At 37.1% G+C, this 72,089-nt stretch overlaps 3 protein-coding genes and 3 long non-coding RNA genes across 44 annotated transcripts; 3 read left to right on the plus strand and 3 right to left on the minus strand.

Annotated features, from left to right (window-relative positions):
• The first annotated feature begins 10,279 nt into the window (after window positions 1–10,279).
• LOC110891240 lies at window positions 10,280–20,799 on the plus strand. Of its 36 annotated transcripts, none has more exons than XR_002565178.2 (18): window positions 10,280–10,420; window positions 11,045–11,106; window positions 11,231–11,335; window positions 12,032–12,395; window positions 12,476–12,521; window positions 12,639–12,694; window positions 12,800–12,897; window positions 13,516–13,692; window positions 14,098–14,301; window positions 14,374–16,255; window positions 16,375–16,460; window positions 17,373–18,210; window positions 18,299–18,598; window positions 18,732–19,215; window positions 19,306–19,428; window positions 19,585–19,794; window positions 20,228–20,358; window positions 20,539–20,790. It is a non-coding gene; the product is annotated as an uncharacterized LOC110891240 (long non-coding RNA). The 36 variants fall into 36 exon arrangements; XR_002565177.2 differs by having other exon boundaries at window positions 10,287–10,520; window positions 11,186–11,335; XR_002565180.2 differs by having other exon boundaries at window positions 10,287–10,520.
• Window positions 20,800–24,987: 4,188 nt separating this feature from the next.
• Window positions 24,988–26,028, minus strand: LOC110888889 (protein ALP1-like). The gene has a single exon (XM_022136387.2). The coding sequence runs from the start codon at window positions 26,011–26,013 to the stop codon at window positions 24,988–24,990; it is 1,026 nt and encodes a 341-aa protein (XP_021992079.1). The 5' UTR covers window positions 26,014–26,028.
• Window positions 26,029–26,034: 6 nt separating this feature from the next.
• LOC110888890 (glutathione S-transferase T3-like) lies at window positions 26,035–28,648 on the minus strand. Of its 3 annotated transcripts, none has more exons than XM_035980323.1 (3): window positions 28,502–28,648; window positions 26,988–27,554; window positions 26,035–26,901 (listed from the first exon to the last, which is right to left on the minus strand). In XM_035980323.1, the coding sequence occupies exons 2-3, from the start codon at window positions 27,535–27,537 to the stop codon at window positions 26,168–26,170; spliced, it is 1,284 nt and encodes a 427-aa protein (XP_035836216.1). In that variant the 5' UTR covers window positions 27,538–27,554; window positions 28,502–28,648; the 3' UTR covers window positions 26,035–26,167. The 3 variants fall into 3 exon arrangements, with proteins under 3 accessions (XP_035836216.1, XP_035836217.1, XP_021992080.1); XM_035980324.1 differs by having other exon boundaries at window positions 26,988–27,548; window positions 28,502–28,602; XM_022136388.2 differs by having other exon boundaries at window positions 26,988–28,610.
• A 4,261-nt stretch (window positions 28,649–32,909) lies between these two features.
• Window positions 32,910–34,291, plus strand: LOC110887402. 2 transcript variants are annotated; one of them, XR_002563282.2, is made up of 3 exons: window positions 32,910–33,041; window positions 33,551–33,607; window positions 34,054–34,291. It is a non-coding gene; the product is annotated as an uncharacterized LOC110887402 (long non-coding RNA). The 2 variants fall into 2 exon arrangements; XR_002563281.2 differs by having other exon boundaries at window positions 33,554–33,607.
• A 1,011-nt stretch (window positions 34,292–35,302) lies between these two features.
• LOC110887403 lies at window positions 35,303–42,689 on the minus strand. The gene is made up of 3 exons (XR_002563283.2): window positions 42,621–42,689; window positions 35,996–36,061; window positions 35,303–35,418 (listed from the first exon to the last, which is right to left on the minus strand). It is a non-coding gene; the product is annotated as an uncharacterized LOC110887403 (long non-coding RNA).
• A 12,534-nt stretch (window positions 42,690–55,223) lies between these two features.
• LOC110891243 (benzyl alcohol O-benzoyltransferase) lies at window positions 55,224–57,489 on the plus strand. Its single transcript, XM_022138933.2, has 2 exons — window positions 55,224–55,688; window positions 56,388–57,489. Exons 1-2 carry the CDS (start codon window positions 55,239–55,241, stop codon window positions 57,300–57,302), a joined length of 1,365 nt encoding a protein of 454 aa, XP_021994625.1. The 5' UTR covers window positions 55,224–55,238; the 3' UTR covers window positions 57,303–57,489.
• Window positions 57,490–72,089: the final 14,600 nt, after the last annotated feature.

Raw genomic sequence — 72,089 nt, forward strand, 5'->3', positions numbered from 1 at the left:
ATTGAGAAAGCACAGATGAATTAAAAAAGAAAGAGAAGAATTATTAAAACAAAAATAAATGATAAAGGAAATATGGTTTTAGAAAAGGAAAAAAATGAAAATATGTTAAAAGTTAAAAGTAAATCTAATACTAATAAAAAAGTATAGATAATGCCACATGATATTCTTATACAAAGACAAGAGCGTGCTTAATGTCATATGGCATTCTCTTCTTCAATTATCCATTATTATTATTATTATTATTATTATTATTATTATTATTATTAATTAATTAATTAATAAATACAAAGCAATAAAAAATTCCTTAACAACTTAATACTAATAAATATTTTATTGTTTACTTGGGTATTGAGTATTTACTTTTGACTTATCTAAAATGTATAGTTAGTTATTAGTAACAATTCTACTTATAATAAACAATTTCAAATAATGTCAATTTGACAACACCTTCTTATTCTTTAAAAGGACTTTTTTACTATATGTTTAAAACATCTATTAAATAAATTATTATTTTATATTATAATAATAAAAAAGGTAAAGAATAAGTTAATCTGATATTTGAAAACCGGTTTACTTCCATGCCTTGAATTTGAAAATTGGTTTACTTCCATGCTTTGAAAACACTTTTAATGTTATTAGACCCCGTGTAATAAACGGGTTTAAGGATAGAATATCTTGATAATAATTTTGATGCAAGTCTATACTCACCGGATGTCCTAAATGAAGTTATTTTTTAGGTTTGCCAAACCATTGATAATTAACAAATGTTAGTGTTCCAGTGGCATTATCAAGAAATATTGATTGAAAGAATGATTTATTGAGGTTATTGAGGCACTCATATTACTCATATTATTCGGAAGTAATACTAACACTTGAACGTTTATCCCTAGATTTCGTTTAATACTGACAGATAGAAGGATTCCGTTTATATTGAAAAGAGGCAGTTTCGTCTCGCCCTATGTTTTGCCATGACGATAAATAAAAGTATAGGACAATTTCTATGTAAAGTTGGTTTGTTTGTATAAGAATTGGTTTTAACACATGACCAGCTGTTGCGTCATCTTTGGTAAAAAAACTCCCTTATGTAAATTTATCAAGAAATATAAATTACAAAATTTACAAATTTATATCATTAAACCCGTGTAATACACGGGTCTCATAATTTAGTATAATAATAAAAAGGAAAACTGAAAATATGTTAAAAGTTAAAAGTAATTATTAAAAATAACATATTAATATAATAAAATATTAAAAAGCTACATATTATCCAACAACTTGAGTTTTAATAAAGGCTCCAAATTACCTTTTTCCAAAGGGCATCTTTGTCGACTTTGAATAGACACTACCACTTTGCAAGTATCACCATCTTTGTATTCCCAAGCGACCCAATACCCACTCCACTATATTCCTTCAGAGCTATAACATGATTTCATGCAACCCAATAAATCTTCTAGAGTAATATGACCACCATAAGATAAATTATTTGCCTTCCAATATTTGACAAGTACTTTTTAAAAGTGTCCACCACCAGCTTCCAATGCTTAATCAGGTTCATATTTGCCCCTACTAGCAAGCCTAAGTATTTGAATGGAAAAGTCCCCACTCTACAATGAAGGATGCTTGCAACCGATTTGAGTATGGATGTATATTGAGTATGGATGTATCACTACCAGTTCCTCATAGGGTTTGAAGCATTAAATGTGACACCAATAGGAAGCGTATTGGGCAATACGGTTCCTATTGGTACACTATTCTCTGACGCGCACGCATTTCGAAACTGTAAAGTGACCCAATAGGAAACGTATTGCCCAATACGATCCCCATGAGTATAGGAAGCGTATGGGGCAATATGGTTCCCCTAGAGCCAATGTATAGGAAGCATATGGGGCAATATGGTTCCCCTGGTCCCATAATCTATAATCTGAATCCTTTTTATAAAAATGTGTCAAAAAAAAAACGTTTATACATTATTGTAATACCCAAAACATATTTATGATAACCATAATAATTTTCTCATTATATAGACATATTTTAAAAATTTAAGAAATTAATAGAAGTTGGTTTGAATAATTTTATTTGGTCATATACGTTTCATGTATTCATCATTTATTCATATCAATTTCTAATGTATTAGTTTCCTTTATATGACTGACTATGTATGGCAAATTGGCAACAAATATTTTATATAGTTACTAAAGCAAAGATGTAGTAACCAAGATGAGCAAATACGACTTCTAACACTGCATGGTCAGGAGATAACATCCCACGGTCGCCAAATGGATCAGATGCATGATAACATAAGGTGGCTGATGAGTGGCATGGGTGAAATGTATAAGTACATGGGTATATCGGTTCCACCCCGTCCACCACCATGAGTTTATCTGGACTAGGGCCCATTCTTTACGCAGTAGCCCGACCCGTCCATGCCATCCTTTACCCAGCCCCTCCCGTCCATGCAGGTATATTATCTTATTTTTATTTCATTTTTCTACGAGCAATTTAATATTATGTAATGGGTATTTTGTTTAAATTCTTATAGCTTTACGACCCGTCCTATACTCAGCCCGACCTTTCCTTGCCACATCTTCCTCGGTCCGGCCAGACCATGCTGCTCTTTCCTCTGTCCGACCTTTCCATGCAGGTATGTTATTTTGTTTTATTTCATTTTCTACGAACAATTTTAATGTTATGTAATGAGTATTTTGTTTGAATTTTTTATAGGCTCCAGGCACGTCCTATACACGACACAACCCGTCACCCACTAGGCGTGCCCTAACTTTACAGAGGAGGAGCTCGCTGAGTCTGACGAGGATTGATGATGATAGTGGTTTTTATTATCATATTATGTAGTACTGTACGAACAATTGAATTTAATTTTAAGTATTTGTAATATTTGTTTAATTTGGATATGTTTAATTTGTTTGGATTGCTTAATTTCACTACGTCTTTTATAAAATTTATAACAAAAAAACTAACATCATTTTATAACAAAAAAACAACTTAATTAATGTTTAAAAAAATAAAGTTCAAAAAGATACTAATAACAATATGTTGTTCTTGCATAACAAATTATTTTAATGTTATGTAATAAGTATTTTGTTTGAATTTTTTATAGGCTCCAGGCACGTCCTATACACGACACACCCGTCACCCACTAGGCGTGTCCCGAACTTTACAGAGGAGGAGCTCGTTGAGTCTGACGAGGATTGATGATGATAGTGGTTTTTATTATCATATTATGTAGTACTGTACGAACAAGTGAATTTAATTTTAAGTATTTGTAATATTTGTTTAATTTGGATATGTTTAATTTGTTTGGATTGCTTAATTTCACTACGTCTTTTATAAAATTTATAACAAAAAAAACTGACATAATTTTATAACAAAAAAACAACTTAATTAATATTTAAAAAAATAAAGTTAAAAAAGATACTAATAACAATATGTTGTTCTTGCAAAAAAAATTCCTCCAGGGAACGTATGGCCCTATATGATTCCTCTTGTCTTTTGAAAAAAAAAATCATTAAGGGAGCGTATGGCCCTATACACTTCCTTTTAGTTGATCATCTTTTGAAAAGTTTGGTACACATATAGGAAGTGTATTGCTTAATACATTTGGACCCAGAGGAACCGTATTGCCCTATACGCTTCCTCTGGTCCCCTAATTATTAGCTGACCATCTTCTGAAAAAGTTTGTACTTCAATACACATATAGGAAGTGTATTGCTCAATACGCTTGGACCCAGAAGAACCGTATTGCCCTATACACTTCCTATAGGGTTTAAGGGATGTGTAAATAACCAAAGGGGATGTGTGAATAACCAAGGCCTTGCTTTAACTCATGTGATAGAGAGAGAAGAGAGAGAAGGATGGGTGTTTAGAGAGAGAGAGAGAGAGAGAGAGAGAGAGAGTGTGTGTGAAGAGTTTATATATTATATAAATTTTTTATTTTTATATAATGATTATTTTGCCCTTGAGGAAAAGGACAAAACATTATGATTTAATTTGAGGAATTTGAGCTGATTTCACTTTTGGACCAAAATGACAACAAAACTGAAACCAAAAGTACCCAGATGCAAAAGGTTTGAGATTTGGACTAAAATAGCAAAACTGCCCAAACTTCAGAGACCAAAATGGCAGTTTACTCTTCCAAAATAAATGTAACACCCGTGACAAAAAAAATAAAAGAAATCCTAAACCCTATCAAATCCGAAACACTTGGGACTTGGGAGGGGTATTCACATATGTGACCTTATAATATGGGATTGAAAAAACATATATTCAGCTAGAAATTTAATATGTGAGACGAACTATTAAGTAGAGTTTTTAAGTAGGGCTGTGATCGAACCGAACGAACATGAACAAGGCCATGTTCGTGTTCGTGTTCGTTCGTTAAGGAAATTAACTTGTTCGCGAACTGTTCATGAACGCATACCGAACATAAATTTGTGTTCATGTTCGTTCGTTAAGAAAATTCACTTGTTTGCGAACAATTCGTGAACACCGGTCTCGAACACAAACGAATAAAAACGAATTTATACGAACATTTAACTTGAAAATAAAAACATTCTTAACCTTAAATATTGGACATAAGTACTTAAGTACAACCATCAAATGATAAATCAAAACACATGAAGTCTATTACAGCCACCAGACGATGAATCAAGTTTAATAACTTAGACATTATTATCCAGAATTAATTAGATATAATTATTCAAAGTTTAACTAATTTAGACATAACTATCCTAAAAAGATGTCTTGAATGTCTAAATTTTAGCTAACTTAGAAAAAAAAGGTTTCAAGTTTTTAATATTTTTAGATAAAAGGTTTATAATTTGTTATTTTTTTACGATAATCAAACAAGCACGAATGGACGTACATAAAAAACGTAACCGAACATTCACGAACGCAGTCGAATGAACGAGACCTTTGTTCGTGTTCGTTTACTAAGCTAACCGAGCAAAATTTTTTGGTCGTGTTCATTCGTTAAGCTAATCGAACAAACATAAACGAACTCTCTGCCAAACGGTTCACGAACTGTTCGCTGAACGTTCGGTTCGTTTATTTTTAAGTCAATTTATTAATTTTTATTAGAGTTTATGTCTCTAATAAATTCTCTAATTAAGTGAGACTATTCTGCACCCCATGTCTCCTATATTAAAAGTAGGCTATGTGCCTAACTTGATGAGACTAGAAAAATATAAGAGAAGGGATGTAAGAAAAATACATGAATACATGGAGAGTTATTGGAAAAGAATAAATACTTGAAGACCTTGTGTTGGGAAATTAGAGAGATAAGTTTTCTCTATTCGAGTTCATCATCTTCGTATCATTATTTTTCCACAAGTTCTTACACTATAATTTTATCTGGTGTAACCTCGGGTGCGTGGTCATTTCCGGCAGTACAGATTGCTTCGTCTGTTGTACCCTGTGAAACAGACGCGTCGTCTTTAGTAGAGGCATGAAATATGTTAAGGGAAGCGTGTTAAACACGTGCCTCAACCACAACATCAACACTTGTTTGTTCTATTTGTAGGAAATTATTGTAAAAAAAGACGTGGTACAAGACCTTGTTGAAGCCTACACAACGGAATGTACAAAAAAACGCGATTCAGGAGTTCGTTGAAGATTAGACAACGGACCATATAAGAAGACATTGTTAAAGCTCTTGTTAAAGACTATAGTTTGAATCAATTTAATTACATATGTTGTATTATAAGTTATTTTTTATAGGATTTTTACACGGTACGGTTACTACAATCTTCCAAATATGTAATGAAAGTATCTTTACTATTTTTATCTTTATTTATATAATTTATTATTCCATATATAACTTTGCAAGTTTTTTGTGCATCATTGTACCTTGTGCTTTGTGAGTTTTTCAAAAAAAAAAAAACTTAATTTTTTACTTATAACCCAAAGGTTTTTACCTTTTTCAATTTTAACCCTATATAGTTTGTTTTTTAACTTTAACCCAAAACTTTTCATTATTTGCAATTTAGCTTCGCAACTTTTGTCACTTATGCTTTTCGTTTTTCGCAAATTTTCGTTTTACGTATAGTTCTAAATTTTTCGAGTTAATACGACGCAACGTGCATGTGTGGTTCAACATTTTTGCCTCTATTTTTCCATGTTTGACAGGTTCGTCGTAACACGCATATCCTAGGTCGAGTCAGTGTTGGTGGTCGATGACGGTTGTGTGACATGAGTACTATTTGACATCATTTTACGCCTCGACGCAACGCGGGGTGTGCTTTGGGGGTTTTCAAAGAAAAAATGGATATGCATATGGTTGTCGTAACGTTGGCTTTGGGGGTTTTCCAAAAAATTGTTTTTTTTTTTTACTTTTCACCCAAAAGTATTTCATAAATTACTTTTAACCCAAATCTATTTGTTTTTTTTTACTTTTAACCCAAAACTTTTTATATTTTGCAATCGATCCTCATAACTTTTTTACTTTCAACTTTGGTCCGTTATAGTTTTCATCTTTCGCAAAATTTTCGCTTTATGCTTCGTTCTAAATTTTGTGACTTAACACATTGCAGCGTGCGTCTTTTGTTTAACATTCTTACGTTTTGTTCTAAATTTTGCGAGTTAACACGACGCAACGTACGTGTGTGGGCGAACGTTTTTACATCGTCTATTTTTTCCCCGTTTGATAAGTTTAACATAATATGCGGGTTCTAGATCCACTTAGTTATAACTAAAAATCCCCGCCGCATTGCGGCGGGTCGTAATCCTAGTTACTATAAATAAGCAACAAACATATGCAATACAACTTGTAAGTTCTGCTTTGGGGTTTTTTCAAAAAAAAAAAAAATTGATTTTTTACTTTTAATCCAAAGGTTTTTACCTTTTACAATTTTTTGAAGGGTGATATAAAGTTGGTCTTCATCTTCAGGCATCATATTCATAGTTAGCGCAACCCTACATAATTTATTTTTTAACTTTAACCCAAAACTTTTCATTATTTACAATTTAACTTCACAACTTTTGTCACATCTATTTTTTATCTTTCGCAAATTTTCGTTTTAAGTATAGTTCTAAATTTTTCGAGTTAATACGACGCAACGTACGACTGTGGTTCAACTTTTTTATGTTTTGTTTCAAATTTTGCAAGTTAACACGGCGCAACGTGCATGTGTGGTTCAACGTTTTTACCTCTATTTTTTCATGTTTGACAGGTTCGTTGCAACACGCAGATTCCTAGGTAGACTCAGTGTTGGTGGTCGATGATGGTTGTGTGGCATTAGTATTATTTGACACCGTTTTACGCCCCGCCGCAACGCGGGGTGTGCTTTGGGTGGTTTTCAAAGAAAAAATGGTTATGCATATGGTTGTTGTAACCTTGGCTTTGGGGGTTTTCCAAAAAAAATTGTTTTTTTTACATTTCACCCAAAACTATTTTATAAATTACTTTTAACCCAAAACTATTTGTTTTTTTACTTTTACCCCAAAACTTTTTATCTTTTGCAATCTATCCTCACAACTTTTTTTACTTTCAACTTTGTTCATTTATAGTTTTCATTTTCCGCAAATTTTTCGCTTTATGTTTGGTTCTAAATTTTGTGACTTAACATATCGCAACGTGCGTCTTTGGTTTAATGTTTTTACGTTTCGTTCTAAATTTTGCGAGTTAAGACGATGCAACGTGCGTGTGTGGGTGAACGTTTTTACATCGTCTATTTTTTTCCCGTTTGACAGGTCTAACATAACGTACAGATTGTAGATCGACTTAGTTATAACTAAAGAATCCACGCCGCATTACGGCGGGTTACAATCCTAATTTTTATTTATTTGTGACCTATGTACTACATATTCCATGGGTATAGAATCAAATTATATCCAACCTAATTACCGAATCATATACACAAATAAAATGAATATGTAATGAAAGTATGTTTACTGTTTTTATATTTATTTATATAATTTTTATTAATTGGGACCTATCTCCAACATATTCCATGAGTATAGAATCAAATTATATCCAACCTAATTACCGAATCATATACACAAATAAAATAAATCAATATGGCAAATAAAATAAATCAAAGTGGTAAGTGAGAATGGAAAAATGTCAAAGTGCTAAACAAAGCAAATCAAAGTGAGTGTCAAATCCTAGATGGGTGGACCGGTACCAGCTCCCGACTTTAGTTGTTCCCATTTGTTTTTTTAATCATATAAAGTTCCTACTTATTTTTCAAAAAAAATATATATATATAAAGTTCCTACTTATGTTGAATTTGATACCTATACTGAAATTATGACTCTTTTCCTTCAAATCCACCTTCAAAATAAACAAGTTGTCCAAATGAAACCATAAACGAAATTTATTTACACAACTGAAGTCACAGAACCTTTGATTAGAATTTTCATTGGGAAGTTTCCAAAATAATCAAATTTAACAAGAATCGAATATATAATTTAGTTAATAAATATCCAAACACAAATTTACACCTGTGAAATAAAAAAACCTGATCTACCACTAATTGTATCAACCAAACTAAATGTTCATTCCCAAATAAATGTAAACCTAAAACCAATATAAACACAATAAAAATTAAAGAGCATATGTAGGGATGACAAAAATTCTTAACCGGTGAAATGCTTGCAACCCTAAATATCTGAGACAGGTATTTGAGTATGTTTTTTTTTTTTTTTTTAAAACAAAAATCTTGAAAATTTTACATTATATTATATTTCATTCATATAAAAACTTTAAGGACAATTACACCAAAATAGCCGGTAAGCGGGCAACAAGCTGTGCCGCTACCCCTTTTTGAAGAGCGAAACCTAACCTAATAAAAACGAAACCCCGATCTCTAGGAGACGAAATGTTGCTGTGAACAACCCGTTGGACCCGTTCAAGAAATCTGATGGCTTCTGGGGCTAGCGAGCCAAAGGTATCAAAGGCAAAAGGGATAAAGGAATGTTGATTATCCTCGCAGGCTTTTGCATGTTTGTCCATTTTCTTCGCTGCCGCCTTTGCAATTGCCTGACCAGGGACAAAACCTGTATCCCGTAAGCCTACAAGGGGGGAAACCCCGGTAAGATCGACACATGCGTGTTTACCTGCATCCCACCCGAAAACTAAAACGTCCGCGGGGCGCAATGTGGATCTTCCTTCCCTCGGGTCTGTCAAAAAGTTTACGGGGGCTTCTTTCTTCACCGAGATCCCCGCCCGTTTGAGGATGTCCCCCAAGACATCCCGCACTATACTTAAAACCTGGCAGTTCTTTACAGTGCAGAGCATGCTCCCCAAATTGGTCTAAGCAAGCTTTCCGGCAAATCGGGCATTGCTCATCATCAAGGAACATAGGAATCATGAGCCGATATTTTAAGATAGCACGCTATTCAACGGCTGACATCTTTTGGCCTAAGCCCTCGATGGGGATGACCGATAGAAAATCTTGGGCGTGGGGTCCCTGCAAACATTCTAGGACGACGTTCTGACGAGGGGTCGTACAGAAATCTGATTCAATATTCTGAGCGATACGACAAAACACAGCACTCGCCAAAGTCTTCTGGGTCTTCGGCGGGGCGGTGTCCCTGTTAGCGAAACCGCCAATATCCAAATCCGGGAGTATGTGACCCGTATGAAATTGAAAAAACATATAGTCCACAAGTATAGAATCAAATGATATCCAGTCTATGACCTAAATCAAATGCCCAAATAAGATAAATCAAAGTGGTAGGCGAGAAGCTTTCAAGTAAAAATATCAAAATAGATTAAAGTAATATGTGAACAACTAGATAAACAATATCTACGTTCAAGTATACTTATATTAATAACTAGGTGTAGTCCTGTGTATTATACATATTGAATAATAGAAGTGTATGTTTACAAAGCACAATAAGAAAAATAGATATACTTAATAATCATTAGTGAAACCATAGGAGGATCAAGAGGGTCCTTTGACCCTCCGATAGTCATTTGATCAAACTTCCTTTGGTACTGTAGAACTCCATCACTTATTTTTAGTTCAAGAGTAGTTGTGATGAAAGAGAAGAATGAATAAACGTATAAGTTTTCAAATAAGAAAATTTAACAGTTGATCGCGTATCATAGTTTAAATATCTATTACTTATCTATTATATATAATAAACAAGAAGATTTGGGCTGATGTGGCATTAGATTAGAGCCTCTAGGATTGGGTTTTGGCGGGAAACTCAATAGGCAGCCAAAAAAAACACGCGGATCTTTCTTTTTTCTAACCCGACCCATTAATTTCGGGTCATATATAATAACCTATTTCATCAAAGCTTTTCTTATTCTATCATACGAAACCCTAGCCTCCCCAAAGCTTCTATCATACGCTTTCCTGAACGCTTCTTCTTCTTCTACCTGCATCTCATTCTCTCTGAGTCACTTGTGCTTGAAGCTTAACAAAGGATTCCAAAATCAAGCTTATTCACGAAGGTTTTAATTTTTTGATCGTTCGTTTTTCTGTGAAACCCTAACGGTGTTGGTATTAAGATTTTAATCAAAACCAACTGTTTGATCCGTCTTGTGGTTCAACGTATGTTTATCTTTGTGCTTTTTGTGTTTATTTTGCTTATTTTTTATTCTAATTGCTTCTAAACTACCCCCGATTTCTTCAAGCTTTTGTTAATTGACTCATACAAGAGTCCCTGCATATTTTCAATTTCTATGATCCTTGATCAAAAGATGATTGCTAGACCAACAAAGATTATATGGATCAATTTGTTTTAGGGCTGTTAAAACTCGCTCTTACGATCTGTTAGGGTTTCAATTCATTTGTTGTTTTAAATGCACAATAAATTGAAAATATGATTAGAACGATTAGAGTTCTTGATATATATTATTGCACACTTACACATTTATTGTTGATTGAAGAAAATTGTGAAGTTGGAAATTAATCGATAAGGGTTTTATCTTTGAATAAAATTGTTTTTTTTTCTAGAACGTTTTTTTTTTGACAAATTAGATGTCTTTTATTGATCATAATCAATTCATGGGAGATGCGAATGACTACACAATTTTATGGTCGTGAAGGCTGGGCAACATTTTTCTTTATTGCAGGTATGTTTGTGTCCGGTGAGAAGCTCACGTCTAGCGATTAGCAGCGGGTTATGCTAAAACGGGTTGGTTTGACCCAAAACATTTTTTATCTCATTATGTTTGATGGTTGTTGAGTGGGTTGGTTTGTTGTGATGTGTTTAGGATGAATAGAGGAAGTTAAATTGGGCATGGATGTTGTATCTGCAGAGATACTGGAGGGATGCACTAGATGCGAAAAAGGAGGCTTTGATTCGGTTTCTTCAGAATGGGTCGTTGGGGATTGTTGGAGGTGATGGGGTGATGAATGATGAGGTATTGTTTTTTGTTGTTGCTTTTTTTATTTTGTTCTTATAGTATTTAATCATAAATTATAAGAGCACGAATGTATTATGCTGAACTTGATTGCTCATGGTGGATTATTTATGATACATATATTTTACAGTCTCGAAAGGCAAATGTCTTAGCGTAGTTTTATCTGTATATATATATATTTGCAGGAAGCGATTGCACTTCCTCTTGATCTTTTAGCTTTACTGAATTTTATCGTTGTATTGTCTTTTGCAGGTCAATTCACACTAATTTGCTAACATATAAAATGTAGCGTTTTGTTAATCCTACTGAATATCTCAATTATTTATTTTTTACTTTAGAACTTTTATGAAGTTGTGGTCCGTCTATCACCATAATGCTTTCCTTTTGTAGTTGCAACGTACAGATGTTTTAATACTAAAAAACACCATGTGTAGTTGCAACACACTTAAAGTACACAGGTTTTTATAGTTAGATTTTCAAGTCCGGAAATCGATCACTCTTTGTGTACTCGAGTCGTTATTCTCTTTTTGTTCTTATGAATCAAAATATGGTTTTATTGACAAAATTGATTGTGATACATCGGGGTTATTCTTAGGAGGTGGTGGAGTGAACCTTAGTGCTGGTTAGTAAGTAAACTACAAGAAAACTTAACCATATTAACTACTTCTAAGATTGGATATAATCCTGTGTGTGCAGGTGCAACAATATTTGACGGGGAATACTCAAAATAGGTTTATAATCTTCAATAGGAGAAGGCACTTATTGTCAGGGTTTCATGGAAGGCCGCAGGTCATTAATAGGTAACTTGCATATCATTGATGGAAGCAAGGTCAGCCATTGACTTGGGTAGATTTATATGTGTGTTTGTTATATGTATATATGTATGTGTGTTTAAACTGTAATATATACGATATGATTTATTACTTTTGAGGTTGAAATAATTTGTATAGTGAAAAGATGTAAGTAAAGGTGAGTTCTTGAAGCGAAGCCGCATGACGCGTTGGTATTTTTTTCAAGGAAATGCAATCTGGTAGATTCTGAATCGGATTTTAGAGACAAGGTAAAGTTTCATTTTATTTTATTTTTTAAATTAGTGTGTTTGGCTTAATATATAAGCGGCAATTTTCTGATTTTAAACAGAAATATGATCGCTACCAGGCATACTTAACCGAGTCTAACATTGCAAGTAAGTCTTCCTTCTTAATATGATTTTGGTTTAACATTCTTGAAGTATATTAGTTTATTAATTCTTTATTTCTACTGTTAATTTTGTGTTATATGGTTCACCTCATACTACCACCAGGTCATGAATAGGTTACTTGCATATCATTGATGGAAGCAAGGTCAGCCATTGACTCGGTACATTTATATGTGCGTTTGTTATATGTATATATGTATGTGTGTGTAAACTATAATATACATGATATGATTTATTTATTTTTGATGTTGAAATAATTTGTATAGTGAAAAGATGTAGAAAAAGGTGAGTTCTTGAAGCGAAGCCGCTTGACGCGTTGGTATTTTTTTTCAAGGAAATGCAATCTGTTCTTGAGCTCTTGAAGGTAAGTTCTTCAAGTCAAATTGTTTGACTAAAACGTACACAAGAACACCTAAAACATGAGTGATTTGGGGGCCAAATTGTAAGCAAGTAATCTGAAATTTTAGAGGCAAACAAACAGAACCTAAATGACTGTGAGAAGTGATTGACAAAAAAGGAAACAAACTAAATAACAATATTACTGTTTTTCTTTACCATTTTCAAAATCTTAATCAAATATTAAAATTTTGCATAGCAGTTACCTATCATGCCTCTTTGAAGTTGTAGATTGCTTCATGTTCATTGATTTGGGCCTGCTCATATTGTTGAAAAAGTCATATGGGTCGTCCGTAATAGGGGTGTTCTTAAACCGTCGAAACCCACCAACCCGTCTAAACGCAAGAACATTGGCTGGTTCAAAATACTTTAAAAAGAAATGTATTTCTTTATGCTTATAAATATAGGGGTTGGTTCCGGTATAAATATAAAGAAGTTGCAGTGTAATTTATAAATATTTTTTAAATTAGATATGAGGTAATTTGATTTTTAAATCCGGTTCAATGGTCTCAGTGATCTAGTGATCTGACCAATGAACGAGAAGTGATCTGACCTGAGTTTGACTATGATCGATCGTTAATTGCAGTGATCCATGAACCAAATGGACCAACACCGTATTCACAATTTGATCATTCTTCTATCGCGATAACTGTAAAGAAATTCTTCAATTTAGAATCCGATTTCTTGACCAAGCGCGATGAGTGGGCTGGCACCTTTGAGAGTTACTTCAACCTTCGTAGTACTCCACGTGAGGATTGTCCAGGTAACCGCGTCAACATTATCTTTAGATCATAAATTTTGTAGTTAATTGCTTTTTATTGCACTCCGGATGTTAAATGGGTCATGTTTACGAAACCAGCCTAAATAAATGATTGGAATCCGAAAATCATGCCGGACACATATAACATGAGTTTATGCGGGTTGGCATGAACACGAACCATTTAACGTGAAATTTTATTATATTTTTTACATATTAATACTAAAAGATTACTGACTTAGATTTTAGAACCAAGAATACACATTTATATAAAAAATATATATATTTAAGATCCAGCTGAGGGTTCAAAAGACATTGAATATATATCCTTAATCTGGTTGAAATTGTGACCTCTATCAAAATGGAATAATTATTAAGAACACATAGGAACTCATGTTACTATTTTGCAAGGTTGAGGATCCAGCTGAAGTTGAGGTGGTATAGACACATGTTAGTGGCAATTTAGTAGCTAAGGAGGCGAAGCCAGCTCTGCATGCTACCCATGCTATCCATGACAAAGAAGTTAAAGGACAAAAGTCCAACTTTTCTTGAATAAGTCAACCTGGAAGTTACTACCTGCACAAGAGAAATTCATAGTCAAATCAGTGCTATAAGGTAATTAGACAGGTTAATTCATAGTCAAACCAGTGCTAATCTAATAATTTTATTTATTTTTTATGTTCACAGAATAGATGCAATTATCAACATGATGTCTCCTTCACACATTATATCCTTTTATGAGGTTCTACAGTTCTTTCGTTTTTAGTTATTTATTTTCTTGGCCTATGTGACCTGTACTGGTCGCTTTCTTCCCCTTAAGGCCGTTTATGGTGGAGTTTGGCCTAACATTTTAAAGTCGGACATGTTTGGGTGCAACAACACGGTCAACGTCTAGAAATTAATCAAAGGTATAGTTGGTGATGGCAGCTCTATTTGGTTCTGGGTTGATGCTTGGGTGGCGGATGTAACTCTTCAGTCTCTCTACTCGGCCTTATTTCAGCTTGAAACTAATAAACACTTGAAACTAATAAACACTGTACGGTCAAAGATCACATCCCCACCACGTCGGAGACTACGGGGTTGACGTGGGTCTAGTCTTATGAAATGGATTCTGCTGATGAGCTGAATGAGCTTTGGGATTGTTGCAACCGGTTGTTTGGGATCAACATCCCTGGTGGGGTTGACAAATGGAATTGGTTGGGGGAATCATATGGGGAATTCTCAGTTAGAATCTTAAAATGTCTTCTTCAAAGCGAGGTTGTGGTTTCAACTAATGATCACTTTGAATAGGTCAAGTGGTTGCCCAAAAAAGTCAATATCTTTACCATATTCACCCCTTTTCTCAAGCCTTCGCGACTTGCAAAATGATTCATTTGGTTATTATCCTTGCTTGCTGGGTAATTTGGAAGAAAAGAAACGAAGTGATCTCTAATTGCCTGACTGACCCGGTGAAAATGTTGAAAGATGTCAAAGCTTTGGGGTTCTTATGGGTGTATAACGGAGCTAACCTTCTATCCTTTGATTGAAACAGTTGGTACAACTTTTTAGTTTATGTAACCTCTGTATATTCTCATGTTGTATAGCCTTTGGCTTGCTTTTTTTTAATAAATTTGGCTGATAAAAAAATATTTTGAAGACATTTAGTGCAGGATCAAAATCATGTGATAGCTTCAAAGAGGATTCATAGACAATTTACTTTGCTTTTATTTTATGTTTTAAAGAAACTTATAAAAAAATTGCTTCTTGCAAACCTTTGGCTTTTATTTTTTCTTATATTCGTTTCGGTAAATGGACTTTTTATGATGTATTCTCACAATTTTTGGTAAGCGAAGTTTGAACGGGAGAGAATAACTCTTTTGTATAGATAATTGGTTAGATGGCGGAGCAACTTTATAACTTTAATTATACACATTAATATGTCGTACATTTTTTTGTATCATTTTAAGTATGTATTAATCATAAATAATAAGTATATTAGTAACTTTCTCCAACCCGGGAAGCAATCCCGGGTAATAACCTAGTATTAAAACAAAACAATTTTGGCCACTTGGCATTTGCTTAAACTACTAATAGCCACGTGTCTTTCTATCAATCCACGCTTATTGTGTTTAGGCGCTAAAACCAAAAGCCTCTAAATCCTAATTTCAATTTCAACTCTTTGCCTTCAATCAATTCAATTTTCCAAAAATAGGAGACGTTACGCATTCTCTCTGTCCCTAAAGCTTCTTCCATCGTTATTTGATCAGATACCCTAATTATTTGATCAGAGTACCCTAATTCTTCTCTATTCCTTATTGATCTCAAAATTCAAAACCTGTTCTCTCTACATTTTCTCTCGTCGTTCTGTACTTTTCATCATCAGATCTGTGTTCTGAAATTTTAACATGCATTCTATTATCAACATAATATCTCTACCTTTTCCACTTCAAAACCCTAAACTCAAAGGCATGAACTATCCAGGTATTTTTCGGCATATTTCATGATGTAATATGAGATTCCTCTACGTATCCTTTGTTCGTCTTCAAACCCTAGAACGTGTCTTTTGTGATCTGTGATCCAAAGTAACAAGGTATGGTTTTTCGATCTCTAAACCCATAAAGTAAGCTTTCTTTGAAGATTCGTATTTCATATATGCATAATCTTGATTTAATCACCACTAATCTCTCTGTTGTTCATTCGACTACACAGGCACGTTGTTTTCTTCAAACCCTAAAATCGATGTTATATGTTTAAGCTCGAAGATCTGCCATCTATTTTTCAATCATTTCTAAAAGGTACGTGTCTATCCATCCACTGTTCTTCATAGCCTTTTGTTCAATCATTAAATATTCACTTATATAATTTGTTTCTTCGTTTTAGGGATTTCCTCTGTTTCCTTTGTGATATGTAACAAGGTTTCACTATTTTACTTGAGAAATATGTTCATGATGTTGGTAGATGAATCATTAGATTTCTTTTTTTCAACATTTGTGGAGTAGGATCTTGCACGATTTGAATAAACACATGTCTTACACGAATAATTATAATCCGTTAAAACATGTTTAATTAATGGTGTGTTTATAGGTATGGATATTACAATCTTAGGAAATTAAAAGGTGTTACAGATCTAAGCAAAAGAGCAAAGATCCCTTGGAAGGATTTTCTATCAATTTTGGATGCATTCGCACATGTTTTACAAAATAAATTAGGGGAAAACCTACATATTTAGTTCAAGGAACTTTGTATACAGATGTATTACATCTTGCCCTCCACCTGTAAGTGGATAATGGCTACATCTGTCTTGGTTTCTTGATTGCCATGGTATCAATAATTATAAAAATTAGAGTTTTGTGGTTTACGAATAGGAAGTGAAATAATTAACTTAGGTAGCGTTCGTTTCATGGAATGGAATGGAATGGAATTAGGAAGTTTTGCAAGTATAATTGTATTTAAAAAGGAAATAATACATAAGAGATGATACTTGAGGTTTGGATCATGATTTTGAAGCCGTAAATTATGGTTATATTTCTGTTGAAAGATTAATCTTATAGGAAAACACACATGATTTCTTACTAACTGGTAAATTTTAAAAATTGTATTAACAAATTACTAGAGTTTGAGTTAAGGCATATAGATGCATTCGGTTCTACGGCTTATGAGAATCAGGAAAATACTGTTTTCTAATAATTTCTTTCTCTAATTTACAGGGGATGACGACTATCCTACAGGTGGATCACTATGCTCAAAAGATTCGCCCCGTTTTCTTTCCATTTACTGTTCTCCTTGCAAACGTCAAAGAAGCAGTGATTCATGATTTCTATATCTTGAAGAAGAAAAGAGTCCATCTATTGAAGTCCTTCCCGATGAGATTCTTTATGAAATCTTTAGGAAATCTATTTTTCAATCATTTCTAACAGTGAGCTTGCAAACCTGCGGGTCTGATCCAAACTGAGCTGAACCCATTTAAATTAAACTAACAAATGGGCTTTTTTGTTGCAAATGATGTCAAAGAGTTGGTGGTTATGGGAACAATGGTCATCTCGCACGATGTATGCAATGAATGAGATAGTGAGATAGTAGTAAATGAGTATCTTGGGCATGCTTTGAAAACAATAAGTCGTACATCTATGTTATATGTAGTAGTGGTAAGATTGGGTGTTGGATTACGGGTCAAACAGGATGGACTATGGTTGGGTTGAACCACACATTCTTTAGATGCCTCTTTTTCCTACTTTTTATCGTTTCATCATTTTATCGTTTCAGCATTTACAGAATTTGTAACATGTTTAACTATGAATACAATTGTAATACTTGCTAACATGTTTGTGATTATTCATTTGTCCTTTTTTCAAGTTTCAACATAATTGATAGTTCCGAGGACTTGAAACACATTAAAAAGATAGCTGAGAGAGAAGATACATTTGACTTGCTGTCTAGATCACTAGCACCTTCAATCTATGGGCATTCGTGGATTAAGAAAGCGGTTATTTTACTTATGCTTGGTGGAACATATGTTAATTAAAAAAACGGTCTCCACTTAAGAGGGTATGGTGCCTTTTTTGTTTTCAATTTACTTATTCATTTGTATATTATGCAAATAGTTAACTTCCGAGAACTGTTGATGTCATCGCAGAAGATGATCTGGTTGACTCATGCAAACCTGGAGACCGTGTCGCAATTGTTGGAGTTTACAAAGCTATTCCTGGGAAAAGTCAAGGCAGTGTCAATGGAGTATTCGGGTTAACTTAAATACCTACAGTTAATATTTTCTTTCACTTATACCATGGCAATCTGGGTATTTTAACGAAATATATGATGATATGCAGGACTGTGCTTATAGACCTACAGTTTATATTTTCTTTCACTTATACCACAAATTTAACCTTTGACGTCAAATCCAGTTGAGCAGAACGGCGTTGTTCGGACCGGAAAGGTATTTAGCTATAACGCTATCTGTTTGATTTTAATAAGAAAATCTGTTTGATTTTAGTTATAACGCTATCATCGGTCATCACGACAAAAAAAATCACTTAGTAAAGTGAAAACCAAACTTGATGCTTTAACAGGAAAGGTACTTAGCTTCTATTGATTCAACAATGTAGAGTAACTGGTGCTTACAGATACAATTATTTCATGTCGCTGGCAATAAGCATCTGGGGATAAAGCAAGACTTTCTTTCTGTCCAAAGTCAACTGGTGGCACGGGAGTCAAAGCAAGAGTTTCTTTCTGTCCAAAGTCAATTGTCTCTATAGGGGTATCATCAGCAAAGTGTAAGTATTGTTGCATAGAAGTTTCATCAAAGTTTGTTGGGTCAGGCAATGCAGCAGCAAATGAGGTTCGTGTATCCAGTGGGAAAATAGCTTTGTTTCGGTTATAGCAAAGACAACCCGAATCTGTAGAATGAACAGACGGAGCGTACAACAATTGCGTTCTTAAGGGTAGATGATGAATATATGAAAGTGTTAGAAAATTGTGTGAGGCAAATTCTTATGAGTTCAGGTTCTACAGCGTTCACAAAAATTGTTAACAAGTGGAACACCGCTCTAATAGGTGCCAACTTTGTACCTTTTTTTTTTGATAAATTTCAATTATCTTCTCTTTGTAAGCAAGGAATATAACTATAAGTTTGTTGCTCTGCAGGCCTAATGACGTATTTTCGTGAAGCAATTGTGCACACGCAAGAGCTTTAGTTATGTTGGTCAAATGTGAAAACAAAATCCAAACCCGTATCAAAATTGGGTTGAATTCAAAAATGCCTAGCAGGTATGTTATCAATGAGTCACATATTGAATTCAGTTACTATGAGGTATTACGATCTTTTTAAACTAAACATATCAGTCCGTATGCATTTTGAACTAAATGCACTGTTAGGTTTAGGTCTGTTGTAATGATTGTAATGTTTTTTTTTTTTTTTTGAAGTCAATCAGTTGACTTTATTATTTAAGAGTAATCTTGGATTAATGCTTGAGATGATTAGTCTTCAGACGATTCATTGATCTTCATAGAGATTCTCGAAGCATATGTTCGATTTGGATGATTAGGCATAAGCTAATTGAGTATGATGTGTTGCTGTTGGATAAGTTTATAGATATTCTTCAAGATTTACATGGTGAAGATCTTAAGGAAATGGTATGGTTTTATGTAATCTTATGTTTTACTTTTTTGTTTGATATTTTTTTTTTTTTTTGTAAGTTATGGAGTTGAGCATCAGGTGTTCGACAAAATGCCTGAAAGAAAGATGTTTACTTTTTTTTTTCTTAGTTTATTAACATTAGTGTAGATCATCAGCTGGACTAAAGATCCAATCACATATTGTTGTAGTTCATATCCCCTTTTCGCCAAATAGGATATAATGGTGTTTCGGCGGCGTTTGGAACGAACATAAGGTTTTTAGAGGTTTTTTGGATGCAAGTCAAATGGGTTAGTTTTTATAGTATGTTATGATAGATGTCAAGTAAATGATCTGTTGCTGTAACAAGGAAAAAAGGAAATTTATTTTGCATATCCTTTTTATTAAGTTTTTATAGTATGTTTTGATAGATGTTTGGATTTACAATTGTAGACGGACGCCACTACATCAAAGTACTCTGAAGCGAGGTACGGTTAAATTGTTAAGGAAGTGTCATCATACAGGAAGCCTTAAGGTGATTTGTTTGTATACCGTTACTGTCTAAGGATCAAAAACAAGTAGAGGTAACAATTTATTACACTCTTGTACCATTAACTATAATTTCCCTTTGTCAATAAGTAATTTATTTAATGTATTACTTTTGTATTTATATTATTTATACACTTTTTGATAATGTAGATTAAATTTTCCGACCCGCGAAGTTCGCGGGTGATAACCTATATCCTTATATATGCACCTTGCAGGATTTAAATCATCTCCACGTTTAGATAGAAGATTCGTACTTTACCACCACACCAAGGGACAAGGTAGTTGGTAGCTTACGGGTGCTGTATCTTTTTGTTGGACAATCACCCAACAGAAGCAGGTAGATTTCGTAGGGAATCCAAACCGAGGTCCTAAACAATGCCTTTGTCTCATTGTAGTTTACTAATTTATTATTACTTCAACGGTTATTTAATTCAAACGATTACTTCAATAAATTAAACTTATTCATTTGTGTTTTAGTCCACCCGCGAACCTCGCGGGTTCTTAAGCTAGTATAAAATATTTATACTCATACTTAGGTATACATTTTATCATTCTCTATTTGTTTCAAACAGGTAATGATGTGTATCATAATACTTAAAAAATTCATATATTCTGCAATTTTTTTGGTAAGTTAAATAAAAGGTATCCTTTTTAAATAAAAGGTATCGTTATCTTTATAAATATAATTAAAAAAACTATTATCAATATTTTTTTTTTTTGGTATGGCTTAAATTCAGAAATATCTTTATTGTTGTAAATTATATATTAAAAATATATCTGAAGTAATAATTAAAAAAACTATGATCAAAATCTTTTTTTTTTTGTATGGCTTAAATTCAAAAATATCATTATTATTATAAATTATAGATTAAAAACATATCTGAAGTAAGGATATATTTTATGGGAATGTTTATCAGATTTAATCTAAGCAAAAATATTTTAAAAATATAAAAAATAATATTTGATTAAAAACATTTTTTTAGGATTGGTATGGTGTTAATACGCGGTATTTTTTTGTAAATCGTTTATTATAAGTTTATTATAAGTATAAGATAAGAGTGATTAGCTAAGATAAGAGTGATTAGCTAACAACTATCTACTGTAATTGTTTTTAAATCGTTTATTATAAGTATAAGATAAGATAAGAGTGATTAGCTAACAACTATCTACTGTAATTGTAAAACTACCCAAACTTGCAATACGTAATTGATTAGGCCATTACTCATTTCTTATTGTCATTTTGTCTTTTAATCAACTAAAATGAAGATAACGCATATTATTTATCTTTTTTTTAATAGCAACAATGAAATTGATTCATTAAAACAGTTAGCCCTAGCAAAATTACAGAACACAAAAATTTTAGCAATAGTTTATTACAACAGAGTAACACTATGGAACCCTTGGAATTTTGAATTTGTATAATAAGTTTAGCTAATTTTACACATTTAGTGTTTGCTAATTTGATTTGGTTTCAGCCAAGACTTCGCGTACTTTAATTATTTGCATTTGTTTTGTAATCATGTGAAGTTTCTACTTCCTGCTTTTTATATATCTAAAAAATAAAAATAAAGAAGTCCTCTAAACATCATTATAAAACTATAAACGAAATTTAATTATGTAACTAAAGTTATGGAACCTTTTTTTAGAATTTTCATTGTGAATAATGCTAGGTTTTGAGTATTCAAAATGGTCTAATTTAACTAGAACCGAAAAATGAAAAATATAATGAGTAAACTTCCGTTTTGCTCTCTGTGGTTTGGTCATTGTAATGCTTTTGCCCCAAACTCTTTAAAAATAGTCATTTTCCTCCAATAGTTTGCTATGGTTTTTCCATTTTGCTCCCCGCCTCTAACTTCATCCAAATTGTCTGTTTTTCCATTTTGCTCCCCACATGAACCAAAATGGAAAAACCATAGCAAACTATTGGAGGAAAATGACTATTTTTAGGGTTATTGGATTTTAATAATATTAAGTTTCACCTGTTGGCTGATAATAATCTCAACTTTAAAAATTCTCTCCAATAATCCCAACTTGTAAAAGTTTGGCCACCATTGATTCTTTTCAAACATATAAGAATTTGGTCTTCTCAATAGATTCCATTACATCTACTGACTCCTTAATTGATTTAAGTGCACCTGTCTTAGAAAATGATCAATGGCGGCCAAACTTTTACAAGTTGAGATTATTGGAGGGAATTTTTAAAGTTGGGATTATTATCGGGCAACAGGTGAAACTTAGGATTATTAAAATCCAATAACCCCTATTTTTAAAGGTTTGAGACAAAACCGTTAAACTGACCAAACCACAGGGAACAAAACGGAAGTTTACTCAAATATAATCAAGTTAATAGATATCCAAGCACAAATTACTGACACCCACGAAATAAAAACCTAATCCACAATTGATTGTATCAATCAAGCTAAGTGTTCGTTCCAAATTAAACGTAAACTTAAAGTTAATATAAAGACAATAAAGATTAAAGAGCATGCATAGGCATGACAAAAAAATCTTTAGCATGATGGAATGCTCGATATTTCGAAACATCTGAGACAGATATTCGAGTATGTGACCTTGTATGCATGGGCGCAGCATAGTGGGGGCGGGAGGAGGCGGCCGACCCTCCGAACTTTTAGCTCAGTAGTGGAGAGTAGTGGAGAGTATGTAGTTTTCGTATAGAAATTTTTGGGTATATACGTTTTCGAACCCCCGGTTTTATAGAAAGTTTTAGGTATATACGTTTTCGACCTTCGGTCGGAAATTTCAAGCTTCGTCATTGTTTGTATGGGATTGAAAAACCTATTCCACGAATATAGAATTAAATGATATCTAGCCCGATTACCTACCCAAACCATATAACCAAATAAAATAAATCAAAGTGGTAAATAAAACAAATGAAAGTGGTAGTTGAGAAGCTTTCAAACAGCGATGGATATGACACGCTTTTAAAGATTATGTCAACGAAACCTCCATATGTAAAGACCGAAATGAAAGGGAAATTGTCAAAAGACAACTGGATAAACAATATTTACGTTCAAGTATGCTTAGGCTATAGGGTGTGGTCATGACCCTCATGACCACCATGACCCTCCATGTCAGCGCCATGTCATCGCTCTCTAATCCACCATCCAAAATCACTATCCTAAGGGTATGGTCATGACCCAAACCACCATTCACCCTGAAATATATTTTATTTCTTTTAAATAAACAACAAATAAATTTAGTTATAAACTACCCGCAGGTTTAAATAAAAAATTTCCATAATCTTCTTTGTCATCATGATTTTATCATGTGCATGCAGTTTCAACATTTAAAATTTATGTGATAATGACTTGATCAGTTCAATTCAAGTGATAAAAATTATATACCAAAACAAAACCGAATGAGAAGGATACCCCTATACATGCCTTGTCAAAGTGAAATTATGTAATACACAAGTAACTAGCATCCATTATATCTTTTGCAATTACAAAGCACACTCTACAAGCATTTTAAGATTTTGCATAGAAGGAACTATTACTTTGGTAGTTTGGTCTGTTATGCATAGAAACAGATTCTTAGTGTTTTCAAATAATCTATATAACTTCCAAACCTTCCGTTAGGTTTGTATATTTCCAGTCTTTTGTTGTATTCATTCACTAGGTTCTTGGCTTCACAACTATACAGGCTACATTGGTTTAATCGGATCAATATATATAGGACAAGATTGGTCAGATCAAGAAGCATATGCACAAACGGTCCAATTAAGCACCCATGAACCGCTTCTACTTGGTCGGTTGGTTTTGGCAGTTTACAGTTGAACCAGGCATGGTTTTAAAAAACTGTTGAGGTGAAACGCCCAAAAAACGATTCTGGGGCGCCTCAGAGTGCGTCTCAGGGAGTAAAGAAAAGCTAAAAAGCTATAAGCTAAAAAGAAGGGGCAAAATCGAAAAGAAGGGGCATAATCACTTTTGGAGTAAAATAAGTAATACCAAACACCCTCAACAGAGTAAAGAAAAGCTAAAAAGCTAGGCCAAACACCCCCTAAGTTACAAAGAAATCATAACTGCAGTGTGGATTTGTATGCATTATATGAACCTCCCTATATATATATGTATGTATCTATATATGTAGATATAAAGGGCGGTTAAAAAGAAGGGGCAAAATCGAAAATCATAGGCGACAGAGGGGGATCAACCACCCTTCACAAACATTCCTTCCCTCTGTTGCCTCATTTCTTTGTTGTCTGAGTTTTTGTGTTTGCCCCAAACCATAGACCCAACAAGATGATCGCTTTTTATTTCCCCTTGTGCCCTTCCGGTTGTCAATACTTTTCAGGATACCTACCTCTTTCGGTGCAAACGAGCCTGGCTGAATCCGAGCTTGACCAGAGCTTGAACTTCATTAACTTATATGAGTTTGACTCGGTTTGAACTTTGTTTTCAAAGTTCGAGCTTAGCTCGTTGATAGCTTCTCAAGCTCGGGCTCGGACTCTTTTACTAAACAAACTTACTTTTAGGTCCAGGCTTGGCTTGTAAACAATTTAAATAAGCTCGGCTAGGTTCGTTTTACCAGACAACTAGAAATAAAGGGTAAATGTTATTAAATATTGATAAAAACTGATATTACACTAACGCTCGATAAAACTCGACGAGCCTGACGATCTTCACCTGATAGGCTCGAGCTAACTACTCGTTGTTGTTAACCCGACCAAATTGCCAAACATGTTCAATCAAATCCGAACGAAGATGGTTATGCGTAGTCTCGTTGTATAACGCCCACATGTTAGATTCTTGTTGCCCTTCATCAACTGGTACAACATTCTCATGAATGTCGTTAGGATCATATTCACATATGGCGTTACCTTCGTCTTCGATAATCATGTTATGCAGCAAGATACAAGCATACATACAATATCTCAATGTTTTGAGTTCAAGTGCTCGTGCTGGGTTTGCAACTATGTGCCATTTTTGTTGTAGAACCCCAAATAGACGCTCAACATCTTTCCTAGCAGATTCTTGACATTTTGCAAACTTCTTTCTTTTTTCATCTTCTGGATACGGTATAGTTTTAACAATCGCTGTGTATGTTGGGTATATTCCATCAGCTAGATAATACCCGTGCTTGTATTCTACTCCTGAAACCGAAAACCTAGAATCAGGCCCCGTACCATTAATGATATCATTGAAAACATCTGACTGACCAAGAACGTTAATGTCGTTATTCGAACCAGGAACACCAAAGAAAGCATGCCAAACCCAAAGATCATTTGATGCCACGGCTTCTAGAATTATTGTGGGATGACCATGATCACCACGAGTAAATTGACCTCGCCATGCATTAGGGCAATTACGCCAAGGCCAATGCATACAATCTATGCTACCAAGCATTCCAGGAAAACCATGTTTACTTTCGTGTGCCTGGTACAACTTTATGATATCATTCTTTGTTGGCCTTCGTAAGTACTTCGTGCTGTATAGCTTGACCACCCCTTTGCAAAAATGATACAAACTCTCTCGTGAAGTTCTATCAGACATCTTCAGATATTCATCCCACATGTCGCTACTTGTACCGTAAGCCAATTGGCGAATTGCCGACGTACACTTTTGTAAAGTGGTAAACCCCCTTTTACCTGTAGCATCCCATCTTAGTGTGAAAAATGGGTCATAATTAGCCAAATCGTTGGCTATACGTAAGAAAAGACGACGACTCATTCGGAAACGACTAGAAAATATAAAAAATAAAAGTAATATAATCCATAAAATATAAAACTGAATCAATTTCGTTACAACTAGAAAATATAAAAAATGTTTGCGACGTAAATTAAAGACGAAAACTAGAAAATATAAAAAATGATAACGACATAATTTAAAGACTCCATTTTTTAGCAATTTTCGCCTTCATTTTTTGCAACACTTCTTTATCTTTTTCCGGGAGCGAGTCGATGTTTGTTGCCATTAGCTTAAAGTCTTCACGATCGGCCGCTTCTTGCATTTCTTTTTCTTTCAACTTAAGTCTCGCCGCTTGTATTTCGTTAAATTCGGTGAACTTGCTCATCAACTTATCCACCTTCGTTTCACCCGGAGTTTCATTTTTTGTCGACATCTCTTTATTTTTGGCCGCTGCTTCCTTTTTTGCTTTGTCTCTGCCATTTGGGCGCTTCAATTCCGGAATCTCCATCACTTCATCGTCAAACTCGGGTTCGTCATTAATATTAATATGGTAACGCACATCCGAATCACCGGCACTATGCTCTATCGACTCGAATGTCTTACACCTCTTTGCTCTTGCCACCTCGTTAGGAACCGGCGCCCACTTGGGACAATTTTTAAAGATTTCCCAAGCCCCTACATATGTGAACGCACTACCTTCTTTCGTATGGTATTTTGACATAGCTATGGCAAAAACCGTTTCATCACTCGCCCCACTTGGCCGATTCGAATGAGCGTTGTTGTAATAACCACAAAACGCCGATATCTTCTTATTCATCTCTCGATACTTTGAGCTCATTGAGTTCACTTCTCGGTACGGTTCTTTTTGCATCAAAGCATGAAATTTGTTGCAAACCTCCTTCCAAAAACTGCCAGACTTTTGATTATTACCTATAAAAAAATATCAAGGTGTAAATAAATGTTGTTTTATATTGAATAAAATATTATTTTAGTATAAATAAAAAAGTATAACATACCTACGATCGGACACGTAGACGTATTGGTCCACGCCCTTGCCAACGCCAACTCTTCGATCGATGTCCAAGTTTGACCTCTTCCGGTGGTTAAATTTTCTTGTTCCGGCCTCGTTGAACGCTTTTTTGTAGATGTTTTCTTAGAACTTTGAGGTTGGGTTTCGGGTACAACGGCAATGTCATCCAAATCGTCTAACGAAGGGGTATCGGGTGTCGGTTGCGATTGGACTTTCGTATGAATAGGCCGACTTTGGCTTTGTTGGAGCGTTTTTAGTTGTTGCTGATATTGTTGTTGAAATTGGATTTGTTGAAGTTGAAATAAACTAGTAGGTTGCGGGGTTTGAGGAAGTTGCGTGAACGCGTTAGGATTCGGGGTTTGAGAGAGTTGCGTGAACGTGTTAGGAGTCGGGGTTTGAGGGAGTTGGTTGAACGCATTAGGAACTTGATTGTAGCTTGTAAAAGAAAATTGTGGAGTCGCCCACATCGGATCAATGGGTGGCGTCCACGGGGTTTGTGGCGGGTTGTTTGTGTTGTTCGGGTTGCTTGGATCCATGGTAGTATTAACTATAGCTTAATGACACACATAAATAGAATTGCATAAATCATAAACAAACGAACCTCAATCAATATGATCAAAGTCTAATATAATTAAATAAATTCAAATATAACCTTTTAAATTAATGGGCAACTAGCAGACTATATTATTAAAATAACAATTCTAATCCATTTGGACCTGTATAAAACTTTACCCATATGACCAGTTAGTCAACCGACCCACTTTACCTATGTATAATCAACTAATTCATTGCCATTAATCAACTCATATCAATGTGTTTAAAAGTTAAAGCAATTTTGCAACAATTAACTATACTCGTATGCGGCAATCAGCCGGAGACAATACAAGTTACCATTAATTTACATTAGTTTAAGCAATTTTGCAAATAGTCACTTTGTATGCACAGTAAACAAACAAGCATAGTAAAAAAGCATGTAATTTGCAGTGATTAAAATAAAAAGATTGCACTTCATATATCATTTTCTAGAAGCTGGTTCAGAAGCATGATGTCCATTTCATTACCTGACCGTCATATCCAACATGATGAGAAAAGGTTTCTATTCACACCTAGCTTAAATAAATTTGTGAAAACAGAAACATATCACTTACTCTCTAACTGAAATAATGCGTTTGAGCCAATTAACCAAATAACATTAGGTTTTAACTCCAAAATTCCAGTGCTAGAACTTATCTAGTGATCTGCAACTACATATAACCTAATTCAAGCTGCTGGTACAGATTAACATGTAACGTCCTCGTGTTCATATCATTCGAGTCAAATCGTGACAGAAAACGAACGAATAAACCCTAACTGGTTGAGATTATATGTGTGTATGAACATTCTATAGATCATATTAACCGATCTATCATACAATTCAACTAGAAAACAATCAATCCAAACAAAAAACAATTACATCAAGAAGAACTATAATTGTAATACATATCATAAGAAAACAAGTACCTGTTATCGTTCTTCTTGATGTGATTTGCGACCGTGAACTTGATTATCACAGAGGAAAAGAATCTGTTGCCGTTCTTTTTTGATGGTGGGGTTAGGGTTTGCGTGAATAATGGAAAAAAAAGGGGTCGTGGTTGCCGTGGTTTAATCCACGCGAACCACCGTGATTTAATTAAGGGGGTGGTATAGGGCATGAATAATGGGCCTATGTGGCAAATCATGACCCAATCATGACCCCCACACCCTGTAGCCTTATATTAATCATTGATTAGCTGACAACTATTGACTTTTATTGTAAAACTTCCTCGGCAACTTGCAGTACGTGGGATCGAATACGTAACTGACGAGGCCATTTGTTTTGTTTTGTTTTTGTTAACGATGAATTTCGTTTTATGCTGTCATTTGTGGGACTTGAACCTAAGATCTTCGTCCCCTAAACCCACATGTTTAAAGATTCGTCTTTGTCAATAGACCACCACCCATTGATTTTGTAATCAACAAAAGTTCCTACTTCTTGCTTTTTTATACCTATTTTAAAATTTATGTAGTTTTTTTTTTTATTATTGAAATCCAATTACAAATTAAGAAAGTTGTTCAAACATCGCTATATATAACTATAAAGAAAATTTATCTACACGGTATGTTTGGCATGAAGCTTTTAGAAGCTTCTAGCTTTAAGCTTTTAAGAAAAATTTTTCACTCAACAAAAAGTCTTGTTTGTTTGAAGGAGCTTGAAGCTTTTAGGTTAGGAGCTTGAAACTTTTGGTTGAACGCTCCTACTAGTAGCGTTTAAAAGGAGCTACAAGCTTTTAGAGAAAAAATGACTATTTTAACCTCTAAAAGTAATGAAAATTTTAATGCACAAACATTTTAAATTTTTAGTTATGTCCATTTTAGTCATTTTATACATTTTATTAAAAGTTCCAGCTACTCTGTCAAACACCAAATATATCTAAACAGCTACAGCTACTAGCTACCAGCTACAGCCAGTGGCAAGCTTGAAAAAAAAGTTCGGGGGGTCGGAAGGTAACGGACCTAAAAAAAAATTCTATCGCGTAGTTTCAAGGTGTATGCTCGGGTCGGACGTCGGTGATTCGATTCGGGTCGGGTCAAACATTAATATCAAATAAAAAACGTTCTCAAACATTAAAACGTAAACATTGTTTAACAAACAAACGAACAAAGACATTAAAACATTAAAAAGGAGAGAGGAAGGTGGGTACCCGGTTCATTATTCGCTTCATTAACCGGTTCGCTTGTTGAAACTTTTTGATGTTTAATCTCATTGTTTCCATCAACAATTCCCTCTACTTGTTCTTCATTCTTTCTTTTGAAAAAAGAAGTTATCATTTTATTTCTTCCCCATAGCATAATCTAATGACAAAACAAGTTAACAAATCACCCTAAATTTCAAACTTTAATTTCTATCTAAATCAAATCACAATAAGATTAAACAAATAAAATTAGACATAGTTACAGAAAGATTCAACAAGTTTAGGGCAAAAATCCGGACCAATTTCACTCCTAATTTCAACCTACATCACATAAATTGCAGCCCTAAATTAAACCTAAAGATAAAAAACACATACCTTTAACCTTATGAAGATCGAAGAAGTCGAACAAGAGTACAAGACCACAACAACGAGCAGCGTTTTGGCTTCTGTTCTGGAACAAGAAGCTGAAGTCGAACAGTTCTGGAAGACTGGAACCTGCGTTTTTTCCCCCTTCTACAGTTCTGGATTGTGGCTTCTATTCTTCTAGTCGATGTCCCAAAGTAAACGAATTTTGGTTTTTTTTATAGGGTGGGCTTTTAAGTTGGGCTATATAATGATTTGATTTGGGTTGTATAATAATATACATTCTAGTATTCTACCAGATATATTGATTTGGGCTATAATATATGGGCTAATTAAATATTTTATTTGGGTTATATAAATAAAAAAAATTAAAACCGGGGGGTCGAAAACGTATATACCTAAAATTTTTTTTATAAAACCGGGGGTCGAAAACGTATATACCTACAAACTCTTAGACGCAACGTACATATATAACACTACTGACCGAAAAGTTCGGGGGGTCGGGCGCCCCCCTCGCCCCATAAATATTGCGCCCCTGGCTACAACTACCAGCTTCCAGCCATCAACCATCAGCTACTTTTGCTAAACATACCCATAGTTGATGTCATGGAATCTTCTAATAGATTCTTGAATATTATGAATAACACTAGGTTTTGAGTTTTCAAAATAATCTAATCCAACAAAAACTAAAAAATTACGTAATCAAGTAAACCTTCTTTTTTCTAACGGTAAATTTGGGTCGTTGTCATCGTGTCACCAGCGAAACCAACCGATTATATACATCTTCACTAAGCAATAATGTCTATACACCAATTCAGCAAGAAAAACAATAAATATAAGAAAACCCCCTTGTGGGAATCAGACCCAAAACCTTATAGTCTCTAAACCTTATCCCAATTTTAAGATACCACTAGATTATAATGTCATGGGCAATCAAGTAAACTAATATCCAAACACAAATTATAGATACATATCATAAAAAAAAAATTATCACCACTAATTGTATCAATCATATTAAATGTTAGAAGTTAAAAGTAAGCATAAACTTAGAGTAAACTGTCATTTTTGTTCCTGAGGTTTGGTCACTTTTGTCATTTTAGTCCAAATTTGAAACTTTTTGCATCTGGGTCCTTGTGGTTTCATTTTTGTTGCCATTTTGGTCCAAAAGCAAAGTCAGCTCAAATTTCTAAAAAAAACTTGGTTTTTTGTCCTTCTCCTCAGTTTAATGAAGGGCATTTTGGTTATTTTGCCCACCTGCCCACCTTCCCACCCCCACCCCTCTCTCCTTTTCTTCTCTCTTTCCCCTTCTGATCTACAGACCAAACCACCATCAACTCATTCACACCTTCTGATCTCCATCCTTTACCATAGTTCACCCATTTATACAATATCCCAGCCACAACACCACCACCATTTCCATCGAAAACCATCTTGCTAAACATACCCATAGTTGATGTAATGGAATCTTCTAATAGATTCTTGAATATTATGAATAGAGTAAACTGCAATTTTACCCCCTGTGGTTTAGGCCAATTGGCACTCTGGCCCCCTCTAACGAAATTATTGCAATTTTACCCCCCAAAGTTGTTGTTATGTCGCACATTTACCCCCCGGTGTCAAATTCCCTTGTTATCTTTAAATGGTCAAAGGGGGTCAAAGGGCAGAAATGTAATTTTACCTTAATATTACCTTATATAATACTATTACCCCTGTACTATTACTCCCAACTACAATCTTACCCCCTAAGCTTATCGACCACACTCCACCCACTTCTTCTTCCTCATCAACGGCAACCACACCCACCGACGATCCTTCCTAAGCTTGTCCACCGGAGAATGAGCCAATCAGAGGACACATTGCTTCCACCTCCACCAGCAGAGCCGATCCCCCTGTCCACACCACCGGCGATGCCCCTGTCCACCGTCGATCCACCTGTCCACCGGCGATCCTCCCTGTTCTCGCACTTGTCAGGTAAAATCGAACAAGTATTGTGATTGTGGTTAATGAACAAGTAATGTCAGGTTACAGAACAAGTAATGTCAGGTTAAAAAACAGGGGTATTGAACATGGATCGTTCTGTGTTTGCAGTGGACATGAGGATTCGTGTTTCACTAGGATCGATTGGGGTTTCCTTGGTTGTCAAAATGCGAGGCCGCCCTTTCCTGCACTTCTAGTTTCCCCCTCAACAGGAAATGGTTGCGTAGTTGAACTATAATATATTAGGATGTTTTGTGTAATATGTAGGTTAAGTTAAATTAAACATGCATTTTGTGTATATATCATGATCCTTGGTTATGACAATGTAGGACTAATGATCTTTAACAATGATCCTTATTTAACTACTGTTGAATGCCTATTGCATGGTATTCTTGTTTTTGAATGTCTATTGTTTTTTACTGTTGAATGTCTATTGTGAGTTATAAGGGAAGGGACTGATAGGTGGTTATATATGCTTGATCAGCAGGTTATTTTTCGACAGATTGTTTTTGAATGTCTATTGTGAGTTAGTTATAAGGGAAGGGACCGATAGCTTGGGTATGCTTGTTTTTGAATGTCTATTGTGAGTTAGTTATATATCCCATATTAGTTTACCATGGTAAGTTTGTGGTAACATTCTATAACACCTCAAAAAGATTTAGTAGACATAAAAGTTAAATCAATTAAAGATTTAACTTAGTTAATGGAAATAATACAAATATTAGTAATATAATGAAAAAGGTATAAGATAAATAAGTAAATAAACTAGAAGGGCCAAAGGTGTAAATTAATAAAATTCAATTTATTAAAAAGGATTAAACCCTAAAACACACACTGTTTCAAAGAACATGAGCACAAGGAATCGATCAAGAACATGAGCACAAGGGAAACCCTTGCTTCAAAGAAATCAAGTAATTAAACTCGAAATTGAGGGATAATCCACTGCATGAACATCAAATAACATTCTACTGAACTCAATTATTGAAGTGGTAAGTTCAATTCTTTGAAATTATGATTTTGTAGGAAGTGGGCTACAACCCTATATTGAGTTCATGTAACAAAATGTGTAAATTGGAGTTAGGAATGCCCTCTAGAACAAGAATCATGCTTGTTTTTAGGTCATTGAATGATTTTAGTATAAACCCGTTTGATAAAAAATATGTTATGAATGAGATGATCAAAAAATAGAAGTAATCATGTGTAATTCTAACATATGATGTTGTTGTAATATTTGAAATATTAAATAAATCAGTGAAGGTTAAGAAGGATTTATGAAATTGGTTGATTGTTGGTAAGTTACTAGATGAACTAGTAGGATTATGCCTTTGAATATTTGTACAAAATGTCCTATCAATGCGAACACCGCCAAGTGTTCGATGAAATGTCTAGGAGAAACAAATATGTGAAATTTGGAAATTTTATGATAATGTTGTCATATGGGGAATCATGTGAATAATGGAATGAAATGGTTTGGGCTAAATGGATGAATGTATTGAAGTAGGTGTAAAAGAAGAAAGCTCAAACGTTAGGAAAGCAGAAGACGCGCAAGATGGAGGTATGTTGTTTTAGGCCTTCAAAGTTTATTTTGTGATTTGTCGTTTGTGCTAAAAACCATAAATGTGGTAGTTCATAGTGGTTATTTAGTATGTAGAATGATCCGTTATAAATTGGTCTTATGAAACATAAATTTAGAAAGAAAGTTGTATCATGTTCGGTTCATTACGAAGGAACCAAATGATGAAAAGTTAAGTGAAAAAGAAAAGCATTCGTCGTGTTATACGGACCGGATGAAAGTAATGTTAAGAATGTTATTATCCGTTACTAACGGGTAAGTAAGGAATGGAATGTTATGTCTCTATTTTGAGACGAGAATGTAATGACCCGTTTGACGGGTAGTATGTGCAAAAAGTATGATGTAAAGGCAAGAGATCGATAAATTGTTTTATTGGAAAAGGATATTATAGATGACGGAATAACTCATTAATTTGTTTTTTGATGTAGGTAAAACCTCGGCATAATAGCTTGGCGACTTGGAACGAACACACTCGATTCATGCCCACCTAGCGCTTCCGAAGATGTTTAGTTTTGTATGGTTCTAGTTTTTGGTAGTATGTATTTTCAACATGTGTGGTTTTTAGTTGTCCTTACATTTTGGCAAAAACTTAGTTAGTATGTTGATTTTGTATCTAGATCTTTTAAACTTGTCCGTTTTGGTTTTGAAAATGGTTGTGTATGAAAACATGTTGGAGGGTTTGGAAAATATGAGTTAGCCACACTTTGTTACTTAAAGTTTGTTGTCGAAACTCTTATGTTAAGGTCTTATTTGTTTTAAAACAGGGAATCGTTATATTTACAAACGGGTCATGCCGAATTTTTTTTTTTTTTTTGTAAATTTTAGTATAAAATTAATGTCCCTTCAGAAAGCATTAAGAAGGGTGTCTCACATTCCTAAAGGTCTTCCAAAGAAGGAGAAGAAAAACATGAAGAAAAGTGAAGAAACAAGCTCAAAACTCACTGTTTTGAACTTAGATGAATTTGCCTGAAGTTGAGAAATGTAGAGATTTGAGAGTGTTAGAGAGAGTGTTTGGAGTGTGGAAAGTATTTAGGAGGTGGTAATGGGTTGTATTTATCGTTAGGATTAGGGTTTGGGTGTTAAATGAGGTGATTGGGGGTTGAAAGGAGGGAAAAGGAGTTAAAATCCGCGAGTTTGAAAACATTCTGCTAGACCTAGAGCTTTTGCACGGTCGTGCGGATCAGGTGCACGGTCGTGCGGATCACAGAACACAGGGTGGTGCACATCAGGTGCACGGTCATGCGGATCGCATTCTGCATGGTCGTGCGCATCAGTTGAATGGGCGTGCACCATTTGCAGAATTTACCAAATTTTCTAGAATTTGCAGTTTGACCCCTAGAGTTTGATAATCCCATTATTTTATGCTAGAAACTCATAATTAAGCATGTTTTTGGCTTTTTAAGTTTATGCAAGAGTATGAATGATGATACACGTGTGATTAACATTCCGAAATAATATAAACTCAATGTATGGCTCGGTTTTTATATAAAATGTGTATTTCGTGAGTGTTTATGTATGAATATGTAACACTCTAGTTTATATCATACTAATTCTTACCAAATAGCTAAGAATGTTCATGATTAGTTTAAAACAAAACATTAATATTAATCCTAACTTAGTACGTACTAGTTTATCAACCTTCCAAAAGGCAATAATAGGATACATAAGTATTCCTTCTATTACAAGGTTTCATTAATGGTTAACTACGACAAAAGTTGCGGAACAATTTCTTGAATGTGTTCGGTTCATGAGCCTTGAATTGATCATCATCCGCATGCTTGGCATACTTGAAGCTGGAAAATTTAACAAATATTAGTGTAAGATTCCTTAGAAACTACGCATAATCGAAAGTATACTTAAACGGATTCAATCTATGAAAATATACAAGTTTAACAAAATTTGGCTGGGCTCCACCGTAACTTACGGTGGTCACCGTAAGTTACGGTGGCCACTAGGCAACTATGGCCTGCCGTAAATCAGTAAAGAACCACCGTAACAAATCACCCTCTACCGTAAGTTATGGTAGCTACCGTAACTTACGGTAGCTTCTGCATATTTTCCTGTTTTGCTGTTTTGACCCGTTTATTCCAATTTTTGCACTTTTAAGTCACCAAGGCACAATACGGGACATTTCCTTACAACAAGTATGACCCGTTTTGGGTCCCTTGTTTCAACACCCACGCTCCCATTACCGGTTTGCGTGTTATTACTTTTCTTTCCATTACCCGACACCCGGGTTTATGGTCTACGGATAAGGTACTCCCGTTACCCGGTTTGTACCCACCATTGATAACCCGTTTGGTTTGCCATTATGAAATCCCTCATTCAAGCAACTAAATCATCAATATTGTAGAAGCATTAGCCACGTACCTCAAAGCTTCCCTTTTAAGCGAGTGTCCGCACCGGCTTGACTTCCCGACGCCTCACTCGTGTTGCCTAAAATACACAAGCCAATTATCATTAGAACCTTTCGGCTCATGACTTAAGCTTGTTAACTTAGCCAAACACCACAATTTGTGTCAATCAATGTCTTTTAGGCATTTTATCGAGCATCTTATATGCATGATTTCTAACAATTCATAATTAAGTTTAACATTCGTCATTTAGCCATGATAAACATCAATTTAGGCAATTTCACATAATTTTCACATCAATAATTTCTGAACCTATTTCATAGAACTTGAATTACACTAGGATAACATCATATTCCTAATGTTCCATATTTTCCTACAAAATTCTCATATCACCTCTAATGGTGATTATGGACTTTTACAAGAATTAAGCCAAATTTCAACAAGTAATCGGCTAGGGTTCATCCCTATACACTATTTCAATCAAAACAACTATCATGCATGCTCAGATTCGAATCTCATGAATTTATCTAAAATTTAAGATAGAACCAAATCATGAAATTTTGCATACCTTACGATCCCTTAGTCAAGGTGATCACGAATCTATATTCAGATTTTAATTTGGACTTGATTTGAACCTTCAATTGGTGAATTTTGTATATGTTAGGGTTTGATGGAGAAACCTCCTGGTCGCCCTAAGCTCTGGTCGATCAAACACACACTTAGGTGTGTGTTTGGTGTGTTGTTTTACTAGTAATAATTAAAGTTCCAGATTTGACAAGTTTGGTCCCTCAATTATGCATAAGCTATAGAAAAAGGGCATTTAATTATACTTGTCATATTATGTTAAGATTCCTACTAACTAGGTTATCTTTCCTAGTCTTTTATCTTAACTTATTACTGATATTTAGTTTAAAACGTAACATTAATATTTTCGGGGTGTTACAAGTCCACCCTCCTTAAAGAGGGTTTCGTCCCCGAAACCTGTTTATGTATAAGACAAAATTTATACACGTACCGAAAAGTGTAGTCGTCTCATTTCCTCTTTAGACTCACAAGTGGTGTCTGATCCTTTTCGGTGTTCCCATTTGACCTTTACTTGATAGATCATCTTGTTCCTCAAGCTTTTCACCTTACGGTCTAAAATCGCAATTGGTCTCACCGCGTAGTTGAGACTATTATCCACCTCGATGTCATCGTAGTGGATATACGCGGTTTCGTCAGCTAGACATTTCCGGAGATGTGACACATGGAACGTACTATGTATCCCACTCAACTCCGCAGGCAGTTCGAGACGGTATGCCACCCTACCGACCCGCTCGATGATTCTGAAGGGCCCAATAAACCTTGGGCTTAACTTTCCCCTTTTTCTAAACCGGATTATTCCTTTCCATGGTGATACCTTCAGCATCACCTTATCACCAACTTGAAACTCTATTAGTCTTCTTCGTTTGTCAGCATACGCCTTTTGTCGATCTTGAGCCGCTTTCAGGTGAGCTCGGACTATGTCAATCTTTTTATTCGTGAGTCCGACTATATCCTTATGTGCAAGTTCACGCGGACCAACCTCGCCCCAACATACCGGAGTTCGGCACTTCCTACCATATAGCATCTCATACGGAGCCATACCGATGCTTGCGTGGTAACTGTTATTATATGAAAATTCAACCAACGGCAGGTGAATATCCCAACTACCCCCGAAGTCAATTATGCACGCCCGTAACATATCTTCCAATGTTTGTATTGTTCTTTCACTTTGACCATCCGTTTGGGGATGGTACGCGGTGCTAATGAACAATTTAGTTCCCATTTGCTTTTGGAAATCGCACCAAAAACTTGAAGTGAACCGGGTATCCCTATCGGATACGATGGATACCGGTACTCCGTGGCGTGCTATTATCTCATTAGTGTACACTTCCGACATCTTCTCTGACGTATATGTTTCCCGGATAGGGATGAGATGGGCACTTTTGGTTAGTCTATCCACAATTACCCAAATGGCATCAAAACCACGGCTGGTTCTGGGCAGTTTGGTTAGCAGGTCCATTATAATTTGTTCCCACTTCCAAACTAGAATGTCTAATGGTTGCAACTTACCGTATGGTTTTTGATGCTCCGCTTTGACTTGTAAACAAGTCAAACACTTCTCCACATATTTAACCACATCCCTTTTCATCCCCGGCCACCAATAGTTTTGCTTCAAATATCTATACATCTTAGTCGCTCCAGGATGGATCGAATAGCGAGACTTATGAGCCTCGTCAAGCAGGAGACTCTTAACACCACATGTGTTTGGGACCCAAATCCTATCATTCCGGTATTTCATCCCATTACTTCCTTCCGTTAGGTCTTTTACCATCACTTTTATACGTTCTTTCTTCCAATTTTCTTCCCTTACCGCTTCGGTTTGGGCTTCTCCGATTCGCTCAAGCAAGCTTGAAGTTACTACCAACTGCATAGACCGTACTCGAATTGGAACGCATTCATCCTTTCGGCTAAGGGCATCCGCCACCACATTAGCCTTCCCGGGGTGGTAGTGGATCTCGCAGTCGTAGTCTTTCACCACTTCTAACCAACGTCTCTGCCTCATGTTTAACTCCTTCTGATCGAAGAAGTACTTCAAACTCTTATGGTCAGTGAAAATAGTACTTTTCACACCATACAAGTAATGCCTCCAGATTTTCAAGGCAAAGACCACGGCTGCCAACTCAAGATCATGAGTCGGATACTTTGTTTCATGTGGCTTAAGTTGCCTAGAGGCGTATGCGATCACCCTTCCCCTTTGCATTAGCACGCACCCAAGGCCTAGGTGTGATGCATCCGAATACACTACCATATCCTCCGTACCATCCGGTAAAGTTAACACCGGTGCACAGGTTAACTTTTCTTTTAATGTCTGAAATGCCTTTTCTTGATCGCTTCCCCAGACGAACCTCTCATTCTTGCGGGTCAATTTGGTCAACGGCGCTGCGATTTTGGAGAAATCCTGAATGAATCTCCGATAGTAACTTGCCAACCCCAAGAAACTTCTAATTTCGGATGGATTCTTTGGAGGACTCCATTTTGACACCGCTTCCACCTTCGACGGATCCACCAATATTCCCTCGGCACTTATGACGTGCCCTAGGAATTGCACCTCTCGTAACCAGAAGGCGCATTTTGAGAATTTAGCATATAATCTTTCCCGCCTTAATACCTCCAATACTTCTCGTAAATGGTAAGCGTGCTCCGCCTCGTTTCTTGAATAAACGAGGATGTCGTCTATAAAAACAATCACCGATCTATCGAGCATCGGCTTGCAAACCCGGTTCATGAGGTCCATGAAAGCCGCGGGCGCATTCGTTAATCCGAAAGACATCACGAGAAATTCGAATTGTCCGTATCGTGTTCGGAATGCCGTTTTTGGTACATCATTTTCCTTTACCCTTAATTGGTGGTAACCCGATCTCAAATCGATTTTTGAAAACCAGCTAGCGCCTTGTAATTGATCGAATAAGTCGTCGATTCTCGGGAGTGGGTATCGATTCTTTACCGTGAGTTTGTTTAACTCCCGGTAATCAATACACATCCGCATGCTCCCGTCCTTCTTCTTTACAAATAGCACGGGAGCTCCCCAAGGAGACACGCTAGGCCGGATGAATCCCTTTTCAAGTAAATCTTGTAACTGAGACATTAATTCTTGCAGTTCTGACGGTGCCAATCTATAAGGTGTCTTAGCAACTGGTTTAGCACCCAGAGTCAGTTCAATCCCGAACTCTATTTCGCGCTCCGGTGGCATTCCCGGAAGATCCTCGGGAAAGACATCTTCGAATTCACGCACCACAGGTACGTCTTCAATCCTTGGCGTTTCTTTTTTGACGTCACGTACGTAAGTTAAATATGCCTTACACCCGTGTAGTATAAACTTGCGGGCTTCTACCATCAAGCATATCATGGGATTACAAGCCTTCTCCCCATAGATGATGACACGCCTTCCGCTCGGAGACGTTAGGTGTATCTCCTTACGTAAGCATATCACCTTAGCATGGTAGCGGGATAGCCAATCCATTCCGATGACCACTTGAAATTCACCCATGGACATGGGTATTAAATCAATGGAGCATTCCTCGCCATCGATATTCAATTTGCATTCCCGACATACATCACAAACAAGAAAACTTCTGTTATTACCTACTTCTACTTCCATTGGCATAGGTAATTTTGTTAATTTAAACAAGGGGTTTTGAATAAATCTATGTGAAACAAAAGACTTATTCGCACCTGTATCAAATAAAACACGTGCAAGGATCGAATTTACAGTAAATATACCTGTAACCACGTCGGGTTCCATTTTTGCTTCAGCAGCAGTGATTTGGAACGACCTTGCCTTAGCTTTTGGGGTTTCATCCCTAGAGTCGGCACTCTCTTTCTTTCCCACCAATTCCGGACATTCTGACTTTTTATGACCCGGTTGGTAACATTTATAGCACACCGTTACTTTGTCTGGACAATTTGCAACCCCATGCCCTATCTTGCCATATGCCACACAAGGTTTGTTCTTGAAGTAGCATTCACCCTTATGAGTGCGTCCACATGTTTTGCAACTCGGAGAACCTCCTTTTGCACTTCCTTTCTTAGAATATTCAGCTACCTTTGGCTTCTTTGCGGGACTCGGGTTTTCGTCCAAGGCCCTTCTCTCACCTCTTTCAACTTGCCTTTTTAGTTCAATCTCGCGTTCCCGCGCCGCATTGATTATATCGGTGAGGCTTTCATAATGTGAGGGGGTCATGAACTCCCTATATTCAGCCCTAAGCATGGTGTGATAGTAATAGATTTTCTGTTCTTCAGTTTTGACCAAGTCATCACAAAACTTGAGCTTATCCATGAACATCCCCGTAATTTTATCAACGGTTTCACCCTTTTGCCTCAATTGCATGAATTCCTCCTTTATCTTATTTATCACTGCCTTGGGGCTATGATGTTTGAGGAATGGTATTTTGAAATCTTCCCAAGTCATTGCCCTTATTGCTTCAACACCCCTTTCGTTTCTGAGGTTGTCCCACCAATCCTTGGCTTGGCCTCTAAGTTGGCCAGTCCCATAAGCCACGAAATCACTTTCATCACAATGCGTTCGTTCGAAAACACCCTCAATATCGCTTATCCACCTTTGACAAGCAATTGGATCTACCTCTCCATTGAAAATCGGGGGTTTACACGCCATAAACTTGTTGTAAGAACAACCTTTCTTTTCTTTAGCCTTGCCTCTATCACTGGTAAGGTCTTCTCTTAATTCACCAATCCTTTCCTCCATAGTCGAAAGTAAGGTGTTTTGCATTCTTTCCACAAATCTTGGTAGGCTAACTTCAATGGCCCTTCCGACTTCCCCGTCAATCTTCTCTTTCAACTCGTCGGTAGTGAGGGATAGAACATTGTCACTAGCACCTCCCGACATCTTCTTACTGAAATGTTAAAATGATTCGATAAATAATCTTGTTCAATCACTCTCATGCCTTTACATGAGACTTCGTACTCATTATTCGGCCAAGTATATAACTTTGCCTTATCATTTATACTAAGTGTACTTCCCGGGTTCGAGTATATCACAATACTCCTCCCATACACAATAAATCGTTACCCTTTTTAATCTTTTTAAATTTAATTTGCTTTAAATAAATTCTTACCGGATGTTGATCAAGCCTTGAACCGAACACAATTCTCCTTAACCTTAGCTCTGAATACCAACTTGTAACACTCTAGTTTATATCATACTAATTCTTACCAAATAGCTAAGAATGTTCATGATTAGTTTAAAACAAAACATTAATATTAATCCTAACTTAGTACGTACTAGTTTATCAACCTTCCAAAAGACAATAATAGGATACATAAGTATTCCTTCTATTACAAGGTTTCATTAATGGTTAACTACGACAAAAGTTGCGGAACAATTTCTTGAATGTGTTCGGTTCATGAGCCTTGAATTGATCATCATCCGCATGCTTGGCATACTTGAAGCTGGAAAATTTAACAAATATTAGTGTAAGATTCCTTAGAAACTACGCATAATCGAAAGTATACTTAAACGGATTCAATCTATGAAAATATACAAGTTTAACAAAATTTGGCTGGGCTCCACCGTAACTTACGGTGGTCACCGTAAGTTACGGTGGCCACTGGGCAACTATGGCCTGCCGTAAATCAGTAAAGAACCACCGTAACAAATCACCCTCTACCGTAAGTTACGGTAGCTACCGTAAGTTACGGTAGCTACCGTAACTTAAGGTAGCTTCTGCATATTTTCCTGTTTTGCTGTTTTGACCCGTTTATTCCAATTTTTGCACTTTTAAGTCACCAAGGCACAATACGGGACATTTCCTTACAACAAGTATGACCCGTTTTGGGTCCCTTGTTTCAACACCCACGCTCCCATTACCGGTTTGCGTGTTATTACTTTTCTTTCCATTACCCGACACCCGGGTTTATGGTCTACGGATAAGGTACTCCCGTTACCCGGTTTGTACCCACCATTGATAACCCGTTTGGTTTGCCATTATGAAATCCCTCATTCAAGCAACCAAACCATTACATCCCTTTATTGTTCATAGCTAGTAAACATTAACAATGAAAACTAAATCATCAATATTGTAGAAGCATTAGCCACGTACCTCAAAGCTTCCCTTTTAAGCGAGTGTCCGCACCGGCTTGACTTCCCGACGCCTCACTCGTGTTGCCTAAAATACACAAGCCAATTATCATTAGAACCTTTCGGCTCATGACTTAAGCTTGTTAACTTAGCCAAACACCACAATTTGTGTCAATCAATGTCTTTTAGGCATTTTATCGAGCATCTTATGTGCATGATTTCTAACAATTCATAATTAAGTTTAACATTCGTCATTTAGCCATGATAAACATCTATTTAGGCAATTTCACATAATTTTCACATCAATAATTTCTGAACCTATTTCATAGAACTTGAATTACACTAGGATAACATCATATTCCTAATGTTCCATATTTTCCTACAAAATTCTCATATCACCTCTAATGGTGATTATGGACTTTTACAAGAATTAAGCCAAATTTCAACAAGTAATCGGCTAGGGTTCATCCCTATACACTATTTCAATCAAAACAACTATCATGCATGCTCAGATTCGAATCTCATGAATTTATCTAAAATTTAAGATAGAACCAAATCATGAAATTTTGCATACTTTACGATCCCTTAGTCAAGGTGATCACGAATCTATATTCAGATTTTAATTTGGACTTGATTTGAACCTTCAATTGGTGAATTTTGTGTATGTTATGGTTTGATGGAGAAACCTCCTGGTCGCCCTAAGCTCTGGTCGATCAAACACACACTTAGGTGTGTGTTTGGTGTGTTGTTTTACTAGTAATAATTAAAGTTCCAGATTTGACAAGTTTGGTCCCTCAATTATGCATAAGCTATAGAAAAAGGGCATTTAATTATACTTGTCATATTATGTTAAGATTCCTACTAACTAGGTTATCTTTCCTAGTCTTTTATCTTAACTTATTACTGATATTTAGTTTAAAACGTAACATTAATATTTTCGGGGTGTTACAGAATAAACAGGTATGAATAAAATGCAATTTCCATTATGAACAAACTCTCGAGATTACAAAGATTGAAACGAAGTACGAATACAAGCATGCTAAAATAGAAAGTATGAAATACGGGTCGTTACACATGCCTCCGTCGTAACTTCGGGACTATGTTGCCGTCAGATTGAACTTGGGAAACCACCGCCACCACTACCGACGACCACCACCTCCACTGCCATCGTCATATTATCAGATTGAACCTGGGAAACCATCGCCGCCACTATCACCGACCACCACCTCCAGTCTTTTCTTATCTCCCCATCCTTTTTCTCCTTCTCCAACGGTACCACCACCTACCAATTTCTTTCTATCAACGAAGAGCAAAAGAGTGGAGGTAAGTCTGAAACTCTGACGAAAAATCAGCGGCCACACAAAAACGCCTCAAAAGGTTATGATGGTACGGATATGGGTTTTATACTTGGGTTTTTAATGGTTAGGGTTATGTGTGAGAGAGAGAAGGAGCTGAGAGAAAGGTGATGCACGTAGTTGTTGGAGGTTGGGGTGGTGGTGGTGGTGGTGGAGAAAAGTTTGAGAGAAAAAGGACGAGTTGTGAGAAAAAGAGAGGGTTGATTGAGAGAGAGAAGGACTTAATTTAATATATATATATATATATATATATATATATATATATATATATATATATATATATATTAGTTTTATATATTATCTATTAAATATATTTTACATAAATGAGTAAAATTACCAAGTTACCCTCATGTGCAAGGCAAATGCCATACTTAATTGAAAATTTTAACCTGGTTAGTGCTAAAGGACGTACAATGTAATCAGTTTTCCAAATAAAGGATTTTGGCTGTAATTATTGAAGTTAAAAGTCATCCATTGCAATCTAATACAAACACAAATGACGAAAAATGTAATTTTCCCTGGTTTTGAAGTATTCTCCATGGCGTGTCATGAGGAAACGGTTTGTTTTTCCAGCCTATATACTGAATGTGCGCCGATTGGAGCGTATAGACATTCATTTAACCGCTACTATGATGGGTCATTTTGTTGTTGTATATGCCGATAAATTTGTGGATCATAGTTTGCATGTATTTCCACTTTGAGTTCAGCTAATGTGCGATTTGATTTGCACTTCCCATTTGGTTTGTAAACCATTTTGTTTGTAAAATGATTAAGAATCTACTTCTAGAAAGATGTTGCTTGTTGTTGATTCATGGACTTTGTATTTTTGGATATGTCTATCCAATCCTTTGCTAAGGCTTCTTTGGTGCTCCATGATCTCGCATTCTTGTTGCTCTAACTTGTTAGGGGTTGGATAAGAGCATCTTCATCAAAGGCTTCCCATTTCCACTCCCAGCATCCAAACGTACCAACTACAGATAAAGAAGTGGATTTTGACTTTTGAGCATTATATACTTATCATCAAATGTTACATTTAAGTTTGAGTCAACTTTCGATACTTGGGTTTGTTTCGACCAACAATTTCTTATGCACCCGTGTAGATTAGCATTCCAAACTTGTAGTTCTTTGTTAGGATCTTCATGTTGCTTCAGTTATGTGTTTATCATGCATTCTTTGTAGATGGTAAATGACTTTATTAAGGAACCTGTGTACTACCCTTAGGCGGGTTGATGGTGTAACTTTTACTCTTTACGCTGTTTCGGATCATGTCATATTAGGTATATTATAGAATGTTTTCCATGATGATAACTATTGAAACGTTGATTCTTGTTGCATTAGTTGAAGTTGGATTTTAGTGTTGGAAAATTGTGAAAATAGTATTTTTCACAAATATAGGAAAATGATTTTTTCCTATTTTAGACTAGAAATAAATATAATAAAATGAGCGGGTTTTATATATTTATTTGTGAGTTTGTGTTCTATGTTTGAAGAGCTTCGCAACGAACTAAACCACGTCCAAAACGGAGCTAAGATGAATGAGATATCGATGCTCAAAGTTTGGTGTTTGAAACTTGAATGCTGAAAAAAGTGGGAAAGTGGCACCTTGTCCCACATCGGATGAGAGATGAAACTTAAAGGGGTATTTAAGTGGGAACTCTCCTTCCTTATTTTTTCATGGAAGCACTCACTAGTGTACCCGCGAAGGGTGCGGAGCACCCTAACCCACACTCGCACATACGTGTGTGCGCGTGGCGTGGGCGATGAGGCGCAATGTGGCGCTTTGATGGCGCACTTTCCACTTCGCATCGCTGCGAGCTGCTTAAGAGCCGCCTTTGTATTTTTGACCACGTGCGCATGGTGGATCACAGAGGCTGCAAGGACCAAGTGGTGAAGTGGCGTGTAGGTTCGAGGCGCGTGATGTGGCAGTCCGCGCGCGAGTACACGTGGCACGAAGGCGCGCAGTTGCGCGCATGGTGCATGCCCCTGATGTGACGTGCGCGACGCATCAGAGTGAGCCAAAACGGCGCGACTGTGTGGCATGCTCATATAGGCTCACAAGTGACCTGGCACACGCGCGCAGGTACGCATGGACCTGAGTCAGTGTGGTGCACGCGCGCATGGAAGTGAGCCAAAAGGACGAAGCGCGCATGAGGGTGCAGACCTGCGCATGACCATGCAGAATGCGCATGGACCTGAGTCAGTGTGGGCGCAGCGCGCATGAGGGTGCAGACCTGCGCGCGCGTGCAGAAGCTTCCAGCAGCAGTTAGTGCCAGTGCAGTTACGTTTCAGCATTCGAAACTGACGAAGTAAATGCGTTTGACTGAGAATTAAAGGACGAATTAAAGTGCATTGAAGACGTTTAATGCAGTTTAATTCTCCAACTTAATTCTTTTTCAGTTTTGACTTCAGATTTGCAGCATAAATAGGAGGTTCCTATGGCAGATCAGACACACCGAAATACATCAGCTTTCTCTACAATCTTTTCTCACAGAATATTTCTCTCATCTTCAAGCAGCAAGGTATACCTTTGGTTTAGAGTCAAGACTGGCAGTGCAACTGCTTCGGGTTGTTGTATCCTGGAAACAAACGTGTTCTCTTGGGAGACACGAAATTTGTTTTAAGGGACCCGTTTCTAACACGATCCTCAGCCAAGAACAGTGTTTCTGTTCATTTTTCTTGTTCTTGTTTTTCATTTTTTCAGTTGTAATTGTACTGTATTTTATTTTCATTATGTTTGTTTCTATATTACAAGTTAATAAAGTATTTTATTTAAATTTTGCACGAACGGATTCCTACAATCTTAAAACAAATTTTAAAACACCGTTCGTGTAAGTCACAAACAATTCTGCTGTGATTCAATTTTTTTTTCGACACACAAGGTTGTGTTTTAAAAAAAATACTTTTTTCTCTGTTTTGATTCAAAGGTGCGACTTTGTCAAAACAGAACTCTGCTTCTACTCCCTTCTGTCGCTGAGTTCTGAAAATCTCCTGTTGTAGTCTTCAAAGTTGGACTTAGAAGCTACACGGTTGAATTTTTGAACTCCTAATAATAATAAAGTAGCGTCTTTATTATTTTGAAAACATAATTTAACTTGTTTTCTTGAAACTTTTCAGAATGTCGACTGAAAATGTGAACACGAGCAACACCAATGTTGTTGTCGGTACCCCTGCCAACACTATGGGAGCGTCCACGGTGGCGAATCATGCTGAACGACCCGAGAAGTTCTCGGGCCTCCACTTCAAAAGGTGGCAACAGAAGATGTTCATCTACTTGACCACCATGAACCTTGCGAGGTTCTTGACTGAAACCGCTCCCCAACCTGCGGAAGGGGAGACCAACGCTCAGGCTCTGAGCGCGGTAGAGGCTTGGAAGCACACAGATTTCATTTGTCGAGGCTATGTACTCAACGGTCTCTCGGATGCCTTGTATAATGTGTACTACAATATCAAGACTTCCAAAGAATTATGGGAGTCTTTGGATAAGAAGTACAAAACGGAAGATGCGGGAACAAAGAAATTTGTTGTCGCCCATTTCTTGAACTTCAAAATGGTTGATACTGTTATGAACCAAGTCCAAGAGTTGCAAATTATATTACATGACATCCATGCTGAGGGAATGGTACTTAGCGAGACATTTCAAGTGGCAGCCATGATTGAGAAATTACCTCCTGCTTGGTTGGATTTTAAGAATTATCTTAAACACAAGCGAAAGGAAATGACGATTGAGGAACTTGTCGTCCGTCTTCGTATAGAAGAGGACAACAGGGTGGCCCAAAAAGGCACCATTTTGCAAGCTTCGGCTAAGGCAAACATGGTGGAAGTTGGGGAGTCCTCAAAGGGTAATAAGGGCAAACGGGGTAAGAAGGACAACAAGGGGAAAGCAAAGGCTAACAACCTTGGACAGAAAAAGGGGGCTGTGAAAAAGAAATCTGCGCCTTTCCAAGGTACTTGTTACAACTGTAACGAGACGGGGCACCGTGCTAACCAATGCAGGAAACCTAAGCGTGAGCGTGCGCATATGGTTGATGAGGATGGTATGCCTCTGATTGCAATGATAACCGAGGAAGCGGCTATGATTGAAGAAGTCAACGCGATGGGTGAAAACCCAAAAGGATGGTTCATTGACACGGGTGCAACCCGCCATGTTTGTGGAGACAAGGCTCTTTTCTCTACATTCAAGGAAGCGTCGGGTGAAGAAAAGCTTTATATGGGAAATAAAGCTACCGCAAGCATCAAAGGGGAAGGCACAGTCATCCTGAAGATGACTTCTGGCAAGGAGTTGACCTTGACCAAAGTGCTTTATGTTCCAGAGATACGGAAGAATCTCGTATGGGGATGGATGCTCAACAAGTTTAGATTTCATCTAGTGTTTGAATCGGACAATTTTGTCTTGTCTAGACGTGGTACTTTTATCGGAAAGGGCTATGCCCTTAATGGAATGTTTAAAATGAATGTTTCGGTTGTAAACGAAAACAAAAATATGAATGAAACTTCTTCTTCTACTTACATGATTGAGTCTTCTAATGTTTGGCATGGTAGACTAGGACATGCAAATTTTAATTCTTTACGTCATTTGATTAAATTAAATTTAATACCAACATTCCATATTGAATCCGATCACAAATGCGAGACATGTGTCGAATCCAAACTAACGAGATCATCGTTTAAGTCAGTTGAACGAATAACCAAACACCTTGATTTAATTCATACCGATGTGTGTGATTTAAAAGCGGTTCCCACGCGTGGAGGAAATAAGTACTACATCACGTTTATTGATGATTGTACTAAATATTGCTATGTGTATTTACTAACGAGTAAAGACGAAGCAATAGAGAAGTTTATCTTGTACAAAAACGAAGTTGAGAATCAACTTAAAAAGAAGATAAAAACTTTGAGAAGCGAGCGAGGAGGTGAATATGTTGCACCTTTTGCGGATTTATGCGCAAAAAGTGGCATTGTACATGAGTGTACACCTCCTTATTCTCCACAATCAAATGGCGTTGCGGACACATTAAAAGAGATGATGAACGCCATGTTGATCAGTTCGGGAGTGAACCGAGAAATGTGGGGGGACGCCATTCTCTCAGCAAACTATCTTTTAAACAAGATACCCTTGAAAAATAGGGACGAAACTCCATATGAGTTATGGAGAAAAAGGAAGCCTTCGTACAAATACTTGAAAGTGTGGGGGTGCCTAGCTAAGGTGATTTTACCACCTCCTAAGGCTCTTAGGATAGGACCCAAAACTGTTGATTGCATTTTCATAGGATATGCACATCAAAGTAGTGCACATCGTTTTCTTGTACATGAGTCCAAGAATCCCCATGTACACAAACACACTATCATAGAGGCAAATTCTAATATTGTCTCATATTTTGAGAATGTGTTTCCTATGTTAGGACAAACACATGCGACTTCATCAACAGCGGCTGATGAAGCGGGTCCAAGTTCATCTACATGGTTAGATGAAGCGGGTCCAAGTTTATCTACGAGGATAGATGAAAGACATGAACGACCTGAGGTCGAGGAGGGTGAGCTTAGACGAAATAAACGACAAAGGGTTGAAAAATCCTTTGGTCCAGACTTCATGAGCTATATGGTTGAGGGTGAGCCCAATACCTACCGCGAAGCGGTTACCTCCGCGGAAGGACCTCAATGGCAAGAAGCAATTAAGAATGAAATTGATTCTATATAGCAAAATCGTACTTGGGAGTTAGTAGATCTTCCACCTGGTTGTAAACCACTTGGATATCATTGGATATTCAAAAGGAAGATGAAAGCTGACGGAGGTTAGTGATCAAAGGATTTAGACAAAAGGAGGGTCTAGATTACTTTGTTACTTACTCGCCTGTTACGCGAATAACCTCTATAAGATTGGTTCTTTCAATTGCGGCTCTAAGAAATTTGGAAGTTCACCAAATGGATGTAAAGACCGCATTTCTAAATGGCGATTTAGAAGAAGAAATTTACATGGAACAACCTGAGGGTTTTTCCGCCCCAGGAAACGAGGGCAAAGTATGTAAATTGGTCAAGTCTTTGTATGGCTTGAAGCAAGCTCCAAAACAATGGCACCAAAAGTTTGATCATGTCATGATTGACAATGGTTTCAAAATAAATGAGTGCGACAAGTGTGTTTATTTTAAAGACACACCAAGAGGTTATGTGATTTTATGTCTTTCTGTAGATGATATGCTTATCATTGGGAGTGATGATAACATGATCAACTCAATGAAAGACATGTTGAAAGCGAGGTTTGACATGAAAGACATGGGTCTCGCGGATGTGATTCTTGGAGTAAAAATCACTAGAACCCAAAATGGTCTTGTGTTGAGTCAATCTCACTACATGGACAAGATCCTTGGGAAATTCAATTCGGACGATATGAGTATAGCTCGCACTCCAATTGATAATACCCAACACCTAAGGAAGAATAGAGGCGAGAGTGTTTCTCAGTTAGAGTACTCAAGGATCAATGGTAGTCTCATGTATCTAATGACATGTACTAGACCCGACTTAGCATATGCTGTGAGCAGGCTAAGTAGATACACCAGTAATCCGAGCGAGGGTCATTGGAAAGCTATCATGAGGGTGCTTAGATACAGAAGATACACAAGAGACTATGGATTGCATTATACCCGTGATCCAGCAGTGATCGAAAGATACACTGACGCGAACTGGATATCGGATATAAAAGATCATAGATCGACAAGTGGATATGTGTTTACACTTGCGGGAGCAGCTATAGCTTGGAAGTCTTCCAAGCAAACGGTTGTAGCTAGATCCACGATGGAATCCGAATTCGTCGCTTTAGGTAAAAGCGGGGAAGAGGCGGAGTGGCTACGTCAATTTGTGGAAGATATTCCAAGATGGCTAAAGCCGTTGACGGCGATTTGCATACATTGTGACAATCAATCAGCGCTTGTTAGAGCACAAAGTGTGATGTACAATGGCGGATCAAGGCACATTCGACGTAGACACAACACGGTATGACAACTTATCTCAACGGGTGTTATCTCAGTTGACTATGTGAGGTCAAAGGAGAACATTGCGGACCCGTTAACAAAAGGCTTAAGCACAGATAAGGTGTATAGGTTGTCAAGAGGAATGGGACTAAAGCCCAAAGATGAAGGGAATATGAGGGAAACCTAACCTAGTTACTAGAGATCCCAAGATCTAGGTTCAATAGGCAAACTTAATCATAAATCCAAAGGGAGTCACTGTGGGGGGTGCCCCAAAATTAATGAAGGGAGTTGTATACTTCCTAGTCCATTCCAATCAGTGACGTGATTGAAAGGTTAAGCATGTTGAGGTTAAGGATTTTGAGGAAATCCAAGATTAACCATGATGCTTTTAATGATTCAGAGGAATCACCTATGTTAGAGAGAAGTGGGGTCGCTTCGAATGGATTTGTGGGGAGGCGCAAATCCTAGAGCTCTCGTAGAACCAGGAACATGTTCCATGACCATAAACGAACACAACCATGAGGACTTGACTCGACTAGGGAGAGTATTGTGTGAATGTATATTGTCGCCTACATAAATGGGGGATTGTTCAAAGACACCGCGTCTACAAGACCCGAGGAGCCTAAGTATGCTTCACAAAAGAAGGTTCAAAGGTTACACCTACCTATCTTGCAATACTCAACTGTTGAACGTGTATCGTTGAAACTTGATAGATCGATTTCTATTCATGTGGGGGATTGTTGGAAAATTGTGAAAATAGTATTTTTCACAAATATAGGAAAATGATTTTTTCCTATTTTGGACTAGAAATAAATATAATAAAATGAGCGGGTTTTATATATTTATTTGTGAGTTTGTGTTCTATGTTGGAAGAGCTTCGCAACGAACTAAACCTCGTCCAAAACGGAGCTAAGATGAATGAGATATCGATGCTCAAATTTGGTGTTTGAAACTTGAATGCTGAAAAAAGTGGGAAAGTGGCACCTTGTCCCCCATCGGATGAGAGATGAAACTTAAAGGGGTATTTAAGTGGGAACTCTCATTCCTTATTGTTTCATGGAAGCACTCACTAGTGTACTCGCGAAGGATGCGGAGCACCCTAACTTACACTCGCACATGCGTGCGTGCGCGTGGCGTGGGCGATGAGGCGCAATGTGGCGCTTTGATGGCGCACTTTGCACTTCGCATCGCTGCGAGCCGCTTGAGAGCCGCCTTTTTATTTTTGACCACGTGCGCGTGGTGGATCATAGAGGCTGCAAGGACCAAGTGGTGAAGTGGCGTGCAGGTTCGAGGCGCGTGACGTGGCAGTCCGCGCGCGAGTACACGTGGCACGAAGGCGCGCAGTTGCGCGCATGGTGCATGCCCCTGATGTGACGTGCGCGGCGCATCAGAGTGAGCCAAAACGGCGCGACTGTGTGGCGTGCTCGTATAGGCTCACAGGTGAAGTGGCACACACGCGCAGGTGCATATGGACCTGAGTCAGTGTGGCGCACGCGCGCATGGCAGTGAGCCAAAAGGACGAAGCGCGTATGAGGGTGCAGACCTGCGCGCGCAACAGTGTGTCTTGCGCGTGCGCGCGCAGAAGCTTCCAGCAGCAGTTAATGCCAGTGCAGTTACGTTTCAGCATTCGAAACTGACGAAATAATTGCGTTTGACTGAGAATTAAAGGACGAATTAAAGTGCATTGAAGACGTTTAATGCATTTTATTTCTCCCACTTAATTCTTTTTCTGTTTCGACTTCAGATTTGCCGTATAAATAGAAGGTTCCTATGACAGATCAGACACACCGAAATACATCAGCTTTCTCTACAATCTTTTCTCACAGAATATTTCTCTCATCTTCAAGCAGCAAGGTATACCTTCGGGTTGGAATCAAGACCGGCAGTGCAACTGCTTCGGGCTGTTATATCCTGGAAACAAACGTGTTCTCCTGTGAGACACGAAATTTGTTTTAAGGGACCCGTGTCTAACACGATCCTCAGCCAAGAACAGTGTTTCTGTTCATTTTTCTTGTTCTTGTTTTTCATTTTTTCAGTTGTAATTGTACTGTATTTTATTTTCATTCTGTTTGTTTCTGTATTACAAGTTAATAAAGTATTTTATTTAAATTTTGCATGAACAGATTCCTAAATTTAGTACATGATGAAGTTCATGATGTGTAGATTATGCCTTTTTATTCTGCTGAAACCTTGACTGTATTCTCTGAATTATACATAGTTTGAATAAATGCCTTTGGATTCTGTTGCCTTGAATGCCCCTTGTATCATAAAATTTGGTTTAACTTTATATAATCTACATACCTGCATGTTCAGTCTTAGGCCCAATCTTATCCAACAAGGTTTTGTTTGGTGTAGAAAGAAATTTTTGTTGGTTTTTAACTTTGAGTTAGTTTATTCAACTTATTATGTGTTTACTTCTTGGCTCATTATCAAGTTGTGTATAGCCTTATCCTTTTTTTTTTTTTTTTTTTTTTTTTTTTTTTTTTTTTTTGCTAAGTTGGTAAGAAAATACATCAAACAGAAGGCTTTTATTTATATCTTTTGTTTTTATTTTTTATTTCGTATTGTTTTTTATTTTTATTTTTTAAAATTTTCAAATTTTTCAAATTTTTATCTTTTTTATTTTCTTAAACTTTTTTTATAGTTATATTTTTTTCATTTTTTATGATAATTTTTTTTTTATTTTTATCTCATCTTAACCCGAACTCATCTTGATCCAAACCCATCCAGACCTCTTTTTTAAAATACTCATCCTGACCTAAATCCATCCTAACCCAAACTCATTTTGTCCTATTACCCAAACCCACCCAACCTACCACTTCGCCAGGCCTAAGTTTGACTATTAAAATTAGTTTATATTTTACACTTTCATCAACAATTCTATGTATCCTTAATAATATTCTCTTTTTGTTTTTGTTTTTTTTTTTTTTTGTAAGGTTATGATAAAGTGTCTCCCAAAGGGTATTAAAGGATCTTATGGATGTGCATTATGCGTATCAATAACTTAGAATGGTCGTTCAAAGTTGAGGGACAAAATTGTAAAGAAAAAGTCCAGGGATCGAGCAGTTAATTACTTCTTATTTGAATATTTAACATAGCATGTATCAAAAATTTTTGTTGGGATATTCTATCACGTCTGGTAAAAAACTGTTAGGATATCCTATCACGTCTCACAAAAATAACAATAACAAAAGGCAAATGGAGATTAAATATAGAAGAAAACCAAAAGATAAAAAGGGGAAGAATAAATTAAAGTGAACTTGTGTTATAGTTGGTAGTAGGTGTTGAAAACTTCAAAGTTAAACATGAGTGGCAACTAGGATTTTAATATGTATGGAAAGGGTCGAACATATGCAAGTAGAGGTAAAAACAAAAACAGAAGCCTTATTATAACTGGCCGGCTTGGCTTAGGAACTGACCTGACCGTTGGTTTGGAATCAGCTTGTAATCCTATAAGTTAGAAATTGGTTCCAACCCGGTTTCAAACCCGCTCTCAACCCCTGGTTTAGCTTTAAGTTGATATAAACAGGAACCGGTTCCACAATGTATTCGTTTGGAAAAAAAAACCTAATTTGTACACCTCTAAGTCTCATTTTTAACCCTATACGTTGAAATTGGTTCCAGGAGGCAACGCCCCCTTGGTGAAGGTCCAGGGGCAACGCCGCTGGGAGAAAGGTCCAAGAGGCGGCAGCCCTTGGCGGGGTTTAAGGAGCAGAGCTCCTGGCTAAGATCGAGTAACAAATTAATTACATTGCTTTATAGAAAATGCCTTAGAAAAATAATTTTCTTAAAATTACTCTTATTTTTGAAATACAAAATTAAGGCATTTTTAGGAGGAAATTTTAATTTTGAAATAAAAAAAAAAAACTGCCTTGTGACAGTTACCAGGTTGAATCCATAATTTGAAATTTGTGTTCTTGGTTACTCTCTCTAGTTCATACGAATTCTTACAACACACATACTAACTTCTATTTCCGAGTTGTATCCGATGAATTATTCAGAAAAACCGTCGAAATTATTTGATTTAAAAGTGATCACACATCTATCAGATCGCCGAAATAATTAAGTTTTATTCAAACTTAATTATATACTAATTCGTCATAAGTTGTTGTAAACTTGTAATTGTGAACATCCACTAAGATTCAAAAGTATCTTTAGGTGTTGTATTAGTCAAGTCAACTGTTATAAAAAAATAAGAGATATAAAAATTCCAAACTGCAAACACCTAACACAACATGTCATAAGGTATCTTATTTCACACCACTATATATAAACCTACCAGTTAACAAATTCATATACCAACCCAAAGCTAAAAGAGCAAATATGGCACAACAAACTTCCACTCCGTTAACATTTACCGTCCGGAGACATCCGACGGAGCTCATCGTTCCGGCTAAACCGACACCTCGAGAACTCAAGCCTCTCTCCGACATCGATGATCAGGGAGGCATTAGGTTTAATATCACACAGTTTCATATTTACCCAGGCAATCCAAAAATGGGATATAAGAACCCGGCTAGTGTGATCAGGGAGGCGTTGGCTAAGACGTTGGTGTTTTACTATCCGTTTGCGGGCCGGCTAAAGGAAGGTCCTGGAAAGAAGCTTACGGTGGATTGCTCCGCTCAGGGTGTGTTGTTTATCGAGGCGGAGGCTGATGTGACGCTAAAGCAGTTCGGGGTGACGCTTCAACCGCCTTTCCCGTGTAGCGAAGAGCTTCTTTATGATGTTCCTGGCTCCAATGGAATTGTGGATTCACCGATGTTGCTGATGCAGGTAAAATTTTTGTGGTCTGTACATACGATACTAAATCACGCATATTATAAAAATAAAACCCTAATCACGCATGAACAAAAACTAATAATCATGCATGTATAGAAAATAAGAAATCAAGCACTTATAACATCAGAATTCACGCAGTAAAACTCTAATCACGCATATTATAAAAATAATTACGCATATTAAAATTTCCTATACGTAAAGAAATATTGTAGTTTACATTTCAATTTTGTAAGTGGTAAATGTAGTGAAAAGAAATAATTCAAAGTTATATTCACCATCACTCATGCATGCATGGAAGAATTATACTTCAAAGTCAGATTCGATTTAAAAGTCAAATATATTCTCTACATACGTGAATAATTATATCTATCAATTTAAAAATATTTATAACATGCTGGAGCACAAACATACAAACATGGTTGCAAAAGTCGCTAGGCGCTTCCTAGTCGGATTCGGGAGTACTCGGGAAGTACTCGGCTTAGACGGAGATTACTCGGGGAGTAATTGGCCTGCGAGACCAGTACTCGTGCCTCGGCAGCCAACCTTGTAGCGAGTACTCGGAGAGTACTCGGAGCCTAGGCGGGTCTTTTACAACCATGCATACAAATACATTCACGATAGGTTTTGCTTATGTGGGAAATTCATGGAAACAACCAATTTTTTACGGAAACACTGACCAAATTTAATTGATAGGTGACACGACTTCTATGTGGAGGTTTCATCGTCGCTATACGACACAATCATAACATGTGTGATGTACACGGGTATATACAATTCATGACAGCATTGACTGAAATGGCACAAGGTGCATCAACACCATCAACGTTGCCTGTTTGGCAAAGGGAGTTGCTTTGTGCAAGGGACCCGCCACGTGTGACATACCCACATCGTGAGTTTGACGAAGTGCCAGTAACTGATGACATGATCATCCCGTTCGATGACATGGTACACAAGTCATTTTTCTTTGGACCAACTGAGATTTCAGCCATTCGTAGGTTCGTTCCAACACACCTAAAAAAGTGTACCACATTTGACGTCGTAACAGCTTGCATTTGGCGTTGTCATACAATCGCGCTCCAACCAAACCCTGAAGATGACATGCGTTTGCTAGTCATTGTAAACGCACGTTCAAAGTTCAAGACTCCACTCCCCGTAGGATATTATGGAAATGTGATATGTAGCCCCGCTGCCGTTTCCAAAGCTCGAGACCTATGTAACAAACCATTAGGACACGCGTTGGAGCTTGTGAGGAAAGCCAAATCCCAAGTCAGTGAAGAGTATGTGAGATCTGTCGCTGATCTAATGGCAATCAGAGGACGACCTACCTCGGCGTTTGGAAGCTATATCGTATCAGACTTGACACGTACGAGTTTACTTGAACTTGATTTCGGGTGGGGGAATGCGGTGTATGCAGGGCCTGATAACCCTCTTGCTGGTTTCTATACACGTTATATAAATCATAAGGGCGAGTCTATAATTGTGGTACCTGTACAGTTGTCGCGGTATGCTATGAAGAGATTTGCCGAAGAGCTAGATCGCATGTTGGCGCCAGACGATAAAGGCGATCTTGTTATCCAAGAACACTTGGCTACTCTTTCCAGACTATAATTTCCTTGTTTTGATTCGACAGGTCATGCATGATCAGCATGCAACAAGCTTTTAAGACGTGTTTTTTATTCAAATGTTACAAGTGTATATGTATCATTTTATGGTTGTGTGACTCTAATTTTGTGTATTCTATTGTGTTGTTTTTAATTGATCAATCAAAATAAATAAATGTTACTTTGAGTATTCTTATTTGGTGTATTCTCGTTTTTCTTAGTTTCCAAGGCCCCTTAAGCTTCCTAAAAGCACCCCAAGCCTACTATAGAGTTTTGTGGGGTGCGGGTAAGGACGAAAAACGTATGGAAAAGCTTGTACGAAGATGTGGCATGTATATTGGTGTGTGTAGATTTCATTATGTACATGGCTAAGTCTTATATGTATGATATTATTTGAATGTAATACACGTGTGAATGAACAGAACTAGTATATATGCATGTTTATAAATGGTAAATGGTGTGCCTAACAAAGTATGGTACTTGAAAGAAATTAAATGAATGTGTTTGTATATGCCATGTAGGTGTGAATTCATAGTGCGTGCATGTAGCACGAACTTGCATAGGGTGTATGTGTATGGTACACGTATGTAGGGCTGCAAACGAACCAAACGTTCGGCGAACAATTCGTGAACCGTTTGGCGGGAAGTTCATTTGTGTTCGTTTGTTTACTAAACAAACGAACACGAACAAGAAATTTCGTTTGTTTAGTTAAATGAACAAACATGAACAGAGGTCGTGTTCGTTCGTTTATGTTCGTGAACGTTCGGTAACGTGTTCGTTTGTGTTCAATACTTCATTAGTGTTTATAGTTTTTATATTTATTTAAATACTTCAAAATTTTGACAAATTAAACATCTGATAAGTGTCTGTGTATTATATATTCTCTTCATGAACGATTGTTTGTGTTCGTTTGTTTCCATTTGTGTTCATGAACACTAGTTTGTGCTCATTTGTGTTCGTCAACGTTCGTTGCCTAAAATTAACAAACAAACACAAACGAACACGAACAAGTTCATTTCCTTAACAAACGAACACGAACATAAAATCTCGTTCGATAAGTGTTCGTGAACGGTTCGCAAACACATATATTTCTTAACAAACGAACACGAACAAGGTCTTGTTCGTGTTCGTTTGGTTCGTTTGCAGCCCTACACATATGTATGTGTTGGATATATGAATGTGTACGCACGAGATGTAATCTAATGAATGTAGATTAATGGATTGTGTTTAAGTGAAATTGTGGGTTTTCAATATGTTTAAGTGAACACGTTGCTAACCGTGTTACTGTTGAGAATGAAATGAAAGTGAAGGTATGATAATGTTGGGCTCTCAGAGATTGGAAGCTCCGGTATAATGAACCAATTTGGAAGCACATCATAATGGAGTAGTATACATAGATAGATTGCTATGTTGTTATTTGATTATTTATATGTTTATTTCATTGTGTATGATGTTGGCATTTACTAATGTGTTAGTTGTATACGGTCACCATAGGTTACACAGATCGTCATTATCATCATGAGGGACAAATGCATGAAGATCGAGTTGAAGATCATGGATTGTACAGAAAAGTGGTCACATAGTTTGTATTCAAATGTTATATATGCTACATAAAATACGGATGAATGATGAAATTCTTTTAAAGAGGTCGTTTAAATAGTTTTCAAGTATGTTAGATCATTTAAAAAGGAAAAAATTTTATGGTTCGTATTTTCCATTGTGTCTTTTCGGTTAAAACTTGTTAGGGTCCTACACTTAACTTGAATAACACTTTTATGTTTTACTTCTACCAAAAGGTGATGTGTTACATTTACTTTGTTATTCAAATCTAATTGAGCATGACTTTTGCCTGATATGCATAGATATTTCACTTTTACCCAAAGGTAATGTGTTACATTCATGTCTTGCAAAACTAACTTGTGCCTAACAACTTAATTGTCTCACTGCTTCACAAAGGTGATGTGTTACAATTATTTTGCACCTTCTACAAAATTCTTAATTAGTCTATGGTGATGTATTTTTTGTTTAAATAGAACTTAATTTAGTTATTCGTTTTAATGTTAATAATAGACATATCTCAACTCCATTACTAGAATGGTCCTACTTTTAAATTAATTGCCCTATAGGTCACTCTAAGTTTTTCTAGTTAAGTATCTTATTCTTCTATTTTAAAATCAATTGTAGCTTCTAACTGTAGGATTCCACCATTGAATGGTGATAACTTTGCTACTTGGAAAGACTCCAATATGCTAACTATTGCCTTGCTGGATTTTTCATTTTGCACTAAGAGAGAATGAACCTCCACCACTTCATGATAAAAGTACTCTTGTTGAGCTAAAATTTCTCTGAAAAAATGTAAGAGGTGCAATCGTATAACTCCATTAGCATTGCAATCAGAGAAGCCATTCCAGACTTACGTTTTATTAATTAAATTTCCTCACTTATTTGAATTTGGTTGTCTCAAATATGTTCCTGCTAGCCTAATGATATATACACAGTAATTATAAAAATCAAACTTTAAGGGCGTATTCGTTAATTAGTGCCTAAATGCTTAAAGTTTAAAATTTGAGAGTATGATTAATGGGGTCTTTAATTGAATATCGATTCAATACCTGTATTTCTCTACTACGTTTTAGTTTAAAACTAAAATGAGTATTAAATCTTGATCATGCTTACCTAATGCGAATAATAAATGATAGCTCGGCCAAGTAGGGGAATGTAAGAATATTTTTTATAAATACATTAAACGTGGCCCTTATTATCATTTATCTTATATATTGATCATTGACTTAATTACCCTATATCATTAATTGGTAAATATTTGATATTCGATGGACGTATTTACACTTATTCGATAAGAATAAGGTTTCCCCTTTGGTGTATAAATAGAGGTTACAAGAGAGGGTTTAAAGTTGACACAATCACCACTGAAAGTTCGTGTTTCGGATCAAAAACCATGATTAGTTTGTGATTAAGTTCAAAGACGGAAGATTAAAGATTGATAAACACTTTCTTATATAAATTTGGGCAACATAACGTTACAAACCGACAATAATAAGCTATCCAAACTACACCGAAAGAGCATACATCATGGAAACAGAGAGAGACCAAGTGGTGGTCTCTCCCCCAAATCTAATACTTGAACTTGCAAATGACCTAAGGATAGGTATTTATAGGTCCACCACCTTCACTTGGAAATTTTCCTTCACTTGGAAATTCCAACCTACAGTGGATGGTCACTTGCAAACGCACAAAGTCAAACGAAAAATCTTTTCGTTTGACCACTTCATACGAACGGGTCTAAACACATTCGTGTGACTGTTTCACTAACTATTAAATAATCAGCATAAAATGTAACTGAATCTATTCGCACAACAACGGACACAAAAAACTGCACTAACAACCACCATAACGTCATCGCTCAATTGTCCATCCCCCCCCCCATTCCCTCTCTCTCTACAAACGTGATCATCAAGAGCATCTAAGAGATTCTAATCGTACACCCTAAACGGGAACTCGATCAGTCAAGAACATGTCTACATCCATCTTTACGATTTCTGGATTTATGGGTACAGTTCTATCTTTTTGTTTCTATCATGTTTCTCTAAATAATTTACCAACATATTTGGGATGTAAATCCATTTTTAGTAGAATTTATATCGCTAACATAAAAAATAAATGTGTGTCTTATTTTTTTAAGTATGAGAATATATTGTTAGAGAAAAACCAAAATATATCTTTATACTGAAAAAGTTATATCTATATATTAAACAAGAAAGAACAATAGTTTGAATCATGTAAATGAAATTGCTTTATAGAATATCAAATAACGACCAACTTAATATGTAAATGAAATCGCTTTATAGGATATTAAATAACGACTAACTTTATATTACATAACGACTAACTTTATATCCTTATATTAAATAACCACTAACTTAACTTTCTGAATTAATAATTATTATGGTAGGATTATATACAAACTCAAACTGTATTTTTTGAAAAAAAAAAATAATAAGAACCATTCATAATCTGACATGTCATCCTCTAATTTATGTATCAAGGGCATTTTTGTATTTTAGCTTAGAGTTGGTTTCAAAGAATTCATAAAATGATGGAAGTAGTTTTAATTCATATGTTGATTATACAAATTTATGTGCTGATTATACAAATTCATGTGTTGCTCGTATATGTGTTGGTTATACAAACTCATGTGTTGTTTATATAAATTACTAGTGCTAATACCCACGAATTTCGTGGTGTTGAGAAATGATATGTTTCTTATTTTTAGAAAAAAAAAATATATATGTTTACGAGGTATTGACATAAAACAGTATACGTTTATGATGATCATAAGGAACTTCTCCGAATGAAATTATTATGGAACTATAAAGTAAATAAAACAACCAACGTGCTATTGATTGATATAAATAAAACAAAAAGATAAATAAATGATGAAATCAAAATATCGATAGAAAGCCTATTAATTTAATACTTCTGCCTTTTGAAACTTCGTAACCAATAACCTCGCATTCGTTGTTGACCAGCTGCAAAAAAAAAAAAAAAAAAAAAAAAAAAAAAAAAAAAAAACCAATCATCACGATCACCTAACGTTCGACTTAAATCATATCATACCATCCAATAACACTACACCTATTGTAAACAATGTATATGAAAGAAAATATATTAGTGACAAATTGAAAAATGTAGTAAAAACTAAAATAAAATTAATCAATAATGTGAGAATGCATTGACAAACCTTGTTTGACCATCAATATTCATAAGCCAAGTATTTCCATCAAGAACTTTGATCTTCATTTCAGAAAACTCATATAAACCACCTAATTCAGTAATTAATTTTGGAAGGATCTACTTTTGATAACACAACAATTTTGTAAAATATTATTACATAGAACAAATACAAAAAGAAATACTACTTGGTACACGAAATTGAAAGTTTATTTGTACACTTGTTAGTACACCCAACTTCTTCAAACACACCCAAAATTATGATTGAATCCTTAAACCTCAAATAATTATAAGATGACAAAAAAAATATAAAGTATTATTTAAGTTATTAAATTTACAAAAGTCATCTGCAATAGCATTATTATTAAATTTACAAAAGTCATCTGCAATAGAATTATTAAATTTACAAAAGTCATCTGCATAGAGCTCAAGATTCTAAATTTAGCAAACATAGAACATCTACTAAAGAAGAAAGCAAATTAAGCAGGGAATCAAGCACTTAGAAGTTGACATGTTGATCAAGAATCTACGCAAAATTGAACCTTGAGTCCATGTTAGCAAAAGGGAAAATTTACAAACTTACTAACATATCTATTATATTTTTTTTTTTGAGTATAATCATATTATTTTATTGAAAATATAGGAGAAAAATTTACATCGAAATAGTTGGTAAACGGGCAACAAGCTGCGCCGCTACCCCTTTTTAAATAAGGGAAATTAAATTACAAACACAATTTACAAAAAAGAAGAAGAACCTACAAAATTGCACGACTTGTAAGCACTGCACTAAAAATGAGGCTAAACCCAGGCTCAATAAGCATGATATCAGAAGTATTCCTTACATAGCATGAGCTACATCAAGTCCTATGCGAGTGATTCCACACATGCACACTCTTGTAACTTCTTCACAATCTCATACTTGTGTTCTGCATATTCAGATCAAAAGAGTAAGCGTAAGAAGAGTAATCAATAACACCATTACACTAACTTTAAAAGGATAAAGAAATCACTAACCTCGGGAAAACTACAGCAAATCCATCAGCTTTCTCTATCAACTCTATCAAATTTATCAGTTGTAAGGTTGTTAATAGCCAGTGGTCATGTCTTATCACTGTGAAGTACATCCATTCCCGCCATTTCTTTTATTGCAGTCATTCTTTTAGTAATAGCATACGTATCACATTCTTTTAAATCATTTGGACTTGAACCTGGAAACATAAGGATTAAATGGGACTTGATTTAAACAAAAGGTAGAAATTAATATATGAGATATATGAGAATTAAGGACCATTCACTTGGAAGGGTCATGACTTTGTATCTTCCTTTAAATCTTCCCCTTCCACCACGCCCTTTAACCCTTATACTTATGATCTACAAAGTTATAACCAATATTTATATGAACTTATGAGCAGTTCAACAAAAAAAAAACGAAATATATACACAAAAAGAATCATCTTTCAATCTAGGAGTCAAAAAACCATTTGCGAGCAAGAGCATCACTAATAACTTGTTACTTTGTATTACACAGGTTGAACATGCAACTTTTTTTAGTATTAAATATTCAACATAAGAGAACATATTTAAATTATTTTTTTTTTTACTAAAACAATCTCATGAAGAGTTTTCAAACTTTAAAATGAGTTTGTTTTAACGTCGTATGTTATAATAATTCTACTCCTAAATTACACCAAATTATATTTATTTTATCCCATGTCAGAAATTGAACCCTAATCCCCCCCCCCCCTAAATAGGCATTGGCAAGAGCTTCTACCACCCAACCAAAGTACTCAACACAAAAGTGAATTAGATATTAACAAATCCCAACTTAGTTGTAGCATAGTGCAAGTAAGTGAATTAGATATTTGTATGCTTTTTCTTTAACAAATCCCAACTCGATGAGGCCTTTAAGATGAGGTGCTATGTTGAACATGGTTATAGAACTTTTTATTACACATTAATCATTGCCATTAATAAAGTTAATTAGATACTAACAAATCCCTACGTACTTGCAACTAGGGGTGCTAAACGGGTCGTATTCGCGGGTTGGCGGGTTCAACCCGACCCGAACCCGAAAATTTTACACAAACCCGAACCCGACCCGAACCCGAAAATCGTATCATACATAAGAACCCGAACACGACCCGAAGTTTCGTGGGTTGACCCGAACACGACCCGTTCAACCCGAATTTTTTTATTTTTTTTCTAAAATTAATATATTAAAATTAAAATTTACTTAAAAAACACAAATGTATATAATAATATCATATTTAAATTATAAAATCTATGTTAATTTCTCTTTTTAAATTATAATCATTGCTTAAAATACACACCCAATTTAATTTATGACATAAAATATATTGTAAAAAATATAATATAGTATAAATGTGTTAAACGGGTCAACCCGCCAACCCGATCAGGTTGACCCGAACCCGACCCGTTAACCTAAACGGGTTCGCGGGTTCAACCTGAAACTGACCCGAACCCGTTTAGACTAAACCTAAACCCGCGAATTTCGTGTTAGGTTCGTGTCGGATTTTCGGGTCGTGTCAGAAATTCACGCCCCTACTTGCAACATAGTGCAAAACTTGACACTACTTATTTTATTCTTTAATATTTACTCAGGTAACCTTCATGGGATAAAGTAAATAAGTTTATATTTGAAATCATGTTTAAAAAAAAAGCATACAAATATAAGTGATTGTGTTAATATACACTGCCATTAATAAGTTCAAAAATCATGGATGGTTTGCCAACTCTCAATTATTTTAAAGTTAAATCAACCAAATGACATATTTTTAAAAAAGCTGCCTAACCTACCGTTCACATTTTATAAGTGACCCAATATGACTCTTTTAATTATTAGGTAGGATAGATTCGACACAAATGAAAAACTCTTCTCTAGTCAACCTTACAAAGAGTCACGATCTTTGCAAACGGCGGTTTCAAGTGTAGATCTTGCCAAAACTGTCATAATCGACAATTCCCTACAGTTTGTGAATTATAACATATAGAGGCAAGTATAATACAAAACCAATTTTAGGTAATACCTGCAATTATAAATAAATTCTTGTATGTAATGTGCTAGCTAGCTGTAGTGTGTGTGTGAGAGAGAGAGTTATAATGTTACATAATCATCAAGACATCCAAAGCCTCCCAAACAGATCTTTCAGCTTCAAAGTCTAGTCCACTGGTGACTTCATCACGAAGAAGAATAGATGGGTTTAAAAGCACTGCCATAGCAACGGAAAGCCTTATTTACTTCTCTTCTGTCAACGATAAACCAACCCTGCCTACCTGAAAAAAACAAAATAGCCGTTTTACTTAATATCATAATAAGGCAGAATATTTTTTAACTTAAAAAATGAAAGAAGCCTCATTAGAATTCCACCTGTGTATCATATCCCTTCTCGACTGTGGTGATAAAAGTATGTGCATGAGCAATTTTAGCAGCATCTTCAATTTGTAGCAATGTGGCATCTCTGCCATAAACAGTATTGTCCCTGATTGGCTTAATAAAGCAGGTTCCTAAGTGACTAACTCAATTTGACTTCTTAGCCATTCTATTTTTAGGTTTTTTATATTCTTCCCATCCAAATGAGCTTCGCCTGAATTATTTAAAAAAAAAAAAGAAGAAGATTAAGGTAAGAATGGTTTTAATAAAGATATTATGAAAAATGAAACAGTTTAATACCTAAAGTAGGGTTGTAGAACCATTCCATAAGGGGTATAATGCTACTTTTGCCAGATCCATTTCTACATGGGTTTATTGAAGAGGTATGGTCCCAATTCCCTGCCTACATGGCAGGGACCACACCACTTTTGTACACACAAGGCATCCATGTCACCGAAATACTCTAGAAGCTTCCAGAAGACCTCTGGGCAATTCACAGCTGACATCAAAGATGCTCTATCCGACATAAAGGACAACACGTGTCACCACTAGTAGAATGCCACATAGGCCTGCGACAACCCAGGGAGCAAGGCTGACGGTACCAGTACGAGGTATCCAACATGGGCAAATACAAGAGTGCCACGTGTACCACTACGCCTGTTATGACAGAGCAGACCAAGAGGATATTCCCCTTGGTCGGACAGCTGGCACGCGCCCACAGCTGGCACAGCCACTCCTTCCTTCTTCACCCTCCGGCTATAAATAGGACCCTCCATCATTCAGGTTCAGGATCTTGGTTCTCCTTACTCACTATATACACACACTGTTTATTTCCTCTCAGAGCAGTACTTATTCTCACGCCGGAGCCTGGTTAAGAGGGAAAACCCCCTTCCCCCCTCTTAACGAGACTAACGGTGTTTACTGTTTTGCAGATCTCTAGCCATCAAATACGAGTAGAAGAAGAGGTTGAACCCATCAGACGAAACAACCCCACTGATTGTCCTTGTGTTAACCAGTGTTTCAACATTGGCGCCATCCGCTTTTTTGCAAAACCACTCTCACCTCTTTTCTTTTCTAAAAAACACTCGTGAAAATGGCAGAACAAAATCATTCACACCCAGTCGACGGAGAAGTTTCTTCCTTTGAACTCGTTTCGGACTCGGCACACGTCCAAAGGGGTCAAAGGAACGAGACCATCCAAGAGGGTCAGCTGAACAACGATTTTCCATCCATCTTTGGAAGTGCATCCAGGGCTGTTAGCCAAACCACAACTGGACCCACTTTCCAAACACCAGCAAGAGTCATCACTCAAACCACAAACGGAGCTGCTTTCCAATCTCCAACGGGGATACTACACCAAACACCTCCGCCGATGCAGACTCTAAGCCATGGAGCAGGCTTTTCTGCTCCATCGGAACAAGCACAACTCAACTACTCTGCACTTTAGGGCTACCCGAGGGAAAAACTCTGGCTTCCTGGTATGCCGAACAAATGGCGTCCATAAACCTCGTTTATACGCAGCTCAGCGCATAACAAGCCTTGCTCCAAGCACAGGCTAACCAATCAGCATTCGTAACTCCACAACCAAGGTCTCTGAGTACACACACGGCTCAGCAGACAAATGCGTGGAACCTACGTCCAGAAAGAGGTCCAGTGCAAAATGTAAGAAGACCTAGCGTACACGACACGCGCGATACTTATGCTGAAACAGAGAGCAACTTCGTGCAAAACTCCAATCTACAACGAAGGCCGATCCAAACCCGTTTGGGCTCGCGCAACATGAATACGGAATGGGAAGAGGAGGAAGACGACCCAACTTACAAGGAGGAATCCATAGTGTTTAGCAGACTTCCTCCGGAGCACGAAGCATACAAACCAACCAAGCGCGCGGGGTATAACCCCAAAGCAGAGCATGATTACACCTTGAGCTATCGTCCTGAGGACATGGCAGAAAATTCAAAATTCATCCGAGAAATCGCATGCGCGGCCATCGACAAAACAAAATTACCACACAACGTGGGTAAATACAATGGGTTGACGGACCCAGATGATCACCTCCAGGTGTTTAAGGGCGCAGGGGCAACAGGCGGATGGAACTTACCAACATGGTGCCATCTGTTTGCTCAGACATTCGTCGGCGCGGCACGCATTTGGTTCGACAACTTACCGGCAGGCAAAATCAAATCATGGGTCGATTTCAGAGAGAAGTTCCTAGCACACTTCTCTCAGCAGAGAAGACAAGCCAGAGACCCTGGTGACTCTTTAAACATATGGAGAAGAGACTACGAGAGCGTAGAGGATTTCATCACAAGATACAACAAAGAATGCTTAGAGATCGGTGACATACCAGAAAAGATGATGCGCGCACACTTCATGAGAGCGGTCAAGTGCGATGACTTGGTTAAAAGAATCAAAGGGCGAGACGGAGGACCCAAAGACTGGGAAACCTTCGTAGAAGCAGCCAAAACAATTGCGCAGACAGACAGGCAGTTGACCAGTGACGATCACCGTCAGCGCGCGCACAACCATAACGATCGACACAACAGAAGAGGCAGAAATCAACCCTGGAAGGCTTCCGGGCACAGAGAAAGAAGTCCCCCACGGGACGATGCACGCCATACAATCAACCAGATAGCCCATCGAAAGGAAGTGAAGCGAGAAAACAGAGAAAAGCAGTGGACTCCACTGACTAAAACACCTTCCGAAGTCCTAGCTACAGAAAATCATCAGTTCAAACCACCCCTACAGATGCGCAACAAGAGGGGTCAGGACCCAAATCTCTTCTGTGAATTCCACAAAGATACGGGCCACTTAACCGACGACTGTTTCAGTCTAAAGCAAGAAATCGAGAGAGCCCTGCGAGATGGAAAGCTCACTCATTTGGTCAAAGGCGGAAAGCGCGACTACCGCCAAATACAAAGAAGAGATGAAGGACCAGATAACAAAAAGCTCAGAAAGCTAGAAACCCACATGGTGCAGGGAGGTCCACGAAGACCAAGGAAAAACTACAACAAGCGCGCGCAAGATGATTCATGGCACGAAAGGCAAGTTATTTTTCCAGTCGTTAGAGGGGGTCCAAGAGAAAAGCGACCAATAATCATTCCCGGTGTGGTTGGCCACTACCAGACAGATTACATCTTCATTGATCCCGGGAGCACCGCGAATATTATATATGAACAGTGCTTCAATCAATTTGATCAAGAGGACAAGGCGCTCCTAGAGCCAGCCGATTATCCACTAACTGGTTTCTGCAACGAAGCTGTCTTTCCCCTAGGACAAATATCATTCCCGGTGTTGCTTTCAGACGGGAGAAATTCAAGAACTGAAGAAGTCACATTCATGGTATTGCCGGCGCACTCAAGACATGACATCCTCCTGGGAAGAGAATCCCAAGGAGATTTCAGTATGATCTGCTCTGCACCACATTCCGCTGTTGGATTCCCCACCGAAACAGGCATTGCGCTGATATATACCAGTACGACCAGCCAAAGCAAGCCAGCACCGCGCATAGAGGCAGAAAAATGGGTATTAAACAGCACATACCCAGAACAAACAGTCACTCTGGGCCCGCCATGTCCGACCTGACGCGCGCGGCGCTCAAGAAATTACTGCACGAGAACATGGACGTGTTCGCCTGGACACCGGCTGATATGGTTGGTGTTCCACGGCACATAGCAGAACACCGTCTAAATGTCTCAGAAGACGCAAAGCCAGTGGTGCACGCCAAACGCCACCTAGGCGACATCAAACACGACGCCATGAAAGAACAAGTGCTAGAGTTGCTAAACGCAGGAATCATCAGAGAAGTCAGGTACCAGACATGGGTAGCAAGCCCAGTAATGGTAAAGAAACCAAATGGCAGCTGGAGAATGTGTGTCGACTATAAGGATCTGAACAGGGCATGTCCCCGTGACTACTACGCTTTACCAGACATAGACGAGAAAATCGATTCTCTGGCAACATTCCGGTGGAAATGTTTTCTGGATTGCTACAAGGGGTACCATCAAGTTCAAATGGCCGTTCAAGACGAAGATAAAACCGCATTTCGCACGCCAACAGGGTTGTATTGCTACACCAAGATGCCGTTCGGCTTAAAAAATGCAGGCGCAACATACCAAAGGCTGATGAACGAAACATTCAGTGACGCCATCGGTAAGTACATAGAAGTGTACATGGATGATCTGGTAATCATGAGCAAAGAGGAGAGCGCGATGCTGGCAAATATTCAGAAGACATTCAACACGCTACGCAGCGTAAGTATCAAGCTGAACCCAGCAAAGTGCTCATTTGGAATGGAAGAAGGGAAGGCTTCATAGTCACAAAGGATGGTTTCAAGGTAAATCCAGAAAAGGTCCAAGCCATAGAAAGGATGTCTTCACCAGCAAACATCAAGGACATGCAGAAACTAGCAGGACGATTAGCAGCACTCAATCGTTTTCTAGCCAACCACGCTGCAAAATCCTTCCCATTCATCAAAACTTTGCGCAACTGCATGAAGAAAAGTCAATTCCAATGGACTCCGGAAGCAGAAAGTGTGTTCCGCGAGATGAAAGATTGCCTCATAAAACTACCGACACTAACCGCACCAAACAAAGGAGAGCCTCTGGTACTCTACCTATCAACTTCCGACAGGGCAGTCGGAGCCGTACTACTCGTCGATCGTCAAGGTGTCCAGACACCAGTTTACTATGTGTCGCGAACCTTGACCGACCCAGAGACTCGGTATGCAATCATGGAGAAGCTAGTCCTTGCACTGATCCACGCTTCAAGGCGGCTGCGCAGGTATTTTGCCAACCACGTCATCCACGTGCTAACAAACTACAACATTGGAAATATCCTTGCAAGGCCAGAAGTATCAGGAAGGTTAGCCAAATGGGCAATAGAACTGGGAGGTCATAACGTGGTTTTCAGACCACGACCATCAATCAAAGGCCAGGTCTTGGCAGATTTTATGACGGAAGTCCCAGATGACAAAGACAGAGAATGTAAGGCGATGGAGAAAGCCGAGAAAAGGCAAACAGAAGAGCCATGGCTGTTGTACACAGACGGTGCATCTAACGAAGATGGAGCAGGCGCAGGGCTAAGGCTAGTGAGCCCAGAAAAACACGAGTTCACATACGCCATACGCTTGGACTTCAAGAGCACAAACAACGAAGCCGAGTACGAAGCTTTCCTGGCTGGCCTGCGATTAGCAATCAAAATGGGGGTCCGACACATCGAAGCGCATGTGGACTCCATGTTAGTAGCAGGCCAAATCAACTGCCAATATGAAGCCAAAGGGGATATAATGGCACTCTATCTCAACCAAGCGAAAACATTGCTACAAACCTTCTATTCCTACAAGGTGCACCACATAAATCGAAGTGAAAACAAGCCAGCAGACGCTTTAAGCAAGCTTGCGTCAACAAGTTTCCAGCACCTAGCAAAGGATGTGCGCATAGAGGTTTTGAGTAACCCATCTGTTCCACTCAGAGAAGTAAGCGTCATCCAGACAGGAACCACGTCCTGGATGACACCGATAATCATGTACTTACAGTCCGGGATACTCCCAGAAAACAAAGCTGAGGCACGAAAGATCCATTACAAATCAGAACATTATCAGATGGCAGACGGGATACTATATCGAAAGTCATATCTTGGCCCACTGCTAAGATGTGTTGACGCCGACGACGCGAATTATCTAATCCGGGAGGTACATGAAGGCATTTGTGGTATCCATGCCGGGCCGCGAATGGTAGTGGCAAAAGTAATGAATGTCGGGTACTACTGGCCCAGGATGCATCTCGACGCTGTAAAAGAACTGAGAAAATGCAGTGGCTGTCAAAGGCACGCGCCAAAGACCATGCACCCCAAGAACGAACTAGTGCCGGTAACAACTGCATGGCCTTTTCAACAATGGGGCATAGACATGGTAGGACCTTTCCCAGAGGCTCCAGGAGCAGTCAAGTTCATAATAGTCGCGGTTGATTACTTCACCAAGTGGGTAGAAGCAAAGGCCCTCGCATCAACCACATTGGCAGTCGTTAAACGATTCATATGGGAGCAAATCATATGCCGGTTCGGCTTACCCCTCAGAATCATCACCGACAACGGAACAAACTTTGCAGCAGATGATCTCGAACGATGGTTCAAAGAACTGAACATCGAACATACCTTCTCTTCGGTTGCTCATCCGCAAGGGAACGGTCAAGTCGAAGCAGTCAACAAGAGCATCGTCGATGGCATAAAGGCAAGGCTCGGTGAAAAACGACGAGGGTGGGTCGACGAACTACCCAGCATACTATGGGCCCATAGAACAATGCCAAAAACAAGCAACGGTGAAACACCCTTCAGCTTGGTCTATGGGTCCGAAGTTGTGATCCCAGCAGAAATCGGGCTACCCTCTCCGAGAATGCTCTCCATGAACCTAATCAACAACGAAGAAGAAAGGAGGATCGACCTGGATCTCCTAGAAGAACGGAGAGAGATGGCAGCAATCAATGAAGCCAAATACAAATCAAAGCTCGAAAAGTATTACAACTCCAGAGTCCGAATCTGCACATTCAACCCAGGAGATTATGTCCTAAGAGACAATGAAGCGTCCAACGCGGAGAAACCAGGAAAACTGGCTCCCAAATGGGAAGGCCCATGCATCATTGACGAAGTACTCGGCAA

The sequence above is a fragment of the Helianthus annuus genome, chromosome 11, assembly GCF_002127325.2.
Source record: "Helianthus annuus cultivar XRQ/B chromosome 11, HanXRQr2.0-SUNRISE, whole genome shotgun sequence".
Taxonomy (NCBI): Eukaryota; Viridiplantae; Streptophyta; class Magnoliopsida; order Asterales; family Asteraceae; genus Helianthus; species Helianthus annuus.

Bases quoted from the DNA above. Each gene is read 5' to 3' on its own strand.
- LOC110891243 (XM_022138933.2), top strand. From the start codon at position 55,239: ATGGCACAACAAACTTCCACTCCGTTAACATTTACCGTCCGGAGACAT. The intron at 55,689-56,387 runs GTAAAATTTTTG...TTTAATTGATAG, and splicing joins CACCGATGTTGCTGATGCAG to GTGACACGACTTCTATGTGG.
- LOC110888890 (XM_035980323.1), bottom strand. From the start codon at position 27,537: ATGGATCCAAGCAACCCGAACAACACAAACAACCCGCCACAAACCCCG. The intron at 26,902-26,987 runs GTATGTTATACT...ATTTTTTTATAG, and splicing joins GTCTACGTGTCCGATCGTAG to GTAATAATCAAAAGTCTGGC.
- LOC110888889 (XM_022136387.2), bottom strand. From the start codon at position 26,013: ATGAGTCGTCGTCTTTTCTTACGTATAGCCAACGATTTGGCTAATTAT.